This window comes from Ambystoma mexicanum, chromosome 12 (assembly GCF_040938575.1).
Source record: "Ambystoma mexicanum isolate Mex_15411 chromosome 12, UKY_AmexF1_1, whole genome shotgun sequence".
Classification (NCBI taxonomy): Eukaryota; Metazoa; Chordata; class Amphibia; order Caudata; family Ambystomatidae; genus Ambystoma; species Ambystoma mexicanum.
Genome location: NC_090936.1, coordinates 570,262,624 through 570,334,712, shown reverse-complemented (window position 1 = coordinate 570,334,712; position 72,089 = coordinate 570,262,624). Strand labels below are relative to the sequence as shown.

The window sequence follows — 72,089 nt, the reverse complement described above, 5'->3', positions numbered from 1 at the left end:
CTTCTTGCATCCAGCATTTTCACTGTTGTGCTGGTAATATAAGGCTGGTGCCTTCACAGTATAGGTCCTTCTTCATTCTCCACCCAAGTCACCATCTTCGCTCTCTTATCCCACTCTGTTAGGCACTTATCCTATTTTTCTTTCTTTATTATTTCTTCTCTTTTTTTCTTTATTTTTTTTTTGCAGTTTGCTCCCTGGTGCATTTGCTAGTTGTTTCTTCTCTCTCTGGCCACTTGCTACATACAGTTGTTCTTCAATGAGCTGCCAGTAGTTGTTCATCATGTGTAGTGTCTTGATGTAATCTTCTTTCATAGGGGATTGCCTCTTTTTACATCAATCTCAATGTTTCTGTCTTCCCTTGCAACCTTCTTCACGTTTGGAACACTTTGAGATGCATGGGCGTCGTGCTCTGCTGTAGGAATTTCTGTTGTAATCAATTCTCTCAAGGCATAGGTTATTAAAGAGCAGTCAGGACAACTCTCCCAGTGGTGTCCCTACCAATTTTGTACATGTGTGCACGTTGTTGGTTACTTCTGCTATGTGTGATGTGTATCCTTTACTCCCTTTGTGTCTGCAGTTACACTGCGCTTACCTCTCCTTACTTTGACAGCAGTTTTTTCCTCACCCTCTGACACTGTAAGTCTTCCTGCTTAGGTTAGGGAATGTTAGTAGGTGGTACAGTGGTAATGCTCACTATTACATATAATTTTTAAATGACCACCCCCCCATTATTTCGTTCATTGTTAAGAGGCCCATCATGACAATACAAGTCCTTATTTGCTTGCCCATAACCACTTACCCTGCTGGGTCCTTGCAGCTGATGAGATGATAAAGTTGCCCGCCTGAAAATCGCAAGAAAGACATCAATACGTTAGTACTTGTTAGTAACCTCAAGCTCCACGAACTAAACAATCACTTAAGGGCAAAAATGAAACCTCCCCCCGTACACTTCTTGTTGAGGGTTTCTCAATGTTGGTCGGAAAGTATATGCACTGTATTCAAGTTGGGTAAAAGTTTGGGCTTTGTATTCAATGGACGCGAGGAAATATACTTCAGGGAACGCGAGGAAATATACTTCAGGGAACCGTGCTCTAAGGCGTCTGAGTTTTCTGACAGAGTGTGCAAATTGAGTGGGAAAATGCTTCAAAATCGTTTAATGAGTGGGCCTCAGGGTGACTAATGGGAGATAACATTAAGGACATTTCCTACACAATTCTAACAGCATACATACGCAACAACCTTCATGTGCGAGGAAAAGAGAAAGAACAAAAAGTGCTACAGCTGTCGGGTGCACAAAATATAATTTAATCCTGTTTCAGCATGCTATGCACACTGGGGTGCTGGTCCCTATTCTAGCTGCTTGTGTGCGTTGGACCATAAAATGGCCATGTTTCCCTAACTCGAGAGTGTTCGTGCTGTCTTGCAGTTCATGAAAATCTGTTGTGTTGGCCCTGTTCATCGTTGCTCCCTCGTTGCCAGGGTGGCCACCGCTTTGTAGGGCTTGATGCCTTACACGTCTAACAAAGTTTCTCAGGAGGGCAAAATATCCCACTTTAGTCCCTAGCCATTGCAATTTTAGTTGTCCGTTGTCTTCAGGCCTGCCCTGGGTCCTTTGTATCTGGCGACAAATGAAAAAGAAGTGCTTGAGACCTGATAATTGACATATTCTTCAATTTCTTGACCTAATCTCTCTGCACTATTCTTACAATATTCAGTGTCCTAGTGGGAGGAGCCAATTTATTTACCATCCTGTCACCACCTGGTGGCATTCAATGGCGGTCTGACCATAACGTGTTGCACAATTCGAAATGTACCTGGAAAATGGGTAGACAACCACTGTCCTGTAGCTGTATCCTTAACACATCTGGATCATCTGCGCTTAATTTAGGTGAAGATACTCATGACACACTTTTATCATATACACGTAATTTAGGTGGTGGTGTACAAATTGTCCTTTGAGTCTTGTATTTACTGTACTTAACTTTAAGCTATTTATGTTGAGGGCCTTTGTCCCGGGGGCATTAGGCGCTGACAAGCTAAACAGGGAAGCATCAGGGTGGTAAATCTGACATATTGGGTGGCTGCGTGTCTAAATTAAGAGGATCGTGGTCCTTAGTTAAGATAATCGCAGGGTTTTAAAATATTTTTTCTATGGCTCCTCTCACAACTTCTCAGGGCATGACCCGCAGTGAACTGCAGGCAGTTTAAGCTGGTACTAATGAAATTTGCTACCAAGTATTCGCTGCCTCCCCCCTCTTTTTATCTCTCTTTCTTTTTGTTTTTGTTCTCTATCAATCCTAACCATCACAATTTACTCCCATGCTCTGTATCCCACCCCATGTCCACTTGTTAAACCCTACTCTGTTAATTACTCATTTAAGTCTTGTATTGTAATACTCCACTACTTTCATTATTGTGCATTTAAGCAATATATTTCTCCCCATGATCTACTCCCAAATTTTAATACAACCATTATTCTCCAATTCTTGCAGCAATGACCTCTTTCCCTATGTGTGTTTGCTAATGCATTTGTGCCAGTGCTGTGTTCAAAAGCGCTTGTGGCATTACTACTTGCGCTGTGTTATTTTATCGCCAAATGGTGTCTGTTGGGAACATGGATCATCCACCCTTTACTCCTATTTCTCTCCTCCCGTGGTGAACCGTCAATGAAATGTACGCCTCCACCCTCAAGTGCACCTTCCTCCACCTCGTGTGTCTCATTTAATTGCTCTGTGTTATTCGTGTATGCATGAGCCCAGTCTCCTCGCTGAAAGATGTGCGCTCAGAATGTAGCTGAATGTACTCTCTTGTAATGCCCTCTTACACCCCCCCCCCTTTGTACCGTGCACCCCACTATTCCTAAACAATCTTCCTTACTTTCCGCATGTGTATGCTTGGTGTTAAACAAGTTATGGCTTTGTCTGTTAATAAGGTGGTCATATCCACTCTGCTCATGATGTCACCAATGTCTCTTCCCTAATGCATGGCCTAGTTGCCCCACTGTCACCCAGAAAAGAAAATGTTTTGTTACCTATCCCCACCCCTATGCAATTGTCCTCTGCAGTATTGAGTGTTTGTGAGTGTGTGTGGCAAAGTGAGACAAATCACGTTTGTCTTGGGCTGTCCTATTAAGAGTATAATGTCAATCTATTTCCTTTGAAAGGGTTGTTCCCCACCAAGATGACCCCTTCCAGTCATGTAACCAGTACTGTTGCTATTGTGACAGTGTTCTGTATGGGTGCTGACTGCTGTGCAGTGCCCCTCGGTTGTGATGCTTGTAAGTTCTGGGGTAGTGGTGCTGTCATTTGTTGTGTCTGTGTCTGTACATGTAGTGGTGACTGCTTGTGTTGGTGCTTGTGGTGTCTGTTGAAATGATCCCGTCCTGCCCCATGCATCCTCCCCACATGGGCGGTGCGTAGTGTGGTGGTTGTTGATACTGCTATTGTGATACTGGTGCGTGTGAGTTGGGGCTGGTTTTAACTGCCCCTTCCATTGCATACTTTAATAATTTATTTTGTACCAACTTGTCCTCATCTGCCTTTCTCTGCCTCTGCCGTTTGTTTAACCGTCTTCTCTTGCCACAATCTACAATGCACACAGTCAATTTCTAGTGTGCTCTACTTCCTGCCTCCCTTCCATAACCCCACGCATGCTGCACCACCCCCTACTGAGCCTCTATCATATTTGGCTGTGACGTCTTATTCAGTCCTTCTCTCCTCCTCCCATCTCTTCCTTTCCCATTCCAGTGCAACCCACTCACTGACCACTTTTATGGCCCGTTCATCCTCCTGCTTTTGTACCCATTTCATTGCCATCTATCCCTTCTCCATGCTCTTTTCCCATAAGCTCCCTCTCTTCCTTCCTCCTCCATTTCCTTTTTCCAGTTCCACTCTCTTCCTCCCTCTCCTCGCACTACACTTTCATTTCCCAGTCCCTCTTCCTTCTCTCGTCTCCCTCCATTTGCTCGGCCCAGTCAAGCTTTTTGCGCTCCTTCTCCCCACTCTCTATTGCTCTGTTTACACCCCCTTGCAACTCCCCCTTTATCTTCCATTTAATTTTGAAAAAATATGTGTGCTGCTATTTATTCCTCTGTACCAGTGCCTTCAAATCCGCTTTCATGCACTGCATCCCTCCCTAGCTGCTAGTGGGTTGTTCTGCACCTTCCTGTTTGTTCTCTTTAGTGTATTGTGATTGTGTGTGGTGTTTAAATGTCCTTCTGCGGTTTTCAGTTCTCTCATGCAATTCATTCCTTGCTTACCATCTGTGTCATCAAATATTGCACTCCCGGAGGTGCAGAAGGGTGAGTCCCCTCTTCCCTTTGCTCGTGCTGGTTCAGCATCTGCTGACGCCTCGCCACTTTCCTTTCCTTCATGCGCCACAGTTCAACTGTAGCCAGGTGCTTTTCAGCCTCTTTCCTGTGTAAGTGCTGTGTATGTGTGTCGTAGCAATTGCTGCACGCCTCTGGAGAAGCCGCCTATGGGCAGCCATGGTCTTATTTATTTACCTTCAGTACTTTTTAATCATTGCACACTATCTTTTTTTACTAATTTATCTTGGCATGGGGCTGTGTCCTACATAACAGTTGAAGGGGAGTCATTTCTCTTTTACATGATACCTTTTACCTAACCTAAAGTTGATATTTTCGATCGTCTGCTGTTCAGGGAGCAAAAGTTAGAAGATAATTGAACATTTTTTCAATTTCCATGAGCCTTCTTGGCTCTGCACCTTAGCCAGTGCACTCGATGTGCAGCCCATCTTCACCAAACCATTGCCTTCTCCAGCACACCCCCACAATCTGCAGCACATCTCCAGCACACCCCCACAATCTTGCGCATATGTCTTCCACACACCGCCTCTGGGTCACCTCTCCTTCCTCTCCAAAACCACACCACTAGCTCCTCACCATCAAAAATCAGTATCCTATGCATCAATCTAAAGGTGACGTCACCAAACTAAAAACACAGTACAAATGAACAGACAAATGTGCATACACAGAATAACCCATTGCTTCCAACCCCACAAAGATCCCAAAATAAAACCCCAAAATCCCCACAGCTGTCTTCCCGCTTCAACTGGAGCAAGGTAATCCACAATAAACTCTTATAATCGACTGCGCACGCTGCGTCGCCTCGCGTGTGATACGCCCCTCACCAGTGGAGCTTAACCAGCCAATTATCTTCCGCACTCAGGAACAATCTAGCTACCTCCTGCGGGGAAACATCATCCACTCACTGAACTACAACGCTCAATCAGCAGGGAACCTCATCTACTCATTTATCTATAACGTCAATTCATAGGACATCCACACCCCCGTACATGTAATCGCCATCCAGATCAATCAACGCGGCACTCCGTCCGATACGTGGGGAATCATTACCCCACCCAATAGACTCATAAACACAAGAAGGGACCACTACCACCGCTCCAGTCCCAACTACAATTCACATGCGGATCACCACCAATACGCCAAATTTTGCGACAATGTACAATCACCCACCACCCTATTTACAATACCTCCCCCCCAGTTGCTATCCAGACAATACAACTTAAAATGTCTGCAACATACTGATCAACAATACATCCTAATACTTAAAACATTTGCCCATTGTTACCCCACACAATCACACCCTTCCCTCAAAAACCCATGTTGCTGGTTGCTTGAACGTGTACTTACATTTCCTATGCTGCACTGGCACTTGCTCTGCTACCGGAACCCCCATCAAGGCGCTTCACCGGACCCCATCTCCTGCAGGGCTCTCACCTGCCCTCAAGCGGTTTATTTCCAAGTGGTCCCCGACGCATTTTCCGGTGGTCTTCAGGTGCAGGCGAGGGTCCCACAGCTCCTTGGGTCGGCAGCAGGGAGTGCAGTTCAATGCATGGCTTGTGCAGGCAGTGCCCATTCACCAATGTTTTACAAAGAGCAATGAGCCTCACAGACGGCACCAACTTGTTGGGGAGAAGTTGGACCCCCACCAGGGCTTCTGGGGGTCGGTCCCAGCTATGGGAGGCCCCAACACCTACCATTTTGCCCAAAGAGTCCCAAGCAGGCAGCAACATGTTCCAAACTGCGTTTATTTCTGGGCAGCAAAAAAAAAAGAAAAACACACAGAGAGCTTCGTGCACAGCGAAACTCCAGGCCCTGTCTCCCCTGGGGCTGGCTTTCAAGCCAACTTTGTAACACACTGTGATTGGCTGCTAAGTGATAGGTTACCTATGGAGCCCTTATAGGAAACCTAATCATTGGACATTAGGACTTTTGCGTCAGTGGGCTGGTTTTAACTGTGCCACCTCCATTACCTAATTCTAAAATTGTTGCATTATGAACTTGTTCCCATCAGTTTTTGCTTGGACAGGCTTTTCGCCCCCGGGGCTTTCGGTGTTCATTGGCCAGAGCTGAGCCATTCTTGTTACAATTATGTTTCAAATGATGTGTGGGTCTTTGCGAAAATGTCTTTCGTTCCCAGGGAAAAAACACTGGGCTCTCAAAGTTCTGCTCTGGCTTGCTCGTATTTGTGGAGAATTAAAAATGCTGTCGTTCAAGGAAAGGAATCTCATCTTACTGTAAGACCTTGGCTGCTGCTGGGTTTGCGAGGAGCATTGCTGAAGTCAGCACGGATCTCCACTGCGGCTGGTGTTCAGTGAGACAAATGCACTTGGCTGTAATTTTCCTGAAACATGGCTTTACACTGTGCAATTGGATCAGGTTAATTCATATGAGCATCTGCAAGACTTGAAACAGGGATTCTTGTGTTTTGTAGATTCTGGTACTGCTGCATTGAGGCTAATGTAGAAAGTAGGTTGCAATGTTGGTGAAGTGGGTGTCTCTCAGCATATTTGTCACCCATGCGTGTACTGGATTCTGGTGCAAATGATGAGTTCGCTCCTTATTCTTTCTGCTGCTCTGTCTCTTCATCTACCTGGGATGAGGGGGCAGGAGTTTGATCTCGATTTTCCCTCTTCAGCACCCATAATGAAGCTTTTGTTTTGCAATAACCTTTTATTTGAATTTTGAATTTTTGAGGAATTTATACCACGCACCAGATCAACCTAATTGTATTTGGGCGCGGCTGTATCGAGTACCGTTCATTTTGCCGTTTCTCCCTTTATTAATGTTATTAATTGATACCATCTCCTCTGCTCCCCATTTCTAGCAGAACAGGTAAGTCTTGAAGGCCCTACGAAATGGGGGGAGGGTTTTCCTCTCGTGAATCTCTCAAGGTAGTTTGTTCCATAATCTGGGGCTATACGCCCTAAATCTGCGATCCCCTTTACTCACGCAGCTAGTGCATGGTACCTGGAGCACATTCTGGTCATGTTAGCAGAATTGCTGTATTGAGACGTGACTTTTAATTTACGTGATTTTGAAGTCAAGTGTTGATTTGAAAGCTGGAATATTTGAACTCTTGGGGAAGGGAACCCCTGTGTTGATTTGAAAGCTGGAAGATTTGAATTCTTGGGGAGGGCAACCCCTGCACTATGAACTATTTTGAATTTGGGAAGGGGAATCCGATTGCAAGCCAAGAGCTAGAACACTATTTATTTTTGATTCTGACATTCCTACACATTGTATGCAGTTAGTTGTGAGGGCAAGTATAGGTTTTGGACACAGACAGAGATTTACTTTGGACTTCCTGATGCAGACTATCCTCAGTTTTATTTAGGTAGTGAAATCCCACCTTATAATAGTGCAAGTTAGGCATTACACCATCCTGCTTTTTGAATTAATAAAACTTTGTGAAACAAACTTAAACCGGCTGTATGTGTCTGACTCATGATGCCTTCACACAACCCCACCTTTTGTAAGCAATCATTTCTCTTTATATGGAGAAGCAGGCAGTAGATAGGTGAGTCTAGGGAGCTGAGCAAACTCAACCATTTTCTGTAAATAGTGGAGTCTACCAAGTATGTGCCCTGGTTGCATAGCTCTTTTCAATTGTCATTAAAGACATCACTACACATCTCTTATCTCTGTCAGTAGATGTTCCACCACTTAATGGGGAACAAATAGGTATCTTAATGTTTTCTGATGATGTAGTCATTATTTCAAGGACTTTGATGGTGCTACATAAGCTCTTCAGTGAGTTTGCCCGGACCTGTGTCACTAAAGGTCTTTTCATTAATGGAGCTAAAATGAAAACTATGGAATGCCATAAGAGAAAATATTTAAAATGATACCATGATTTAATTGCTGAAAAGATCTAATGAATGAATGAATGTTGAACGTTTAGATTATTTAGGTGTAAAATGCAACAATAATGGAACCTGGCGGTCCAGACTTCGTCAAGGTTGGCTTATTTTGAATTGTCAAGTGGGGTGACCTTGAATTTCTACAAATGTTATGATGGGAGAGCAATGGTACCTTGCATGGACGTATGCAGAGCAAAAGCACAATGAGTTAGCCTATATAAATAAGCGGTATAGGGCCATAACAACATAGATCACCTGGTGGTTGGAGAGAATATTTTTCTTAAAAGGCTTCTACCTCTCCAATCAGGGATGCCAACTCTCATTGTGTAAAGCGTTTTGCTAAAAAGAGGGCCGGTGGGCTTTCCTCCGCTTGCTCCCTCTTACAGAACAGCCTCCCCCTTTCTCTTCGTCTTGAGCCAGATCTCCTCAAATTCCAAAAGCTCCTCAAGAATTTTCTTTTCAACTCCTCCTTCCTTTCTTCCCTCCTCTGCTAATCCCACAGTTGCTGAGATTGGTGACCACGGCCCTTATATGTCCTTTCAGGCACTGGCCTCCCACTCCCAATCACCTCCAGCCTCCACCCTCCCACAGCACTTGCCTTGGCACTCACCTTCCTACCCACTGTAGGTCTGCACTTACATACTTTTTGCAGCTGAACGGTCCCCAGCACTTCCTACACCAGGCACTTACACCTGCTGCTCATCCATGAGCATGGGCACTCCAGCTGTTACCCTCCCCCACTCACTCTTCCCCTCAACTCTCTCTGTACTTGCATGCTCTGAATGCTCACAACCTAGTAGGTTCATCTGTATCCTCCAGAGTATTTAATTTCAATCAAATGTTCCCTCCTGCTTGCCTTGTGGGTTCTTTGAAACACAATTTACTTGTTGTATAAGCACCTAACAAATGCACAAAACAAATGGGGCCGGTTGCCAATGTTCATTGCATGCAAACATGGTCAGTGGCCACAATCCCTGTGGGTATATGCTTTAGCCATAAAGTCCCTCCCAAATATTGTTGGGGTCCTTGGGAAGTAAGCGCAAGGGGATTGTTGCATGTGTTCTCTTGGGCATAGCTTCAACATGCCCAGGCTGACCATGCAGTGAGTAATTTCCAGATATATCCCCTTGCACAGAAATCACCTCCTCCTCAGCTATCTCTCCTCTTTGCACTGCACCTCGTAGAATACAGTTGAGTCCCACCATAAATTCGATCCAATTGTACACATAGCTCCTCTACCTTTTCCTTCTCATGCATTCCTGTGCACCTTATCTAGTCCCTTACCCTCATCCCAACTATCTACCAACCTTTCTTTTCCCCACCACTACTGAATGTTCTACAATACTCCTCCTTTGCCTCTCTCACAAGAAAAGTGCTTCAAAGCCATAAACAGAGCCCACTTTAACTCCATAGAAGGTCCCTTGTGGCCGTCGCCATTTGTCAGATGGCCAGTGGCCATCGCCAAAGGCCATGCCTTAATCCCCAAAGTTATTTCACTGTTTTATGTACCTACATTTTGGCACTTTTGAAAAAAGAAAACCCTGGAAGCATTAACACAGAACTCGCAAAAGCACATTTTCAAAACCTAGACAAAGATCCTCACGCAAGTTTGTTAAAAATCTGTCCAATGATTCAGACTTCATATGTGACGGAAATGTCTTTCCCATTCAAGTTAATCCTTGTTTGAATGTTTTGGGATGCCTTGGCCTCAGGCCAGGCCCAGTGCCCACTTTAACCTTATAGCTGGTCCCTCGAGGCCATGGCCAGTGGCCAGTTTGCCTGCGGCTTGGTTACCATTTGTTGTACCAATTTTGGCACTTTGGAAAAAAGAAAACACTGAACAGACCAAAGTTATGGACTGCCCCAAACGTGTTCTTCTTAGCCCATCAAACATGTTTGACTATTTTCAAACTAATATTGACATCTACAAATTCTGGAGACGACTACAATTAAAAGTTGACACCAACATATGAACAATCACCGTTGGTACCATCAGAAATTACTGTAAATCTCACTGAGGACACTGACACTACTAAACCTAGAAGGTGTAGAGGACAACTACATACTAGAGCAATTCAGCATGGAACAGTATATCAACATATACATTTGTACCTAACTTACCCACAGATAATGTGGTGGATCTATTTAACAAAGCAGTTACAGAAGATCTCGCCAACACTACATCAAAAATTAATCCAATCCATAATTTCAGGAGAGACAAGCTCTTAAACAACTTAAAAATAACCCTGAAATAATAGTAAAATCTGCAGACAAAGGTGGACAAATTGTGCTAATGTGTAGAGCAGGCTGTGGCAGAGGCACACCACCAGCTAAATGACAAGAAATGCTACAAAAGTTGTCAAAAAATCCACTACCTGAATTGAATTAAAAATGGAGAGAACTATGTTAAAATTGTAGGGACTCTGGATTATTAAATGATGATGAATACAGCTATATGAATAACCAATTACCCATTATGGCACAATATACTTTGTTCCAAAAGTACATACATAATGTTAGAAATGTCCATACTGTAGACCCATCATAAATGGAATAGGATCTTTCACAGAAATGATATCGGAACGCATTGATGTTAATTTAAAACCCCTTGCCTCCAGTCTGGCATCATACATCAAGGATATCAAACATGTAATACAACAAGTGGATTCTAATGCTTGGCAAACCAACTATATATTTGCCACTTTAAATGTAACATCCCTTTACACCACTATACTACAGCAAAAAGCACTACTAACTACAGAATATTTTCTGAAATCACGACCAATCTCATACTACCAATAGAATCAGATAATATTACAAATGCTGGAATTCACCCTTACAAATAAAATATTTTGTTGTTATGGACAATTGTATCAACAACACCAAGGAACTGCAATGGGTGTGAAATATGCACCGCCATATGCACATTTATTCATGGGGCACTATGAAATTGAACATGCATGGACACATCCAGCTTTCATAAAAAATAACAATATTGTCTATTGGAGTTGTTTCATTGATGAAATCCTACTAATATTGGATGGAGACAACAAATCACTGTCTGAAGATATTCAATATTTTAATATGAATAACTACAACATCAACTAACAGTGAACTCTAGCAAATAATGGATTTGCTTTCTGGACCTTGAACTATATGTTAAGTACAACACGATATAAATAGCACCTTTTACCATAAGCCTCCTGCTGGCAATAGTATTCTTCATGTGAAAACTAATCACCCGAAACACATAATCCACTATATATTGTATGGAGAAATCCTGAGAGTCAAGAGCAATTGTAGTGAAGATATGGAATATCAAAAGCATGTTAACAATACTGTACAAACGTTTCGGGAAACAGGTGACCAACCAAGGATTTTACACAAATCACTACAGAGAGCCAAAATTAAAGGAAGAAATGAACTACTAAGGAACAAAGAAAAAAATATCAGAAAATAGCAGTGTTAATACAATCAGATTTGTAACAACACACAGTTCCAAAGCATATATTGTAAAGAACATCTTAAGGAAACACTGGAATATATCACACTTAAAAAAAGACCTAACCAAATTTCTTGACACCCAACTGTCTATCACTTAACGTAAAGCAAATATGATCAAAAATCAAATAGGTCCAGGCTTTTTGAAACTCAAAGATTTGGAGAAAACAAGAACATTAGAATCCATTTGGAACATGGCAAAAATCAAGGGTAACCACAAATGTGGAAACTGCAAAATCTGTCCATAAATAATGGATGGTGAAGACAAGATTAGACTACCAAACGGAAGACAGCAACATATTGATCAATGTATCACTTTGAAGACAACATGTGTTGTATGTGGTTTTTTGTGTTAATGCAGAAAATGGTACGTTGGAAGTACTGTGTGACCCCTTAAAATACAGATTGTGGAACATTTAAGAATGATCAAGAACAATGACTACACAATGACAGCACATCATAACTTCGAACTTCCAAACTCATTAACAGACACTCTGAAAGTTGTGGGTTTGAAGACAGTAAATGTACCACCCAGGGGTGGAAATGGAGAACACTGACTACGAAAGTGGGAGGCAAAATGGATCAACATCATGGACACATGCCAGACTTCATTGAATTAGGACGATTAACTCTATTTCTACCTCTAATGCCATACGAAGATTAATAATTAGCAACCATGATTACAAGTGGTATGTTAAGGACACTTATCTGCAGAATGTGAATGATTGTGGTAACAAAAACAATATTTTCCAAATATTTTTTGAAACTCTTACCTGTAAAAAGGTACTCTTTTGAGCAACAAAATCTGTTTACATTTAAAATGTAATTGTAGAACTAGATTTCTCAGCACACACATAGAATACATTTCCTATATTAATGTAAGTAGCCTGAATGGGATTCTATATGATTTTTTATTAGGACTTTGATATCTGCTAAAACATGAACAAGCATTCACCTTGATTATGATGACTCATTTATAATGTAAATTCAGAATTTATCCCAATGCATTGGAACATAATATTTTTTAATGCACCTCATGTTTCTCAATTTGCCAATCAGCACCTTTACGCGATTTCTGCGAACATGACGTGGCTCACTGATTGGTCCAGAAGTGTCCATGGACATCAAATCAGGAACCAAGTCAGTGGACCAGACTGAGATAGCACTGATTTGTTTACCTACATTTTGGCCATTTAAAAAAAATCTGCTTGACAGATTTACACCACATTTGCAAAAGCATACTTTTTGGACCATGATGCCACTCCTTGTGCTGGTTTGATGTATATCAGTCCAGTGGTTTGTGCTGTATGTATACAATTGTAAGTACATACAAGCATTATAACAGAGGTATTCTTCCTTTCCTCTCCTTCCCCCAGAAGCTCACCGTCTCTTGAGCTCTGGCTCTCTCTAGGTTGGACTACGGCAATAGCCTCTTTCTAAATCGGCCTGCTTTTACTCTCCAGCCTCTGCAACTCATCCAGAACAGAACTGCAAAACGTGTCCTTGGCCTCAAGCCCTGGGATTGGATCTCTCCGGCCCTGAGATCTCTTCATTGGCTCCCAGTGGCTGCAATGATTCAATTCAAGATCCTTTGCATTGTCCACAAGGCTTTCTTGGGCCGGGGTCCAAAATACCTTCAACTCTCCCTCAGTAAATACCTTCCCTCTTGAGCTCTTCGCTCTTCCACCTCCAACTTCCTCAGGGTCAGTCGCTTCTCCAAGCAACAAGTTGGTGGTAGATATCTTTCCTCCGCTGGGTCCTCCCTCTGGAACAGCCTCCCTCCCTGAAACTTGAGGAGAACCATCTCTGGTTCCGGAAGCACCTCAAGACCTTCCTCTTTGCTTCTGCTTCACTCTTCCTCTCCCCTGCTGATCTGCTCTGCTCGGTACTGGGCTCCTGGCTACCCTCTGTTTTTCAGGCCTTGGTTCCTGCCCACCCTGCCTCACATCAGCACTGCCTCCTGGCAACCCTGCACTTGGGTCTGTATCTGTTACCCTACAGTCCCCCTACTCGCACTTATCAGACACCCCCGGTCTGCGCCTTAACCTCACACTTTCCATCTCGCAGGCTGCACTACCAATTTTTATTGTGTTATCCCTTGCTCAGCACTTTCAACTTCTCCCCTCTCCCTTACACTTTTCCCCTTCCCTCTCCCCCTGCACTTGTGTGTTCTCAATGTCACTTGGCCTAGAAAGACCGTTGTTTTGTCCCCCCTTGTTCCCCTCCTTTGCCTCGTCGCACTCTGAAACACTTGTGTATGAGCGCAATACAAATAAAATATCATAATAATATCATTACAAACAAGAATAGTATATTTGGAAGGACATCTGTTATATTTGAATACAAATTCATAGTTCTTTTTCTAAAGAAATTACTAAGAATATTGGCAATACAATTGCTATGTCTATAATTACATTTGTAATTTCTAATATTAATTTCTATAAATGTATTTATGTGGTATAAGTAACAGATTTTTGGGGTATTTTACCAAACTTCAAATGCATAGATTCTATGCTATCACAATACACAGGGGCACGTACTTTCATTTTATATGCAATTATCTTTTATTAATCTTGTCATCTAGAAATAAATGTGTTCATGTAATGTTATTATGGTAAGGAGAATTGTAAATGAAAGTGTGAACATTGACTATTTTTATAACACTAGTAAACATGTTTCTACTTCAATCTATTCTTCTTAATTTTCTATTACTTCTACATCGACTTATTGGAATATCTTTTAAATACCTGAAATAGATTTAGCTGGATCAGGTACTTTCCTTGCAATGAAGTATTGTATTTTCTTACTAATATATGAAATTCAAACCATTTGTATAACGTTACAAATTGTATACGTTTATAGGAACTGCAAATTAATGCTCCACACGTCATCATATGATAATTGTGTATAGCCGTACCATACCATGTCATGTTGTTATTATTGTTAAGTGTGATAAATTAAAATATGTATCGAAAGTGGGCAACACAAATATTCTAAAATATATCAGCAGTCATATATGAAGTAATTATTAATTTCATCAATGTCGTGTATGATGTCATTAGTAACACCACCAGTGAGGTCATGTAGGATGCCAGCAGTGATGTCACCACTGATGTCATCATTGTGGTCATACACTACACAACAGGGGGTGCAAAGTTAATGTGGACTTGCTTCAAATGCAAATGCTGAATTGCAATTGTTTTGTTGAATTAAACCTGATCATCTTAACAATCTCTTAACAAAGGTGTTTCCACAGAATTTCATAGGTTTTGTTGCTATGCTTTTTACACGTTAAATCTGATTATCTTAACTCTCTCTTTAATAAAGTTTTGTCACAGAATTTCAAGGGTTTTGTTATATTATAGTGTATTTTGAGCCCACTAGCTACGGCCTTCGGCCGTGGACACTGTCCATGTTGCACCAATAGGTTTATTTGGGGCCCACTAGCACTGGCCTATTGGGGAGTAAATACCTAAGTGAGTCAGAGCACTGTACACAAAAACTTTTGTGAGAATGTCTCACAGACTCTCTCTCTTTCTTTATGCATCTACTATCAGACTGTCTATCTGTTACACGGGAAGTGTAGCTCAGTGGCAAGGCACTCGTCTTGGAAGCAAAATGACAGAGAATAACACAGGTTCAAAATCCTGTGTCCGTGCTTAGAAACCTCTTCGGTATTAAACGTGTTATAAAAAATGTAATTAAAAAAACGAAGTTACATTATCTCCCTCCCTGTCTCTTCCTTTATAGGCCTGTCTCATAAATTGCATGTTTCTGTTTCACTGGCGGTCTTTGTGTCTGTTATTTGTGCCCTGGTGATATCTCTTCTAGGCAGTCTTTGTGTAAGTTTGTCTCTCTGTTTCCATTATCATCTGTGAATTCTTTACAGACTAACTCTCCAATTCTCTCTAGTTTAGGGTCTTTTTTCCCTGGCTCTTTTAGATTCCCTTTGTGTCTGGGACTCTCTGGTTATGTTACAGGCAGCTTTGCTCTAGATTAATCGTTTGTCCTGTTTGTTTGTATGTGGCTCTCTCTTTTTTAAACAAATTCTCAATGTTGGCTATGTTAGCCTCTGCGCCTTTCTCTATGTTTTTCTGTGTGTGTCTCTCTCAATCCTTTGCTGTCTTCCTTTTACTCCTGTTAATCATCTGGCTGTTGACCTCTATTGCTGCCTTTTTCTGTACATCTTTGTCTATCAGTGGCTCTCAGCCTCTCCCATGCTCTCTTTCAAATTGCCTACTTTCATTAAACTCTCTGTTTCCTTTTCAGACTGTAGCATTAGCGTTATCTGTTTAGCTGGTCTACACAATCATCATATATGTTCCTTTGGCTCACTCTCTTTCAAACATTCTAGATATCTCTTATTACTCTGCTGCTTTACAGATTGTCTCTCTATTTTGCCACAGTTCGCAGAAAGAAGGAGCGACAGTGGATTGGGCCAACGGCAATGAACCAGAATGGTAAGTCTTCTAGAATGCTCTGAACCCGGAAGAGTTGAAGCGTGGATGAAAGGTGGTATCATTACACGTTGGCCTAGGACCACAATAGTTCCACTGCAGAGCGCCTGGGGCTGACCACAGTATATGATGTATGTATCTGATACTGGGACATATACCAGTGTTTTTGATATGATAGGATATGATATATTTTATTTATATCGGGCCCGTAGACAAGTGTTTCAGGGCGCGACGAGGCAAGGGAGGGGTACAAGGGAGTAACAAACAACGATCTTACTGGGACCAGTGATCTTGAGAACACGCAGGTAGGTGCAGGGGAGAGGGAGGGGGTTAAAGTTTTCAGTTTTCAAATATTGTTTTTTCTAAATGTTGATACTGCCGGTATGGGATTTTGGCAAAGGCAAGCAGACATCCGAGGCAATTTATAACCATTTCAGGCATGCTATGACCTCAAGGCATTTTTAGTATTGATTTTTATATTTTCTGCAATATTTAGTGTCTTTTCATCGTGATCATGCCACCCTTCGGCCGCGCTCAGAAGATCTACACAGCGGTCATGATTACTCTGCGACCCCGAAGAGGCTGTCCTATCTGTCTGCCTATCCAGGTAAGAGCCCACGGGAATTGCAGAAACGTTCACTACACCGAAGGAGTCAGTAAATGCGCCATGCCCTTCAAAGTACAAACAGAAGTCATGTGTGTGTAGATACAACTATTGAAAAGTCTATGGATAGCGTGGCATATGGTTTCAGTCAAATCCATATGGACATGTTGAGACTGAATGGCACTGCGACAGAGCAGCTGGAGGATCAGCACGTGATGCTGATGGCTTTGGTGACCCGGGCCATTGTTCTGTGGTGCCTGAACACCACCAGCAGCAGCAAGCACCAGAAGGTAGCCTCAGACCTCAGCTGCCTCCAATATTGCTGATGAGGATTGAGATCAGATGGCCTCTAATTTGGGCTACCCTTTTAGCCAGTGCTCTGTATACCGATAAGGTCACATTCTGAAGTTGATGGGAAGATTAGGTAGCCTACATCTTTGCTGAGTTCGGGATCATGAGACTGGCATTTAGTGACCTTCATCTGTGGGACTGTGATGGATGTGGTAGGTCAGACTGTGATGGATGTGGCAAGTCAGACTGGAATAGAAGTTGCAAGTCAGACTGGAATGTATGTGGCAAGTCAGACTGTGATGGATGTGGCAAGTCAGACGAATGGATGTGGCATGTCAGACTGGAATGGAAGTGGCAAGTCAGACTCTGATGGATGTGGCAAGTCAGACTGGAATGGAAGTGGCAAGTCAGACTCTGATGTATGTGGCAGGTCGAAATGAAGAGTAACGTGACCTGGTTCTAAACTGAGCACAGTGGAACTAAGCTGCCTTCCTGGCAGGGGTGAGGGTGGGGCTAAATTCACAGTTCTTGCTGTGTTCTGGGGCGATATGTAATCAGTTCCGCTTCTGATGTTGTACTTTTATGACTCATGTGTGATGGTTGTCTTGCCAGGCTGTCATTGCTGTCAGGACTGGCCACGTTAGTGTATAGCATGACCTTGTGTGGGATTTCATTCCTCTCACTTGGATTAATAACGTTTTGTCACTGTTGGCAGTCGGGCAATTTGTTCAACTGTTGATATCATCATTACAGATTAGAATAGGACGTCTATGGTGGTTGTACATGCTCTTCCATTAAATGAGTCCTCAATCACTGTTCAGTGTGATTGATCAGGAAGTCTGAATTTCTTCTTGGTGTTATCCAATAGTAATAATAATGTTGTATTTGTATGTAGTGCTAGATGGCAGATTCCTCCTGCTTCTAAGCACTATATTGGCAGGTGCATTATGACCCCCCTTAATGGTATGCCATTTATCAGCCTTGGAAGGATGAAGAACTGAGAGCAAGGCCTCTCCTGAAGTACTTAACTTGCTCAGCTATTTTACTGACATTTAAGGACTAAACTCAGAAGCAACTATCAGGGGAAATATCAGGATTGCCACAGGCTGTAAAAGAAAGCAAAAGGATAGTACAAGGAACTGACCTCTTAAAGCAATTCTACATGGATAGGGAAGAGGAGTTACTTTGACGCTTTGTTAAACTGGCTATGCACAGTGAAGAAACACCACAATAGAAATGGAGATAGAACAAGAAGATGAATGCCACCATCTGAATCACCCAGAAGATTGAGTAGGAATTCATCAAAGTTCCATAAAAGTCATAAACCTATAATCCATACATTTAAACCCAGTCCCAGATTTGTAATGGACATAGAGGAACCAATTCAATAACATTTCAATCCACAGAAGTTATCAAAGTAGCAGGTTTGTAATTCACGGGCAGAAGGATAATCACACAATTCAGAAGTAGTACAGGTTAACCAAAAGAATGTAATCCGGGGAGTCTTCAGAAAATAAACCAAAGAACCCCGTCTATGGGGAGGACAGTAGCATAAGCAGCAGGCCTATAAAAGAACCAATGTATAATCTTGGAGGATGACATGGGGTGGCAGGGGAACTGAATGAGGCACACCAGTGCAGACATTGGGCTTGATCTTTTCGGATCAGGTATCCAGCAACAATATGTCTCCCGCATCTTGGATCCAGCAACCCCATCCAGGGAACTCCATTTTGTGATGAATCCCAAAGTATCATTGCTGCTTTAAATGGGGGCACCCCTTCCCATGAGGGCACTACACGGAAGTAGTACTCAGCATAGGATCTCATGGAGAGGGAGGCCATGCTTGAGGGTAGTGATGATTCCGGGAAGACGCTTTACCCCTTAGACACTCCCACCTTCCCTCAAAATCCATCCGGTTCCACACTACCTAATGCCCCCATGTATTTCTGTAACATATCACAAGTAAGAAATACTGGGACGCAGAAGAGATCAAGAGTAGTGCAGATCACGGACAAAAACGAACACGCACGCTCTTGTCTTTTAAATGATCCTGTTGCACAGATGTCAAGCAGATGGCGTCTTCGTTCTCAGTGCGGGCAGAGAGCTTGGCAGGGTATGCACAGACCAGCAGGGAGCAGCAGACGATGTCCGGGAGAGAGGCGCACTCAAAGGAGGCTCGCAAAGCAGAAAGCAGACCGGAGAAGAGGAGAGATATCCACCGGTGATTGGGGTTGCTGGAGTGCAGGAAAACCACCACAGAGTAGACGCAGTTACCTGTGATTTAAACACATTTAAAAAATAATAAAATAAAAATGCATTTTTAACGTGTACAAAATAACAAAAACATATCTATTTTTTTCTTTTTTGGGGGGGTCCGAACCCCCCGTTTCACCATGTTTAAAACCCCGCCGCAACCCCCTTCCCGCTAGTCTTAACCTCTTACCCCACCCCCTCTTTCTTTTCTATTAATTCTAATCATGGGATACCCGGAGATGCGCGGAAGACCGGGTCCCTGGTGAGCCAGAGAAGCCACCGAAGAGCCTCAGAGACCTGCAAACAACTGGAGGGTGACGGCCAAGACCCTGCAGGTACTAGAGTGTCTAGCCGCATGGTTGGGGAGACTCAGAGGGTGTGTGAGGCCCAAAGCAAAGCACAGACAGAACCTTCACCGGGACAGGGTGACTAAGTGAAGGGGGTGTGGGACCCATGCTTGGGAAATGTATCCCAAACAGTAACAAGGAGAAATACGAACTTTAAACATACATTTGTTACTGACAGACCTTGGCAGCAGAGGAAACCAAGGCAGAGGGACCAAGTCAAGGCGGTCTGGGACCCACACTAATGAAAGGTACCCCAAACAGTGATATAAAGGAATATGAAGTTTATGTGTGCAAGGGACACCCAGAGACCTTGGCAGGAAGGTAAACCAAGTATGTGGGTGAAAGAAGAGAAAAAGAACGGTGAGAACATTGAGTACCCTACTTGGCAGGAGAGTAGACCAAGAGGAAAGGTGGGTACTGAGAGCAGGGTCTGGGACTCGAAGTAATTAACAAGGAGATCAGGACAGTTCTTCTTCGTCGCAGTACTTGGAAGTCGGGTCTGCTCACAAAGGGTTTGGGATCCTCAGCATAGCTTGGAAGGGAGAACCAGGCTATTCTTCTTCGTCGCAGTGCCTGGAAGCCAGGTCTGCGCAGAAAGGGTCTTAGCTTGCGAGGGCTAGATTAGGATTTGGACATAGGACGGCACACTTTAATGTGGACATTCTGACACAGGTGGTTTCAATAGCTATTTTTGTTGAGGAAGTAAAATACCCCCTTCGGACCCCACTCCACCGACGGCACCACATCACACTCCTCCCCCCTCCAGCACTGAGGCAGCAGTAGAAAAGATATGTTATCAAGATTGCCTGCATCACCACTAAGTGTCTTTAACTTAAAGGCATTAATGAGACATCATCATCTTTTTATTGGACTTAAAAAAACCACGATCTTAGAACACGTGCGTTTACACGCAGGAAAGACAGTCCTTCTGCAGCACTCTCCCATTTGCTTATCTTTGGGGTGATTGGTGTGTGCTGCACAGTGTGCAAACATATTACACTGAATGACCCTCACGATTCCTAAACAAAGGCAATCATGTGAGCAATACATAGTAACAACTACTGCTCTATAAGCAGAACACTGTGCTTTGTCATGAGTGTGCTTCGTGGATGATAGCACTTTTTTGTAGTGTCCCCTAATGTAATCCTACCATTCCTATGAGACATGGTCTTGCATGTTACCCGATTTCATTGCATTGAATTGATTGACCTCTGAAGGATGAAAGGCTGAGTCTGCCTGTGCAAGATTCGAACCTACAACTGCAGGGTGCATACAGCTTTGAGAGGGGAGCATTTAACTCTCTGAGCCTTTGCATCGATAGTGGTGTAGACAGAGTGTGGCATGAGGATGTTCTGGTCCCAGGTCAGCTATATTTAGAGCTGTTCCGAAAAGCTGACGGCATTTTTAATTAGCAAAAACGGGTCAGACAATTTGAAAGATTATGCAAGATTTGCAAACAAGCACACTGACGGTATGTATCATAAAATGACTACGCAAGTGTGACCTTATAACACATGTTTCTCTGCCCTAATGGAACTACCTGGCCATAAGGCGACAATGAATGGCAAATGGTGCTATTACATGTACATGGTAAGCCAGTGCCTGGCAAATGCATATCTAATGCTTATGCAAGAGACAAACCTGTACACTTTGCCAATGCTGGTTTTTAACAGGACCTCGGTACATGGAAGTAGCTGATTCAAGTCCAAGCATACTGTTTATAAATCAAGTGGCTTAAGGCACACTTGGTTAAGACAGTTGTGTTACACCACAAGGCTAGAGTAGCTTGTCTATAAGTGTTATTAAACCATTACTTTTCAGAAGGCCGCTCAGAAAGCAAAGAGCTACACTCAAAGAATGGGTGTATTTTAGGCGAGCAGGGGCAGGTAGTGGGCTGGAAGGGCCATACAAACTACCATGGCCACGGGCTGTCAATGGCTAGGTAAATAACCAAACACGTATGGGCTCTGTGTTCCTCCACACATGTCATCTCTCTGTTACAGTCCATTCCCACGACAATAGTTTTTGCTTGAAAGCAGCATTTTCACTGCCACCCAATAGCCAAAACTAACAAATAGTACTGACTTTTAGGCTTGCATCACATAGCATTCTATTACTTGCAGGCCTGTATTAATAAATTGTACATCAATGAAAAAGTGAATGTGCTACCACTGCCAGAATATATAGGACATGATGTGCAAGCTTAGTCTCAGCATATATTTTTTTTTTAACAAGGGTCTGAATGAATGAGTTGGGTGAGAACAGTGGGCAGTGGGTTGTCTGCATTGCTAGCGTTAGAATTGTCACACACTGTTGCAATCAGATCACTGTTGTGTAGTTGAAGAGAAAACATTTACTTATGGATTTATATATATGATGTGTATACAAACCTAGCTAGCAAGTAAAGTAGCAGTTTACAAGAAAGGGGAAGAATACAGACAGAGACCCGAGGGAAGGGAGGGGCAATTCATCCCATGCGGCCTGGTTAACCTATGCCTCAAACAACAGAGATCCTTGTGGAAACTGCATGCATATGCTTACATTCTAGCATGGGTACTGTCTGACTTTTATCCTTACATAGTTGATACAATTATTATAATTTAGCTGAATAACAACTGCGGTTTACAATGGAATGAAGATAGTCTCTAAAAGCTTTAACATTGGCCTGTCATCCGAGTATGTAAAAAGTAAACATTCCAATTAAATGAATATATCTCCCTTAGTTTAGGGGGGCTGATGCCATAGACCCATGTGTATACAGTGCAGGCACATCGTGTATTGAAATTCAGCCTACACCATTGCTCATCAGGATCATGAATGGAAATTGTGAGAAACCTGAAGGTGTGTCACCCGCGAGTCCCCAGAGATCTGTCATCCAGGTGGCCAGGACACGGCCATCACTGTTGGGTCCTGTTCCTGGGTGTGGACCAGTGGGGAGGATCACCTGGAGGTGGGGTCTCCGGGGAGTGGAAGTGGGACACCAGCAGGCGAGGCGCGGTACCCCATTCCCTGTAACACCTTTTCCCCATCCTACCCCATGGGATATTTGGAAGCTCTACCCCCTCTTTTTCCGACACAAACACTTTCTTACACAGAGAAACACAACGTACTAACACCAGAGCCATTCACCTGACATGTCCCAACACAAGGGTCAGGAAGAGTCAGGCAATTGACCAGAACCACACGCCCACCTGACAGCCCTTTACCTTCCCCACAGGGATAAAAGGCAGAGCACAAGAGCACACAATGAGCAAGGCTGAACACACAAGGGGACAGCGATTCCAGACTGGCAGTTCAAGAGGAGAAGAAAATCAGCGAGACCTGAAAGGACGACAAGGAGGGAGGTGCCCTTGCCCTTTTCAATTCAAAACCGCGAAACCTCATAGAAAGGAATTATAAGACCTGGGAGTACAGCTGGCGTGTGGTGTGACAGGTGGCAACGGTGCCCTGGGGCCTCCCGCACACATAATACAGGCGGGGAGGCACGCTGACTTCTGTGGTACCGTCCTTGACTTCAGAGGCAAAACAGACCAGGCAAAATACTTACAGCTGTCATCCAACAAATGTCAAATAGAGTATTCCATTTGGGGACTTCCTTAGAGCTAGATAAAATTGCTCTAAGGATGATAAATTCCTCGAATATTCCAAAGCCATGGCTGGAAGATTTCATGAAATAAAATATCCAAAACATGCAATTATCACAGCCTATAATAAATCCTGCAGATATAAAAGGAGAGGTCTATTGATTTCAGAAGTTTCTAAAAAAGAAGATATATAGCAAGGGTTTATAAGGTGTATGACTGCCTTCAACAATGGGGCTAAAGGTATCAGAAAAATACTTAACACACACTATCATATCTTATTACGAGATGAAGATATAAGATGTCATATTATTGCCCCAAGCCTTTTTGAATCTAACAAAGAATTACAAGGCCCAAGTTGGCTCACAGACAAGCAAACATGGTTTGTCAAGTGCCTTAAATGTAAGGCATGACTATATGGTATTAATAGCAAAGAATACAAGAACCCAATCACTAGTTCTGATTTCAAAATACAATCACGTTTGACATGTGAGAGTAAATATGCTGTGTATGTGCTATTGTGCGGTTGCAATTTACGGTACATAGGAAGTTCCAAGCACAAGGTTGAGATTAGGTCCTAAAACTTATCGGGGCAATTGAAAACAAAGATTTTACATACACTTTAGTGAAGTATTCTTAGGAAGTTAATTATGTAAATGTTTTGTCCCTTAGATATTTAGGCATTGGATATTGAGCCATTGAATCTATCTTCACTAAGATACATGGTGGTAATAGTGAAAAATGATTAAGACAGGCCGAGGCAAGATATATTATTAAATATTATACAAAAAACCCCAACAGACACAATAAAGATGAAGAGTTTTATGTTTTCATAGGTGATTATAAATTTAACTAGTCACTATCATGAGTCTGCTAATAGGAGATGTAGTACAAGCTAAGGATTATGAGTGTATGTATGAGTGAATGTGTCTTTATGTGTTGCTTAGATCTTTGTTTCTTTTATTGTTTCCTTCTGCATTCACCAGAAAATTGGGATTTAAAATTAGGTGTTCACAGTTAGCTGGGTGAGATTTGTTCATTGTTAGTCCTGAGTATGTTGTGTGGCAGGTCAGAAGAAGAACACACACTCTGGTCTTCCATCTCACGGTTATAGTTTATTAAATGAAAGGTGAAAACTCCTAACTTTCCCTAGGCTAAGGGTGTTTCCTACCTAACAAAGCAAACTAAGGTGCTTGTCAGTCATCTGTGAGAGTCCAAACCGAGTTCTGTCCACTGTCCAAACTAGCCTATCCTGACCCTACCACTATAACAACAATTAAGGCATGGGAAAAGGACTCCGTTCTCCTGTGAGCTAGTTTATTTTTTATTTATTGTTAATTTGTAATGCACCCATTCAGCAAAATAGTGTTTCAAGGTGCATCAATTCAAGCAGGGGGGACGGAAGGAATAAAACAAAACATTCTTGCTAGGCCTTGAGACATTCAGAATGTGCAGGTGCTAAAAACAAGAAAAGGGGAGAGGGGGCGAAGGAGAGGAGGACAGTGAGGGTAGGTGATGAACATGGATGAGGAAGCAAGAACAAAACAAACAAAAAGAGATCTTTCTATGCCTTGTGATCATTTCAGATCGTGGAAGTGCTGTAACATGAAATGCAGGGGAGAGGGTCAGGAGGGCAGTGAGGGTAGGAGAAGCACATGGATGATTGGTTTCTCACCAAGTTTCTCACCAAGTGCAGTTCAATAAAACATTCTTAGGTAGTGTCATTAGATATAACCATTAACATATAACATCATGATACGACTAACCTTGTTAGATGCGGCAGGAAGGAGGAGTCAGTAAAATATCTCGCTGTAGCCCCTATCTACCCCTTCTCCTTTAAAGTGCCAATCCAGAGGTGACAGGAGTCCTAGGGAAACCCCCTGGAGAAGAAAACCCTGTTGTTTGTCCTGTAGAGTTAAAAGTAGTTCAGAGCTGCTTGTCCTGTTCTATGGTAGGCGCAGGTCCCAGGTTGAACAGCACTTGTTCTTTCTTGTAGTCAGTTCTTGTATTAGCATCATTGGAAATAGAGTATGAAGTCAAGGGAAAGGTGCTAGTATTCTCGCGCTACAGTTGGAAACAGAAGAAAGAAGGATTATCAATAGCTAAACTACTCGCGGTCGTGTTTCATATAGGAACGCTGAATTTCTGGGAATCATACCATGGACGGTGTGCGTTAATGTGGGAAAGCGTGAGCAGGAGAGATGAGCATTGGGCGATCAATGTAAGTAGTGCTGACAGTCTAGATATATAAACAGAGCAAAGAGTTAGCAAGGACAGATAGAAATGTGAAGGTGTAGGGTAAACAGAGCAGGAAATGCAATTTGCATATGAAGCAAAAGAAAGCAAAAATCACAGAGTGTTTTTGTACAAGAGTAGCAACATGCTGTTGCCCAGGTAACATCAGCATTTATACTCTTGCGGTATCTGCATAATCTGAACACAGGAAGTTGTCAGCTATGAGTGTATTGTCTGTAACGTTACACAGCAGAAGGGGCGCCGTCTTGGAAGGAACTTGGAAAAGCAAATGTATATGTCTCCATCTACGCCAAATGGATTGTTGTCGAATACAAGACATGACAGGTAGTTCTTAGGAACTACTTTAATCAAATCATACAGTTCAGATACTGGTTCTTCAAGGTCTCAACAGTCTCTTTCACTCACTTGTTCTTTCTTTCCTTTCTGTTCTCTTCTTGTCCGATCCTGTTTGGGATGATCCTTTTCCTTCCATGGCATAATTCTGCTCCTTTCTCTTTAATCAAGCTTCTCTTTACTCAATGTCCACTCTTTATCTTGACTGGGATGAGTCAGCAGATTCAAATAATGATTCCCTTGTCTTTTGGTCGCTCTCAAGAATACATCTTGACTGGGCTGGGTATGAGTATTCGAGTAATGTTTCTCACTCTTCTCATGTATTCTTGATAATTTATCATGGCTTGGACGAGTTTTCGCAGTCTAGTAATGAGTCTCACTCTCCTCATGTATTCTTGATAATATATCTTGACTAGGACAAATCTGAACCTTCCAGTAATGATTTTCACCTTCCTTGTATATTCTTGACACTTCGTCTCGACTGGGACGAGAATGAGCGTTCCAGTAGTTATCTTCATTGCTCCTCCTGGGTTTCCTGTGTTCTCCGTTACCTGTATTGTTCAGGGATAACGTCACTGGGATTTCTGGTAGGCTAGGACACTCTTCTTCAGATGTCAGGTTGGCTTCTCATTTCTTTGTTCCTCCTTCGATCGGCTCACTCCGGGATGCCTTTATGGAAGTGGTATCAGCATCATTTATGGACTTCCAGGCCCACTGTGGTACAGTCATGCCACCACTTGTCACTCACTTTGTCTCAGGACGCCTTGCATCCACCTCGGTCTCTCGCGTCTCATCGCTCCTCCCATTCCACACATCAGAAGATGCATTTGGACTTCTTTCCACCATCAGATGCCATGCGTCAAAGTTTCTTTCAGTGTCTCTCTCACATCTGATTCGAAGCTCACAGGTTCACCTCTCCTCTAGGTCTCCATATAAATGTTTCTTCATAGGTACAATCAGATGGTTTGGTTGACAAAAATACATTTAAGTTTGTTCTTCATGTTTTCTTTCACTTTATGTTTTTGAAGATGGGTTAGGGATATGTTGCTTAGGGAGTTCCTCATAAGAACAGGAGTTCTTGTCCCCAGAAGGGGAGTCTCTCCTGGTGATGTCCCGATTGCCTGTACCCCTATGGAGGGTATTGTGTAGGGGACTCACCTCTCTAGCATCACAAGGAAAGGTTCCAGAGATTCATCACATACCATTTTTCTTGGTTCACTGGCTTTCCCTTCTTCATTGATTGGAAATTGACTAAGGAAATCTACATTTCCCTGTTCTTGCCCCTTTCAATATTCCACTGTGAAGCAGAATGTCTGTAGATTGAAGAGCCAACTCATGGTTTGAGCGTTGCTATCTTTTCTCAAACTCATCCACATTAAGGGAGTGCTAGGCCATAAAGACCACATATGGAAACTAAGGCACAATAACCATATACCCCAGTGACACGTCAGACACGAGGTTCATTTTCAAAACAAGTCTGGTTTATTTCAAAGTATTCTCAGTCGGCCGACTGGGTCTCAACGCCTCACGACATGTGTTCCCAGACCTCGTGAGATGCGAGAGAGCGAGCAACGCTCAAGCAGCAATATATATACATCATACAATAATCTTTTAAGCCAATTCGATCCGCCTACAACATGACGTACAGGCTAGGGTCCAGTGATTGACAATTATGACAATTATGACACGTTATTACAAGTCTTCATTCAGCCTAAACATAGTTATTCTAGCAAAGGCAGCAGAGACAACACTCTGTTATGGGGAACATGGAGCTTCTGGCTCAGCAAAGATATTGTGTTCTCAGCAGGGAAAACATTCCTTTTTACGTTATCTGTATGACTTGGGTCATGAGCTAAAGGTCAGATAGTTATGAAGCAGAAAATTCCATTCTCCGCAAAGGAGCATCACAAGAAGAATATAATTCATGTTTTAACTGCCTTTTACTACAGCGTTTGCAAGACAACCCCGCACCAGGTCTACTGATTAGATGCGGCTTCTGCTTGACTTCAAGGACTTAGTGAGAGAGAAAAACAATGTATTTCTGCACAGTTTGACATTCCTGTCTGTGTTAGTGTTTCAGCGTTTAGGCCGTGGCCTCACACTGTGTGCAAGTTCGAAGCATAGAATGCATTTTGCAAAGCATTTTGACAGAAAGAAGAAAAGCACATAATGCGATTGGTTTCAGGCCAACATACTATATATACTATACGGTCGTTTCTGGTCTAACAAACCCTCCTTTTGGCCGCAAGTCAAGAGCATCATCCATACACTGCGTCTTCCTCGGACCACGTATCTGATTCCGAACTACCCATCCTGCTGTAATCGTCATCAGAAATATTAATTGCCATAAATTCTTTAATTATTTCATTTTCGTGTTGTGCACCTTCACTTAGCATGCAAGGAGGTTTTGTTTTGATAGCATGTACACACTCATTTGTAATTTGGGAGTAAAGGACTGGCATGCATTGTATGCAGCAACAGCAGAACATGAGGATTCCAAATATCTTGACTAAAATTGTAATTAGTTTCCATCCCCATGATCGCAGCAGTTCCCAGAACCATGAGCTTATATTCAGATTCCAACCTCATGTAGGAACATGCAGTTCAGAACTTAGGACATGCAATTTTGTAATTGCTTCGAATATCGTGGGGGAGGAGTCACTTACAAATACACAGCACGCTGACCCCACCAATTTGCATACCCATCACGATCAGCCAAAATTATATCAAGGACCATTCTATTTTGAAGTGCAATTAATCTGATTGCTTTTTATTCCAATGTCATATTATAGAGTATATCTGTAGTTCCATTTATCGTTTTTTCTAACACACTGGACAGTTTTCTTATATTCCATGAATGTATTGCTTGCCCCCAGAAATGTATAAATGATTTTGCTATATCCCCTGCAATTTGCCCTGCGGTATCATCTCGACGTGGCCGAGATCTAGATAGCTTTGCTATCTCAGAAGTCTTGGAAAGAAATACACCAGGCAGAAGTATACCTAAATAACAGGTCCCTTCCCAAGTTCTAGGTAACCATGGGTAGGCCTGATCTCCACATATAAAATAGACAGAACCTCCTATATATAAGGGTTTCTCTTCTTGTTCAAGCACAGCAATGTTCATGCATCTAGTGAATGTTCCCACCAGGTGGGAACCCTTTTTCCATAAGCAGAATGGGACAGAACGTGGGCTATGATTAATAGTATAAGAGGGAGGCGCAGAATCGTCATTTCCTACCAGAGCCATTTTAAAAGTGATTAGGGACTTGTAAGGCCTCAAGAGCCTATCTTCTGGACTTGTTGTTACCGGGTTTATTTTGCTTCCGCTTGTAAATACAGAACAACCTAACGGTTCTAACACCAATCTCTCAAATTCATTTATATTTGTCCCATCGAACTGACCAGTGACACTGTCATTCCATTTTCTGAAAAATAGTGCTCATAATGCCCATAACAGGTGTTATTAAGTGGCAAAGGATGTACATACCAACCCATTCCTCTTTCCCTGTGCTGGGATAAATGGGAACAGACCCAACAATTGGACCTATTCAAGATAGCATGGGTCATATTCATAATCAACAGCAATTTATTATTATCATACCCTTTTCTATGTTTCACTTCTTGTGAGGGGAGAGTATAAGAGAGCACATGTACTGGGCTGCTCATAGTAGGAGCAGTGGTAGCAGTCATGAGAGAGTTCAAAGGATGCACAGTTTCTAGATACCAGAATATTGGGACTAATGTAATCAAAATGCAAAGCGTTATCATGATCATTAGTATATTATTCCATCTAAACCAAGTCTTTCTAGGAGCAGGCTTAGTCTCTATCATTGCAACCTGTCCGTGCAAGGTTGCAATGGTCCTTCACTTTTCAATGGTAGCACCGGGAAACCGCGTGTCAGAGCTTTCAATGGATCCAGCTTGATACAGCTCATACGCTCCTTTTCCCTAGGCCTCTGTTCCCACTTCATCCATGCTGGGAACAAAGGCAAAACAAAAGCTGATCACTTCCGATTTTGTGAACGTAGATTGTACCTCACAGCTCCAGGTACAGTATGATCGATGAACAATGCACTCCCATTTCCAGATGCAAGATCAGTGCCAGATTGCGATGCAATGAGTGATGATGAGGCAGCAGTCGGACAAAGTTGGGGAACCTTTGGCCTTTCGATCTTTGTTGCAATCTCCCCAGGCCCTTCCTATGGCTTAGGAAACACCTTTGACAGAGGACTGGCAATGATGTCTTTGTGATCAAGTGCAGCTTTCTTTCTTTCGATATCAGGATCATCAAGCTCTTTCTCATGTGGCAAAGGAAATGGAACTCTTTTCGTGTGTGTTGCGTGGATCCAGTGCTTGCGTCCATTCACACGGACTGCAGTCTGAATAGCCAGCAGCACCTGCAAGGGTCCCACCCAGCGTGGTGCAAGTGAAGATTTTCTTTCAAAATGTTTAATCAGTGTCCAATCCCAAGGCTGCAGACAATGTCCTGGGCCTGTGTATCTGACAGGAAGAGCCTCCTGCACCTGCTGATGAATCAAACACAAGTTTTGAGTCAACTGTCTACAGTAATTAATAAGTAATGGGTACTCTATATCCCTCAGCCGTTTCAGCCGAGAGTCATTCCAAACATTTTCTGGGCTCCCCATCACGATTTCGTAAGAGGAGAGTCCAGTCATCGCCTGTACAGTTGTGTGCATGCACAATAAAGCTAGCGGTAATGCATCAGGCCATTTCAAATTGCTCCCCGCACATACTTTACTGATTTTGTTTTTCAAGATACCGTTTTGGCGTTCTACTAGACCGGCACTCATCGGGTGCCTGGCTGAATGGAATCGTTTATCAATCTGGAAACCTGCGCAAATTAGCACTATCACACCGCAATAAAGTGCGGGCCGTTATCTGACCATATGACACGGTGCAGGCCGAAAAGGGGAAAGTATTCTTTTTAGCATGGCATTGGCTGTGGACATAGCTGTACAATTTTTCAGGGGATAGGCCTCTACCCATTTGCTAAATGCGCAGACCACCACGAGAACATACTTATAATTTTGGCACCTTTCCATTTCTATGAAATCAAAATGGATGACTTCAAATGGCATAGACGGCAGGCCAAAATTGGCTACTGGTGTCACTTCTCCCTTTCCAATGTTATGTTGTAAGCAAGTCATGCAGTTCTGAACCAATCTTTCAGAGGTTCTTCTAATGTTTGGATTCTGCCATACAGAATCCAGATGTTGAATCATTTTTCTAGCACATATGTGTGTTGGACTGTGGGCCATAGCGACCATTGCCAGCACATAGGCATTTGCTAACATGAATCTGTTATTCTTCTTGTCCACCCAACAACCTTCAAAATCTAATTCTGCTGGGCCCTCAGACCAGTTTTTTATTTCATCTACAGTAGCTTCTGATTGCATTTCTTTAACTGCTACAATTCCATTTTCTATCATGCAGGGTACCTCTTCTAATCTTACTACATACATTTTTGTGTGTAAATCAGTGGCAGTTTGTTTCGCAATTTTGTCTGCAAATGCGCTTCCCTTTCCAACATTACATGTTATTTTTTTATGTTCTTCACATTTCATTATTGCTAATCGCTTGGGAAGTGCAAGTGCTGACAACAGTTTCACTATCAAAGTGCCATGTTAGATTTTGGTTCCGTGTGATGTCAGGAAACCCCTTTCAGCCCATAATCGACCAAAATTGTGTACCACCCCAAAGGCATATGGAATGTCAGTGTATATGTTTACATTGAGGTTTGCAGAGATTTCACATGCTCTTGTCAATGCTATTATTTCTGCAGTTTATGCTGAGTTATATGTGATTCTTTTGCATTCTACAATACTTTTCAGTGTCGTGATGGCATAATCAGCAGTTTATGTACCATCTGGTAATTTAAAACAAGAGCCGTCACAAAACAGTTCTCCATCTGGCTCTTTCTGTGGGGTGTCAGTTAGGTCAATTCTTCCTTTTGTCTCTTGTTCAGTAACCATTAAGCAATTATGGGGGAATTGTTTTTCACCCCCTCAGTCATTTCGAGGGGGCATTAACTCGGCCGGAATTTAAAGCGCAACACCTTCTAATTTGGATATGCAGTGCAAATAGAACTATTTAATACCTTGTTAATCTGGCTGATGTAAGGTGGTGCGTCTGCGTTCTATTTAAAAGAACGTCCACTGAGTGGGGTACGATGACGGTTAAAGTGTGACCTAAAACCCTCCCCTCAGTTTGTTTTACTGACGCAGCGGCTGCAGCAACAGCTCGCAAGCAGTGCGGCAAAGCACATGCAACAGGATCCAATGTGGAAGAGAAGTAACCGCATGGTCTATCTCTTCCTCCTTGTTCCTGAGTCAAAACAGCCAAAGCACATCCATTATTTTCATGCACAAATAACTTGAAACTCTTGTCATAATTTGGCATGCCCAAAACCGGAGCTGAACATAATGCAGCTTTAAGCAGGTCAAATGCTTCTTGACATTCCATGTTCCATGGCAAAGGTAAGGTAACATCTTTCCTCGTCAATACCACTATTGGTTTCACAATCATAGAAAAATTAGCAATCCACTGCCTACAATATGAAGCCATGCCAATTAAGGCCCTGACTTCTTTCTGCGTATTTGGAATAGGCATATCAGAGATGCTTTCTATTCTTTCTGGTGTCAATCTCCTTCCCTCCTTCGAAAGGAGGTAGCGCAAGTAGGCCACTTCCTTTCGACAATACTGGAATTTCTTAAGTGATGCTTTGTGTCCATGTGCTGCTAAATGTGTTAATAATGCAACTGTACTTTCTTTACAAATTTCTTCTGTGTCTGCTGCTATCAACAAATCGTCGATGTATTGTAATAATACGGAGCCTGTCGGTAGTTCAAACATGTCTAATTGTTCCTTTAATGCTCTACTGTAAATACTGTAAATACTTGGACTTTCAGGACTTTCAGTGTAGCCCTGTGGAATTCATGTGAATGTAAATGAACGTCCTCCTAAAGTAAAAGCAAATAAATATCTGCTATCGGGATGTACTGGGATACTAAAAAAATCATTCTTCAGGTCAATAACACTAAAATATGAAGCAGAAGCTGGAATCATAGTCAAAATTGTAGTCACATCTGGGACTAATGGAAATTGCGGATTAACCACTTTATTTACTCTGCATAAATCAATAAAACGGTAAGGTATCTCGTTACCTCCTTTCTTATAAACCGGAACATTCGGGCTATTGCAAGTACTACCAGAAGTTTCTTCAATTAAGTTTCTTTTAATCAAATCTGATACAATGCATTTCAATGTTTTTTCTCCCTCAGTGGAAATTTTATATTGCGGAATACGTGGCAATGTAATTCCTTCTTTCAAAACAATCTTTACTGGCTCTACTTTCAAACAACCCACATCATTGTCATTTACTGCCCATATACAAGCTGGTACTTTACTCAGTTCAGTCGGTAGTGGCTTAGATACAAATTGCGATACAGGAGTCTTTTGTGGTGAGATTGTCAAATACACTCCATATTTTCACAATATAGTTCCCCATGCATTCTAACAATACCTGTTGTTCACCAAGGCCTCTATGATCAGATATGGAACAGCCACTTCATTGTCATCATTCATATACGTTTCGGTCCACTCTTTCAGTTCTTCTTTCCTTCCTTTGCTAATGGTACTACGAGTCAGTCTAATGCTTCCTTGCCCATGCCCCATCTCTGTAGAACTGCCCGCTAAAGCGGCTAACTCATGCTCTGGCGGCGGTGGAGGAAATTATGTCACAGCCACAGGGGGAGAGGAACTGCTTACTGCAGGTGCAGATGGAATAACAGGAATGGCAGGTACATAAGGAGGAGGTGCAACTGGGTCAGTACTTTGATGTTCATTTCTTCGCTCATTCAATATTTTGTTTATTAGTTCATCTGATGTATGCAAATCTTGCTGAGGATATATTTTCTGTACATCTAATTGGAAGGCCCTGTCCATGTTTCTAATGGCTTCTGTCTGCTGATGTTGGTCATGCTCTAACGCTTTCTCTACATTAATTTTATGTCTGCGCGCATGTTTCTCCCTACTTCTTAATCGGAGATTAGCTTCCTTCCTCCAATCTCTTACAATGTCGAATGCTGCCGGTCGGGCCTGCTTGTGTAACAATACAGATTCTAGGTGTTCTATACATGCTAATTCAAAGCTCCCATTATTAGGTCACTGAAGGTCTGATACATTTCTGGTCTGCCTATGCCAAATTGCATTAAACACTATTGCCCCTATACCGTATTTTATGTACATTTCATGTGCCGGTGACCTTTCGGGTGGCGCGACCTGGCCAGTTTACAAAGATTGTCTACCGCAGTGAAAAAACTCATAAACAGGAAGAACATTTTCCAGGCATGGTTAATTCTTACCCTTTTCTTACCCTGGGCATTTGATCTTGCAAGAGCAACTCTCAAGCAATATCAGGACTTTTAAGAATCGGGGCACGACTCACCTGATCAACCAATTCGTCACTCAGGATGCAATTCGCCCATATACAGACGCAACCAAGAATCGTTGTGACTGCGTGTCTGACTCAATCTGCCTTGTTCCAGGACCCTCGCCTTGATGCTCTCTGGGCACTGCTTGTCGATCAGGGATCAGCTGTGTACAGATCTGAGGAGGAGTCTCTCATCACTTCTACAGGGGCGCCCCGAACACCTTCCGATCATGGCTTGACGGCTTCGTCCTTGACTCGTTTTTGCCTTCTTCAACTTGAACGTATACGATGGAGCAAAAGTGGGAGGGTCCCTATTCGGGTGCCATATTTGCTAGGCCATAAAGACCGCATATGGAAACTAAGGCACGATAACCATATACCCCAGTGACAAGTCAGACACGAGGCTCGTTTTCCAAACAAGTCTGGTTTATTTCAAAGTATTCTCTGTCGGCCGACTGGGTCTCAACGCCTCACGACTTGTGTTCCCAGACCTCGTGAGATGTGAGAGAGCGAGCAACGCTCAAGCATCAATATATATACATCATACAATAATCTTTGAAGCCAATTCGATCCGCCTAACAACATGTCATATAGTCTAGGGTTCAGTGATTGACAATTATGACAATTATGACATGTTATGACAAGTCTTCATTCAGCCTAAACATAGTTATTCTAGCAAAGGCAGCACAGACAACTTTCTGTTATGGGGAACATGGATCTTCTGGCTCAGGAGGATATTGTGTTCTCAGCAGGGAAAACATTCCTTATTACGTTATCTGTATGTCTTGGGTCATGAGCTGGAGGTCAGATAGTTCTGAAGCAGAAAATACCATTCTCCACGAAGGAGCACCACAAGAAGAATATAATTCATGTTTTAACTGCCTTTTACTACAGCGTTTTCAAGACAACCCAGCACCAGGTCTACTGATTAGATGCGGCTTCTGCTTGACTTCAAGGACTTAGTGAGAGAGAAAAACAATGTATTTCTGCAGTTTGACATTCCTGTCTGTGTTAGTGTTTCAGCGTTTAGGCCGTGGCCTCACACTGTGTGCAAGTTCGAAGCATAGAATGCATTTTGCAAAGCATTTTGACAGAAAGAAGAAAAGCACATAATGCGATTGGTTTCAGGCCAACATACTATATATACTATACGGTCGTTTCTGGTCTAACAAACCCTCCTTTTGGCCGCAAGTCAAGAGCATCATCCATACACTGCGTCTTCCTCGGACCACGTATCTGATTCCGAACTACCCATCCTGCTGGAATCGTCATCAGAAATATTAATTGCCATAAATTCTTTAATTATTTCATTTTCGTGTTGTGCACCTTCACTTAGCATGCAAGGAGGTTTTGTTTTGATAGCATGTACACACTCATTTGTAATTTGGGAGTAAAGGACTGGCAGGCATTGTATGCAGCAACAGCAGAACATGAGGATTCCAAATATCATGACTAAAATTGTAATTAGTTTCCATCCCCATGATCGCAGCAGTTCCCAGAACCATGAGCTTATATTCAGATTCCAACCTCACGTAGGAACATGCAGTTCAGAACTTAGGACATGCAATTTTGTAATTGCTTCGAATATCGTGGGGGAGGAGTCACTTACAAATACACAGCACGCTGAACGCACCAATTTGCATACCCATCACGATCAGCCAAAATTATATCAAGGACCATTCTATTTTGAAGTGCAATTAATCTGATTGCTTTTTATTCCAATGTCATATTATAGAGTATATCTGTAGTTCCATTTATCGTTTTTTCTAACACACTGGACAGTTTTCTTATATTCCATGAATGTATTGCTTGCCCCCAGAAATGTATAAATGATTTTGCTATATCCCCTGCAATTTGCCCTGCGGTATCATCTCGACGTGGCCGAGATCTAGATAGCTTTGCTATCTCAGATGTTTTGGAAAGAAATACACCAGGCAGAAGTATACCTAAATAACAGGTCCCTTCCCAAGTTCTAGGTAACCATGGGTAGGCCTGATCTCCACATATAAAATAGACAGAACCTCCTATATATAAGGGTTTCTCTTCTTGTTCAAGCACAGCAATGTACATGCATCTAGTGAATGTTCCCACCAGGTGGGAACCCTTTTTCCATAAGCAGAATGGGACAGAACGTGGGCTATGATTAATAGTATAAGAGGGAGGCGCAGCATCGTCATTTCCTACCAGAGCCATTTTAAAAGTGATTAGGGACTTGTAAGGCCTCAAGAGCCTATCTTCTGGACTTGTTGTTACCGGGTTTATTTTGCTTCCGCTTGTAAATACAGAACAACCTAACGGTTCTAACACCAATCTCTCAAATTCATTTATATTTGTCCCATCGAACTGACCAGTGACACTGTCATTCCATTTTCTGAAAAATAGTGCTCATAATGCCCATAACAGGCGTTATTAAGTGGCAAAGGATGTACATACCAACCCATTCCTCTTTCCCTGTGCTGGGATAAATGGGAACAGACCCAACAATTGGACCTATTCAAGATAGCATGGGTCATATTCATAATCAACAGCAGCTTATTATTATCATACCCTTTTCTATGTTTCACTTCTTGTGAGGGGAGAGTATAAGAGAGCACATGTACTGGGCTGCTCATAGTAGGAGCAGTGGTAGCAGTCATGAGAGAGTTCAAAGGATGCACAGTTTCTAGATACCAGAATATTGGGACTAATGTAATCAAAATGCAAAGCGTTATCATGATCATTAGTATATTATTCCATATAAACCAAGTCTTTCTAGGAGCAGGCTTAGTCTCTATCATTGCAACCTGTCCGTGCAAGGTTGCAATGGTCCTTCACTTTTCAATGGTAGCACCGGGAAACCGCGTGTCAGAGCTTTCAATGGATCCAGCTTGATACAGCTCATACGCTCCTTTACCCTAGGCCTCCGTTCCCACTTCATCCATGCTGGGAACAAAGGCAAAACAAAAGCTGATCACTTCCAATTTTGTGAACGTAGATTGTACCTCACAGCTCCAGGTACAGTATGATCGATGAACAATGCACTCTCATTTCCAGATGCAAGATCAGTGCCAGATTGCGATGCAATGAGTGATGATGAGGCAGCAGTCGGACAAAGTTGGGGAACCTTTGGCCTTTCGATCTTTGTTGCAATCTCCCCAGGCCCTTCCTATGGCTTAGGAAACACCTTTGACAGAGGACTGGCAATGATGTCTTTGTGATCAAGTGCAGCTTTCTTTCTTTCGATATCAGGATCATCAAGCTCTTTCTCATGTGGCAAAGGAAATGGAACTCTTTTCGTGTGTGTTGCATGGATCCAGTGCTTGCGTCCATTCACACGGACTGCAGTCTGCATAGCCAGCAGCACCTGCAAGGGTCCCACCCAGCGTGGTGCAAGTGAAGATTTTCTTTCAAAATGTTTAATCAGTGTCCAATCCCAAGGCTGCAGACAATGTCCTGGGCCTGTGTATCTGACAGGAAGAGCCTCCTGCACCTGCTGATGAATCAAACACAAGTTTTGAGTCAACTGTCTACAGTAATTAATAAGTAATGGGTACTCTATATCCCTCAGCCGTTTCAGCCGAGAGTCATTCCAAACATTTTCTGGGCTCCCCATCACGATTTCGTAAGAGGAGAGTCCAGTCATCGCCTGTACAGTTGTGTGCATGCACAATAAAGCTAGCGGTAATGCATCAGGCCATTTCAAATTGCTCCCCACACATACTTTACTGATTTTGTTTTTCAAGATACCGTTTTGACGTTCTACTAGACCGGCACTCATCGGGTGCCTGGCTGAATGGAATCGTTTATCAATCTGGAGACCTGCGCAAAATTTGCACTATCACGCCGCAATAAAGTGCGGGCCGTTATCTGACCATATGACACGGTGCAGGCCGAAAAGGGGAAAGTATTCTTTTTAGCATGGCATTAGCTGTGGACATAGCTGTACAATTTTTCAGGGGATAGGCCTCTACCCATTTGCTAAATGCGCAGACCACCACGAGAACATACTTATAATTTTGGCACCTTTCCATTTCTATGAAATCAAAATGGATGACTTCAAATGGCATAGACGGCAGGCCAAAATTGGCTACTGGTGTCACTTCTCCCTTTCCAATGTTATGTTGTAAGCAAGTCATGCAGTTCTGAACCAATCTTTCAGAGGTTCTTCTAATGTTTGGATTCTGCCATACAGAATCCAGATGTTGAATCATTTTTCTAGCACATATGTGTGTTGGACTGTGGGACATAGCGACCATTGCCAGCACATAGGCATTTGCTAACATGAATCTGTTATTCTTCTTGTCCACCCAACAACCTTCAGAATCTAATTCTGCTGGGCCCTCAGACCAGTTTTTTATTTCATCTACAGTAGCTTCTGATTGCATTTCTTTAACTGTTACAATTCCATTTTCTATCATGCAGGGTACCTCTTCTAATCTTTCTACATACATTTTTGTGTGTAAATCAGTGGCAGTTTGTTTCGCAATTTTGTCTGCAAATGCGCTTCCCTTTCCAACATTACATGTTATTTTTTTATGTTTTTCACATTTCATTATTGCTAATCGCTTGGGAAGTGCAAGTGCTGACAACAGTTTCACTATCAAAGTGCCATGTTAGATTTTGGTTCCGTGTGATGTCAGGAAACCCCTTTCAGCCCATAATCGACCAAAATTGTGTACCACCCCAAAGGCATATGGAATGTCAGTGTATATGTTTACATTGAGGTTTGCAGAGATTTCACATGCTCTTGTCAATGCTATTATTTCTGCAGCTTATGCTGAGTTATATGTGATTCTTTTGCTTTCTACAATACTTTTCAGTGTCGTGATGGCATAATCAGCAGTTTATGTACCATCTGGTAATTTAAAACAAGAGCCGTCACAAAACAGTTTTCCATCTGGCTCTTTCTGTGGGGTGTCAGTTAAGTCAATTCTTCCTTTTGTCTCTTGTTCAGTAACCATTAAGCAATCATGGGGGAATTGTTTTTCACCCCCTCAGTCATTTCGAGGGGGCATTAACTCGGCCGGAATTTAAAGCGCAACACCTTCTAATTTGGATATGCAGTGCAAATAGAACTATTTAATACCTTGTTAATCTGGCTGATGTAAGGTGGTGCGTCTGCGTTCTATTTAAAAGAACGTCCACTGAGTGGGGTACGATGACGGTTAAAGTGTGACCTAAAACCCTCCCCTCAGTTTGTTTTACTGACGCAGCGGCTGCAGCAACAGCTCGCAAGCAGTGCGGCAAAGCACATGCAACAGGATCCAATGTGGAAGAGAAGTAACCGCATGGTCTATCTCTTCCTCCTTGTTCCTGAGTCAAAACAGCCAAAGCACATCCATTATTTTCATGCACAAATAACTTGAAACTCTTGTCATAATTTGGCGTGCCCAAAACCGGAGCTGAACATAATGCAGCTTTAAGCAGGTCAAATGCTTCTTGACATTCCATGTTCCATGGCAAAGGTAAGGTAACATCTTTCCTCGTCAATGCCACTATTGGTTTCACAATCATAGAAAAATTAGCAATCCACTGCCTACAATATGAAGCCATGCCAATTAAGGCCCTGACTTCTTTCTGCGTATTTGGAATAGGCATATCAGAGATGCTTTCTATTCTTTCTGGTGTCAATCTCCTTCCCTCCTTCGAAAGGAGGTAGCGCAAGTAGGCCACTTCCTTTCGACAATACTGGAATTTCTTAAGTGATGCTTTGTGTCCATGTGCTGCTAAATGTGTTAATAATGCAACTGTACTTTCTTTACAAATTTCTTCTGTGTCTGCTGCTATCAACAAATCGTCGATGTATTGTAATAATACGGAGCCTGTCGGTAGTTCAAACATGTCTAATTGTTCCTTTAATGCTATACTGTAAATACTGTAAATACTTGGACTTTCAGGACTTTCAGTGTAGCCCTGTGGAATTCATGTGAATGTAAATGAACGTCCTCCTAAAGTAAAAGCAAATAAATATCTGCTATCGGGATGTACTGGGATACTAAAAAAATCATTCTTCAGGTCAATAACACTAAAATATGAAGCAGAAGCTGGAATCATAGTCAAAATTGTAGTCACATCTGGGACTAATGGAAACTGCGGATTAACCACTTTATTTACTCTGCATAAATCAATAAAACGGTAAGGTATCTCGTTACCTCCTTTCTTATAAACCGGAACATTCGGGCTATTGCAAGTACTACCAGAAGTTTCGTCCATTAAGTTTCTTTTAATCAAATCTGATACAATGCATTTCAATGTTTTTTCTCCCTCAGTGGAAATTTTATATTGCGGAATACGTGGCAATGTAATTCCTTCTTTCAAAACAATCTTTACTGGCTCTACTTTCAAACAACCCACATCATTGTCATTTACTGCCCATATACAAGCTGGTACTTTACTCAGTTCAGTCGGTAGTGGCTTAGATACAAATTGCGATACAGGAGTCTTTTGTGGTGAGATTGTCAAATACACTCCATATTTTCACAATATAGTTCCCCATGCATTCTAACAATACCTGTTGTTCACCAAGGCCTCTATGATCAGATATGGAACAGCCACTTCATTGTCATCATTCATATACGTTTCGGTCCACTCTTTCAGTTCTTCTTTCCTTCCTTTGCTAATGGTACTACGAGTCAGTCAAATGCTTCCTTGCCCATGCCCCATCTCTGTAGAACTGCCTGCTAAAGCGGCTAACTCATGCTCTGGCGGCGGTGGAGGAAATTATGTCACAGCCACAGGGGGAGAGGAACTGCTTACTGCAGGTGCAGATGGAATAACAGGAATGGCAGGTACATAAGGAGGAGGTGCAACTGGGTCAGTACTTTGATGTTCATTTCTTCGCTCATTCAATATTTTGTTTATTAGTTCATCTGATGTATGCAAATCTTGCTGAGGATATATTTTCTGTACATCTAATTGGAAGGCCCTGTCCATGTTTCTAATGGCTTCTGTCTGCTGATGTTGGTCATGCTCTAACGCTTTCTCTACATTAATTTTATGTCTGCGCGCATGTTTCTCCCTACTTCTTAATCGGAGATTAGCTTCCTTCCTCCAATCTCTTACAATGTCGAATGCTGCCGGTCGGGCCTGCTTGTGTAACAATACAGATTCTAGGTGTTCTATACATGCTAATTCAAAGCTCCCATTATTAGGTCACTGAAGGTCTGATACATTTCTGGTCTGCCTATGCCAAATTGCATTAAACACTATTGCCCCTATACCGTATTTTATGTACATTTCATGTGCCGGTGACCTTTCGGGTGGCGCGACCTGGCCAGTTTACAAAGATTGTCTACCGCAGTGAAAAAAACTCATAACAGGAAGAACATTTTCCAGGCATGGTTAATTCTTACCCTTTTCTTACCCTGGGCATTTGATCTTGCAAGAGCAACTCTCAACCAATATCAGGACTTTTAAGAATCGGGGCACGACTCACCTGATCAACCAATTCGTCACTCAGGATGCAATTCGCCCATATACAGACGCAACCAAGAATCGTTGTGACTGCGTGTCTGACTCAATCTGCCTTGTTCCAGGACCCTCGCCTTGATGCTCTCTGGGCACTGCTTGTCGATCAGGGATCAGCTGTGTACAGATCTGAGGAGGAGTCTCTCATCACTTCTACAGGGGTGCCCCGAACACCTTCCGATCATGGCTTGACGGCTTCGTCCTTGACTCGTTTTTGCCTTCTTCAACTTGAACGTATACGATGGAGCAAAAGTGGGAGGGTCCCTATTCGGGTGCCATATTTGCTAGGCCATAAAGACCGCATATGGAAACTAAGGCACAATAACCATATACCCCAGTGACAAGTCAGACACGAGGCTCGTTTTCCAAACAAGTCTGGTTTATTTCAAAGTATTTTCTGTCGGCCGACTGGGTCTCAACGCCTCACGACTTGTGTTCCCAGACCTCGTGAGATGTGAGAGAGCGAGCAACGCTCAAGCAGCAATATATATACATCATACAATAATCTTTGAAGCCAATTCGATCCGCCTAACAACACGTCATATAGTCTAGGGTTCAGTGATTGACAATTATGACAATTATGACATGTTATGACAAGTCTTCATTCAGCCTAAACATAGTTATTCTAGCAAAGGCAGCACAGACAACTTTCTGTTATGGGGAACATGGATCTTCTGGCTCAGGAGGATATTGTGTTCTCAGCAGGGAAAACATTCCTTATTACGTTATCTGTATGTCTTGGGTCATGAGCTGAAGGTCAGATAGTTCTGAGGCAGAAAATACCATTCTCCACGAAGGAGCACCACAAGAAGAATATAATTCATGTTTTAACTGCCTTTTACTACAGAGTTTGCAAGACAACCCAGCACCTGGTCTGCTGATTAGATGCGGTTTCTGCTCAACTTCAAGGAATTAGTGAGAGAGAAAAACAATGTATTTCTGCAGTTTGACATTCCTGTCTGTGTTAGTGTTTCAGCGTTTAGGCCGTGGCCTCACACTGTGTGCGAGTTGGAAGCATAGAATACATTTTGCAAAGCATTTTGACAGAAAGGAGAAAAGCAAATGGCCGACATTATCCAAAATGGACGCCCTCTGGTTACATTGACGATTCTCTGACCGCGATGTTTGTCACATGATGCGATTGGTTTCAGGCCAACATACTATATATACTATAGGGTCGTTTCTGGTCTAACAGGGGAGTAATCAGTGACAAGTCAAAACTTTCTTCCAGTTACATAGTATTTGAGGTGTGTTACAGTCCACTTGATTGCCAAGGTTTCCAACTTGATGGTGGCATAATTCTATTCTCTTGGAAAGAGCTTCCTACTGGTAAATAACACTGGGTGTTCTATACTGTCATATTCCTGGGATAACACAGATCTGAGACCTGTTTTGGAGGCATCTGTCTGTAAGCAGAACTCTCAAAACAGGCTTGCCACACGGAATGTTGTTTTGCAAATTGAAATAGGCTTGATCTTCACTGTTCCATATTAACTTTTGAAGCTGTGCATTTTTGAGCTTCTCCATGAGGTTAGAGCCTACAGTGGAATAATTTGGTATGAACCACAGTTAATAACTGGGAAGACCACAAAAAAGCACAGATCTCCCTCTTGGTTTTGGGCATTGCAGTCAGTTGGTAGCTTTAACTTTCTCACTCTGAGGTTGGACCAAACCATTGCCCACGAAGAAACACAGATATTTTACTGCCGACTGGGCTAGATGGCACTTCTGGGGGTTGGCAGTTAATCCCAATTTCATAGGGCTCTGACAACTTTATAAAAATGGAAAACATGGTCTGACCAACTCTCACTGTGTATCACTATATTATCAAAATACGCCACACAAAAGGGTGTAAATGGCCTCAAAACCCTATACATTAGGCTTTTGAAAGTGGCAGGTGCCCCATGGAGGCTGAATGGAAAGACCTTAAACTGATATAACCCCGGAGGGGTCAAGAAAGCTCTTTTCTCTCATTCTGAGGGATTAAGAGGGGCTTTCCTATACCCTTTTGTAAGATCAATTGTGGAGATATACTTGACAGACACTAATTTGTCGATTAGCGAATCTATCTGAGGCATCAGATCATTATTTATTTTCTAACATCAATGCAAAATCTCCATGATTGATTGGGTTTTGCTACTAATACGATTGGTGAGTACTCGGGGCTCTCAGCTTTTATCATATCCTCAAGCTCTTTTTCTATTATTTTGTTTCCAGGATACAGGGGTTCGATAGGGTTTTAATGTTTCCAATTGTTCCCAGAGCTTTTCTAATGGAATTAAAAAGGTTTTTAACTCTCCCGGTTGACCTACAAATACATCCATGAACTGAGCTACTCATTCTCCAATGTCTGTGTGCTCAGATGGTGACAGGTCTGGAGAAATTAAAGTGTTTTCTTGACCAACATCCGTGAGAAGAGTGGCTATCATCACTGGGATCTATCCTCCACTCTTTGAGGTGATTGACATGATACATTTTTGTCTTTAGCCTCCTGGTGAGTTGGGAAATAATGTAATCAAAGAGGACCTACTTCTCAAGGACTTTATAAAGGCCGAACCACTTTGCCACCATTTTATTTTCTGATGTTGGCAACAAGACTAGGATTAATTGTTCGACAGAAAAGGTATGAGGAATGGCCTTTTTATCATAGTTGGCCTTCTGGTGTTATTGGGCCTGTCATAGATGTTTCCGGATAATTTCTCTTACCGTTGTCATGTGTAGGCGCAGGTTTTATGTGGTTTGAGAATTTGGTAGAATAATGTCCTCTCTCTCCTCCCGTGTCTCTTTAAGCATATCTAACACATGCCGGAGCTCTCTCCCATAAAGTAATTCAAATGGGGAAACACCCTAAAGAGACCTGAGGTGTTTTTCTTACGGCACATAGGGCGCATGGGATCCCAGTTTTTCCCGTCTGCCTCTACTAGTTTGCACAGATTAAACCACACCATTAGGCCATCTGACTGAGGGTGATATACTGAGGTCATTGGTGTCTTTATATGAAGAATATTTTAATACTCTGGAGAGGAATGGTATTAAATGTGTCAGGATTGGTTGACTAGTATTTTTTCTCAATGGGAAAGACTTAGGATATCAGGTGGTGTAATCAACAATGACTAGAATAAATTAATTACCCATCTTAGATGGTCCTAGGGGTCCCACTATATCCATCACTATCCTCGAGAAGGGAATATCAAAAAGGTTGGTGGAACTGGGGTGGTTGCAATTGTCTGAAAAATGTTAGACGTCAGCACAAAATTAGTAACATGTGCCAAATCCCCTGACCAATAAAATGTGATTGCTACTTGAGTTTGAGTCTATCCTACTCCTTGATGGCCAATCAAGTGTAGGTGGGCTAGCACTAATACGACTCTCCTATGGTATCGGGTATTACTTATTGGAACCAGCAAATTCCCTCTGGAGTAAAATCCCCCCTATATAGTAGCCCCTTTTTTAAGAAAAAGAAGAGACCAACATGACTTCTCCGTTCCTCCTCCAGGATTACCTTGGCAAAAGCCTCTGCCAGTATTGGGCCCTTTCTTTGTGCAAACACCAAGTGTGGTAGGAGACTGACTTCTTCAGCTTCCGTTGGAGGTTTGTCTTTCTTAGGTTCATCGGCCTCGCCAAATACTTCAGAACCTTTATCAGTGTCTTTCTTGGTTTGTACTTCCTGGGGTATGGGAAATAGCGCTTTCTCTAAAATCCCATGGGCAATCTTTTCCCCCTCCTTTACTTTATATGGATTGTTCCAGTGATTATGTAAGAGGATTATAACATCAGCCCAATAGTCTGGGACAACGATTCCTGACATCACATCTAATGCATGTCCCCATGTTAGTCCTTATTTCGATGTTAACCTTATGTATGCCCTTGAGAGTTGATAAAACAAATCCACTGGGCATTATATGTCTTTCGCCTACCAGTATAACTATTTCAGGTGTATTCTGCAAATCAAAGCCAATAGACTCTGATGTGGCTACCGTAGGCGCAGGGGCCTTGGGGCTTAATTTTGTTAACTGTAGCAACACCCAACTTTTATCAGTTGGTTCCAATCCCACCCTGACACCATATATGGCGGGTCAGAAGAATAACACATACTCTGGTTTTCCATCTCACTGTTGTAGTTTATTAAATGAAAGGTGAAAACTTCTAACTTTCCATAGGCTATGGGTGTTCCTTACCTAACAAAGTTAACTAAGGTGCTCGTCAGTCATCAGTGAGAGTCCCAAAACAAGTTCTGTCTACTGTCCAAGCTAACCTATCCTGACCCTACCACTATAAACACAGGAGAATGACTCCCTTCTCCTGTGAGCTGGTTTCTCACCAAGTTCAGGTCAATAAAGTATTCTTAGGTAGTTTTTAGTAACTACTTTTATCAAATTATACAGTTCAGACATTGGGTTCTTCAAAGTCTCAACAGTCTCTTTCACTCACTTGTTATTTCTTTCCTTTCTGTTCTCTTCTTGTGTGATCCTATTTGGGATTATCTGTTTCCTTCCACGGGACAATTCTGTTCTTTTCTCTTTAAGGAAAGTTAAGATTTTCTTTTTACTCAAAGTCCACTCTTTATCTTGACTGGGACTAGTTAGCAGATTCAAATAAAGTTTCTCTTGTCTTTTGTTAACTCTCAATAATATACCTCGACTGGGATGAGTAGGAGTGTTGCAGTAATTCTTCTCACTCTCCTCATGTATTCTTGATAATTCATCCTGGGGGTGGATATGAGCATTCCAGTAATTATTCCAACCCTCCTCATGTAGTGTTGATAATGTATCTTGACTGGGACGAGTGTGACCATTCCAGTAATGATTCTTACTCTCCTTGTATACTTTTGACACTTGGTCTCGACTGGGACGAGTATGAACATTCCAGTTAAGATTCTCACTCTCCTCAGGTAGTCTTGACAGTTTATCTCCACTGGAATGAGTATGTGCTTTGAGGGGTCAGAAATGAGAGGCAGACACGAAGTTGTAATGTTTTCAACATTAGCCATTTTATTAAAATAAAAGAGTTTGGATAAATGCCTTTCTGTCTCTGTCCTAAATAGAGTCTTCCTGCCTAGGAAATCAAAACTAGGGAGCTGTCTGTGTCTCATTGTCCAAATTAGGCAAACTGTCATTGTGTCTAAAACATATCTGGCCCTCAAAATAAAAATGAACCACAATAGGTGCAAGGTAAATGTCTCTGCTTTAAATTGCGCAGAAAAAGTGTCCAAAAACTAAATACGTAAATTCAACAAAACAATCCTTGTATCCAGGGGTTGATTCCCTTCCCCTGAACTGTTTCAGGTAGATTGAAAATGTTCTGTCCAAACAGTGGTTCCTTAATAATAGTAGAAATGTCTCTTTCATCGAACACTTTCTTACAGATGATGAAAAGTGTCTTTTCCTAAGCAATGGTGTTTTTAAGCATGGAAAGGTTTCTCTTCTCTACAGCAACTTATTAAAAGGATGATATCCTGGTGTACTCTCCTGCCAGGAACCTTTTCACAATGTCTTTTCCTTTCACATAACCTAGATGGTTTACCTGGTGTGCTCCCCTGCCAGGAATCCCCCTTCGGGCTTGGCAGATCCCCTGGTTTACTCTCCTGCCAGGTATATTTCCCCCCAAAGGCTTACTGCCTGATGCACTTCCTTTTAACAGGTCTTTTTACAACATTTTTCATTATCTTTCAGTTCTCTTTCTCTTTAAGTATAGCACAGTTGTATTCCTTCACTGTTAATACTTTATTGGCTCCAAGTATTACTCATCCCAACTTCCCCTATATAGGTATGACATATACAGAGACTTGTTCAAGTTTTGTTTGTTAACTTCATTGTTAGTGTTCATTGGCTCATGGCAATACTTGTTCAAATCTTCCCCATATTGACTTCTCATATGTGAAGACTTGTTCAGCTCTTGCCTTTCAATTGCTCAGTTAATGTTCACTTGCTTATAACAACATTTACTCCAGCTTTCCCCATATCGACATCTCATATATAGAGATTTGTGAAAACTCTATCTTTCCATATCATTTGATTGATATTCAAAATAAGTTCCCAATTGTTTGTATGCCTGTCAGTACTCCCCAGGGCTCCTAAAGATTCTGGGTAGACTGGCCGGTGTTTGTTGGCGTTTCTGCCCAATGGCTTATGGCTGCGGTAAGGTCTGTGCTTTGGGAAAGCATTTCCCGCTCTGCAGACCCTCCTGCAGTTCTCCCACTGGCTTCTTCTTCACACGCCACTGAAACTGCTGCTCTTCACAGTGATCGTGCCCCCGACAGCCTCCCCCCTGCTGCCGGCTCCTCAGCAGTTCACCTGCAGCCCCTGCTGTGCTTCTCCCGGTCTCCCACCTTGCCAGTAGGAAGCGCCTGCCTCCTTCCACACAGTCCGCTCTTGTGTGTCTGCCCCTAGTTCGGCTTCTGCTTCGCCCGCTCTGCATCTCCCTTCTCCTCCTCCTTCACATTGAACTTGAAAAGGCACACCATTTTTAAATGCCCCAAACAGCACATTTTTTAGCAGCTGCTGTCCTCTGCTCATGTGGAAGGTGGTCATCACCGGACAATCAATGATGACTCCACAGGATTCATCACATACCCTTCCCCTGATGTCGCTGGTTTTCAGAGCTTCTATTGGGAACCAGGAAAGGAAATCTACATTATCCTGTTCTTTTCAGATATTCTACAGTGAAACAATAGGGCTGTAAATGAAGAAACCAGCACATGACCCTTGCATTAGTGTCTTTGCGAAGGCTTAACCATTTTAATGGTGTGTGGTCTCTGACAAGTACAAACTTTCTCAAAGTTAGATAATATTTAAGATAGGTTACGGCCCACTTAATAGCCAGGGCCTCAAGTCCAAGAGTCGCATAAATCTTCTCTCTGGGAAATAACTTACTGCGTATATAGAGGATAGGATGTTCTATACCATCATGACTCTGTGAAAGAACTGCGGCTAGACCTGTATGTGAGGTATCCGTTTTTTGGATGAATTGCCTATTTAAGTCTGCTACCTTCAATACAGCTTCACTACACAAAATAGGTTTCAACACAGTGATCTTCAGGATGCCATTTGATTTTCTGAGGTTCAGCCTTTCTGAGTTTATCTGTCAGATGAGAGGTTATAGACAAGAAATTCAAAATACATTGTCTATAATTTCCAACTAACCCTAACAAGGCTCTTGCTCTTTCTTGGTTTTGGGAGAAAGGGTGCCTTTAACTGCTTTTTCTTTTTCAGTCTGGGGTTGAACTAGTCCATTTCCTACAAAGAACCCAAGATATTTTACAGCAAACCTACTAAGATGATGTTTCTTTGGATTTACAGCATGTCCTGCTTTTCTCAGGGCTCTAGTAACAAAGTATAGATGGTAAATAGGCTCTTTCCAAGACTTGCTATGTATTATAATATCATCAATATAGGCTCAACAAAAGGAAGCATAAGGTTGAAGAATTTGATCCAGTGACCTTTGAAAGGTAGCTGGAGCCCCCGTGTAGACCAAAAGGTAAGACCTTAAACTGAAAAAGACCCAGGGGTGTGGACAAAGCTGTTTTTGGTTTATCTTTAGGAGTTACTGGAACTTGCCAGTAGCCTTTAGTCAGATCAATCGTGGAGAGATACTTTATAGTACCCAACCTATTAATACGATCATCAATTCTAGGCATGGGTTAACTGTCAAGTTGGCAAATGTTGATCTGGTTTAGCTACCAATACAATAGGGAAAAACCAAGATCTTTGAGACGGTTCTATAATATCAGCCTTTAACATAGTTTCCAACTCTTCTTGAATGAAAGCTTTCTACTCTCAGGTATTAGATATGGTTTTAAATGAATCACCTTTTCTGAAGGGGTACGGATATAATGATATACTCCTCTTACTCTTCTGGGTTCTGTTCTATAAACATTATGGAATTGTTCTAAAAGATCCATTAAGCCGTGTCTTTAATGTTGTGCCAAATCTGGAGGGATTAGAATATTGGTGTTATTTTCATCAGACAAAAGACTAGTTAATATCACTGAAGTGTCCTCGACAGGATTCTCCCTCCACTATTTAAGAAGATTTACATGATAAATGTGAGTCTTCATTTTTCTGTCTGAGTGACTCGATAGTTAGAAGGTCATGTCTGTTCTATAATCTAATAGGGACCATGCCATCTAAAAAGCATTTTATTTTCCAAGGATGGAAGGAGAACTAATACCTTCTGACCAACAGAAATAGATCTTAACACAGCTTTCTTATCATGGTATTCCTTCTGCTGTTCCTAAGTTCTGGTCATATTAGTCTGCCCTATGGACTGAAAAGCTGGAATATGTTCTTTCAACCGCTGAGCAGTTTTGGATAATGGTAGAGAGTCTTTCTCTCATTCTTCCCATATCTCCCGTAACATATCTAAAACATCTCTTGGTTCTCTCCCATATAATAATTCAAAGGGGGAAAATCCCATGGAAGAATGTGGGGTTTTTCTAATGGCAAAAAGGGCCTATGGTGTTCTAACATCACAATTCTTCCTGTCCACTTCTTCTAGTTTCTTTAGAATGTGTTTTAAGGTCTCATTTAATCGTTCAACCAAACCATCAGTTTGGGGATGATAAATAGAAGTACGCAAATGTTTAATCTAAATAATCGCCTTCTCCTCCGACATGAGTTTGCTAATACAGGTAGATCCTTGATCAGTTAAGATCTCCTTTGGGAATCCAACTCTTGAAAAACAGGGAATTCAATGATTTAGAATTTGTTGTGAGGTGTTATTCCTCAAGGGAAAAGCTTCAGGATAACACGTTACGTAGTTCAATATCAACAATATGAATCAGTCTCCCAACTTTTATGGCTCTAGGGGTCCAACTATATCCATAGCTATTCATGAAAAAGATAATTTCTGTAATGAGTAAGGGTTGTAAGGAAGCTGGGGGAGGAATGTGGGCACTTGTGTTCTGACAAAGGGCACATGTACTGATAGAATTCTTTATATCAGCATAAATGCCTTGCTAATAGAATCGTTTCACAATTTGAGATTCGGTTTTAGCTGTTCCTAGATGCCCACTTGTCAGTTGAGAATGAGAATGGGTAGTGGGAAGACTTTTAAATTGACGCTCTCAGAAATTCTTTTCAAATTGTATTTAAAACACTAAGTGGAAGTGAATCATTTCATAAAAAGCCAAGCGAAATTGCCTTTACTTTTCATTTTTACTCTCTATTTGGAAAAAATGTAAATGCTGCCTGCAGTTTTGCTTTGACGAGAGCATTTACTATGGTATCCTATGGAATCCACAAATCCACATGCTTTTACAGCTGCATGAAAATATCTCTATATATATATATATATATAGTCATGAGTCAAAAACATAATGTACACTCCTTTTTTAGTTGTGATTGTGCCATGTGAAACATATGGGAGGATGGTGGTCAGCGTTGCACCCTAGCAGGTAGATTATCTTAAAATGGCTTTGATTTTGAATAATCAATCACATACACAGACTCTGGAGCAGCCAACCATTCGCATGTAGCTAGCTGCATTAATAACCACAGCATACCTACATTTTTTAGAACTCTTGTCTAATTTTTACATGACTCAACTCAGGAAATTCCCTTATACATCTAATTAACTACATTCAGAATGCTACTGCTTGCGTCCACCCTAGTACAGAGCTCAGCCTACCCCTGGTACCAGGCAGAAGAACCATATCATTACAATACCGATCTAATGGCTCTGGACCCCCCTACAATCTCAGATTAATTTCTGGCTTGGCATGTCTTTGGCACAAAACTATTTAAATGTGTAAACTTAAGTGCTTGCAGCGGGCCGCCTTAAAAGAAAAGAAGAAAAAAATACCTCTTTTTAAACTTAACAAAAACACTTTACATTTTAGTTGTGTTACGTTGCAGTTTCTGTGGCATTCCAGGTCATGACGTGTAGTGTATAAGGACTTAGAGAAGGGGATTCTATATGGAAGAGGCAAAGTAAATGAAAGCTTCACAGTGCATTGGCTGTTCAGTGAACCTGATCTCCAAATTAATCCTTGGCTTCTCTGCTCTTTTCAAGCTCTTGACCGATCCTTGCAAAGATCATCTGACCTTCCGGACAACTCTTCAGGCAGTGAGTACGACTTCAGTGGAGCGCGGAAAATCTGACAGACGATCTCCCTGGACGGCAGGACTTCAGGCTCCAGTCCGTCACAGAAGACAAAATCCAAAAGACAGGCATTTGAGAGAAAATCTGAAACTATCCTGTGGGCAATGGTGATTCCTCTATTAATATCAAGCGCATACATGTGCACAAGTCATGGGAAGCTTCTACAAGAAAACATGCCTTGCGACCATTGCTTGGAGCCATCGTTCTGTACTTTGAAGAGTAAATCAAGGTCCTCAGAGAAGTGGCAGCAAAAGCACATACCGTTATGCCATCGTGTGAAATATAAAAGTACAAACGTATGCCATCTGGCCCACAGTAAAAGCACAATCCACATGCCATCTGGTCCACTGTGAAATCACAAACCATACGCCATCATCTGCACTGTAAAAGCACAAACATTATGCCATCAGGTGCAGCTGTAGCCTGTCTGGTAGAGTACTCTCAGGAAAAGATTCACTGTATTTTACCTTGACTATTGAGCCATTTTATTAAGATTTACTATGGTCAGAAATTAACCTGTGGCACATTTCAAAAAGACCTTTGAAAGATCATTTAGCTGGGTACCGAAAATGGCGGTTTCTCCACCTTTTACCTCTGTCAGCTCTGTGGCCTTCTGGACTCTGGATTTATTGGGTTTCCAGGACCTTCCTGACATGTGACACTTCATGTTGGAAGCTGATCTCTGACTCTTGTGGTTTATAACATGTACATGTTTTCTAATTGCTGTGGTTTTGTTTCTTGTTTTTGAGCTCTGGAGCCTCTTAGTTTATCGTCCAAACTATTATCTGCCTTGCTGTGAGAGTTTGTGTCTTTAACTAAGTGAAATGTTGATTTGAATGAACAGGTTTCTTCCCTACCACTGAATCTGGGTTCAGGAAAGGACAATGTCTGTGTCCACTCCAGTCTGCGCTGTTGATGGATTCCCAATGTCTAAGGAGAGAGGCTGCTTACCTGTCCTTGTTATGCTGAATCTTTCAGTAGCATTAAACAAATTTGCCATATGGGTTTGCTGCAGTGTATGAGAGATCTTACAGGGATTGTGAGGGGGCATTTTGTGGTGTATCTCAATTGAGGACCAGCCTGGAACCATAGGCAGAGGGTCCTGCCCCTTGTGGGGTTTACCAGCAGTCATTGGTATTGCCGCTGATGTTCAGTTATGTCAGGCTTCTAGGGGATTTCATCAGAAGGAGTATTGTGTGGCAAACAAGTCTACTTTTGGTTTCACAGTAGTCCAAAGACAGAGGTCACGTGTCTACTGTACTACATGTAAGAAATGGAGGCGTACTCGTACCAGTACCAGCCCAAGCCATTAAGCAACATAGACAACATCCTAAGGTCCAGCCTGCAGGAGACAATGTCGCAGAAGCAGCAGTGTTAAGAGATGTTGTAACATTTGACTTCTTTTTTATAAAGTTTCTTGGGCGAACAATACACATTGTTTACCACATTGCTTTCATGAACAGTTCTAAGGTTGTTGTTCCATTGGTTCCCCAAATGTGCTTATTTAATTTCGCTTTAAAAAAAAATCCTTTCTATTTTTCTGGAATTAAAAATAAAATGTCACCAGAAATTAATGAAAGGTAGTTGGAAGATGCGCCAACATACAGTGATAAGAATACAATAGTACTCAGAAAGTCTTTAGATAAAAATGTAGATTCGTCAGAATTCCAAGTCTTAACCGTACACATCTATAAATTAACTTAAATCTTAAGAGATTATTACTACTATACAGGAGCTGTTTAAAAGCAGCAAGCTCACGTGATATCTCATTATTGGGAGCAGTGGAGTCATGCCCTGCCAGCCGTAAGTGAGCCAACCACCCTACTTGCACTATTTCCCTAAATGAAGGGCACAGTACCTCTCTCTTTTTAAAGTAAATAACCCCAGACAGTAGCAGCTTTTACAAGGAGGGGTGTCTTGGTGTACAGGCACAAAACTACTGTGTCTCAGTCGGAGTGGAAAGCAGTTTGCGCTTTACTTGAGGCTCTGGAGTGCTGCATTCAAAGTACTAGGGCCCAGCAAGTCCATAAGAAGTCAGCCAGTTAGAATTCAGGGAGCCTCTCTTCCCCACCCCCCAATATTCCCACCTTTGCATATAGGAACAATACATCAATCAAGATTCTCTTTTAGTAAGGCCTGAATTGATAAAGTTAAGACATCACAAAGTTTGGCACTTTTCCTTGTTGCGTATGTTAACACTTTAACAACCTCATAAGAGTTAAAACTATAGCTCACCCATATACTCGACCCTGATCAAATTTAGTGACATTGCTACATGTGACTGTATGGGTGTTATCTGTGGTTTGAAATGGACATTTGTTATTTTTTTACATTGGTTTAACTACCATGAAAATCAAAACAAGATGGAAGGAACACAAATCCCACATTCCTACTGAGAATCTGAAATCACTGGTAGTAGTACATTTTATGGAGCATAAACATACTGTGGCACAACTTTGATGTATTGTATTGCAGAAAGTCATGCATTCCCAAAAAGAGGCAAAAATATGAAACTTTTGTTTCAACAATGAGAAATTCACTGGATTGACACCTTTCCCGCTTTATGACCAAAGCTTTTTACTTTTTGAGGACTCACTTTATACGTTTTTGTCTAATCAACTTATGGTCAATTAAATTTTTTTTTAATTTCTTTATGTCCAGATTTTTCCAACAGTATGATGTGTTTAAACATTAATCATGGTTACCATTTGGAGTGGTATGTAACACAGTTATTTACTTTCTCCTGATTTTTGTTCAAGAGAACATTTTATGTATACATAAATATATATTGTTGTCGGCAGGCAGTGGTAAGGGACTGAGGGTACGAACCTATAGAGGCTTACTGGTTGCTGTTCGTGATGAACGTCCTGTTTCTGTACATGTTTTCTATGATGAAACCCCTGGCTTTTTACACTAATGATTTCTGTCCTCGACACAACCTGGTGGAGCAACCGCCTTATCATCAATTTGTATCTTAATCCAACTTGTTCTGAAAGTGGAAAATTGCATCTGCTGTTAAATAATATTTTGCTCAATTGGTGTAATGATGCCGATGGGGGGAACATTTTTATTGCAGGCGATTTCAACTCTATATCATGGGCCTGGACCCTTGCAACAAGAATGGTAATATTCAATGTGGCCCGTCTTCAATTGGTGATAGCATTTTCTGAATCTTGGAAGATTGAAGCCTTAAAGCCCTTAATGGTAGGGGTCAGGGTGATGTTCCCCCCAAGAATACTTGGAAGCAGGATTAATTAAGTATGGGCCTAAAAGAATTTCTTTCAAACTTGTGCTCTTTTTGAGGTCATTGAGACTAAAAAAGTGAAAACAATGTCCAGTACTGTTCTATGCAGCTTAAGCAAAAGAACACTAGGAAATGTATAGGCCCCTCAGAATTATTGATCAACCCTTCCAAGAATCGCCTGATCTGGGCTCCAAAGGCTATTTATATGTTTAACGCAATAATGCTCAACATGTTTTCCCACCTGGAGTTTTTTAGTTCATTATTTTTAATTCAAGAGGAACTACTTGATTCTAATCCCGCATAGACCATAAACCTAAAGAAATTCATAACAATTGTTTGATCACAAAATTCTGTTAAAGAAGCAAGCACTTTGTATAAATCTGCATTCCCTCAATCGTAATCATGATGGGTTTTTATACAAATAAATTAAACAGGATCATACAAATTGGTTAAAAGCTCACAAAGAGCTGATGCTGCAAAAGGATAGTGAGTATATGCTTTCAGTCCTTGGTAAACACAGACCCACTAATTTTGGTCTCTTGTTAATGCTCACAGCACAAACCAGCATCTTCTCCTGTTAAATACCATCTCGTAAGGGACCTGAACAGATAACTATGAGAAACTATATTCTCGTAAAAAATACTTAGAGACCTGTAAGGTTCTTAAACAAGATGCTACATCATAGGACATACCTTTTTCCAGAGAGGCTTTAATATAATTGATTAAAAATAAAGAATTCCCAAGAAGCAGGTCCTGACGGCTTACCAAACCTTGTTTTAAAAAATTATCCAGCTATGTGGGCTAATATCCTGTACATTTTATTTTCTTTGATCGTAAAGCATAAAATAACCTGCCAGAATCCTGCTAATTAGCCTTCAATGGTCCTTCTGGACATGTCTTAAAAAATGTTTGCCTCTCTTGTTCTTAAGAAGATTGATAGATGGTCATCTGGCTCTGGAAGGATGGACTTTCGTCAGTCTAGGTTTCATATAGGGGTAAGCACTAGACTTAACATCCTTTTGGTTCCCTTTTAATACAACTATCCACTGTAACACAATCACCTTTGTATATGGTTTTTGTTGACTTGACTAATACATTGGACACTGTCTACAGGTCCAAACTGTGGTGAAAACTTGCAGATTGGGGTTTGTCAGCTTTCTTTTTGAGTGTAGTGGTCAATTTACACACCAATTCCTCTTTACAAATTAGATCGCATATGTGTGGCAAAATGTCAAGGAATATATATATACTTTTGACGGTCTGGGGCAGGGGTGTGCTATGGCCCAGCATTGTTTAATTTATATATTTCCGATTTGTTTTCTTTTTTATCGCTGGGAAATTCTTTTCCTCCCAAATTAGGATCCATTCCTCTTCATTTTCTGGCATATGCTGATGACTAAGTGTTACTAGATAGAACTTCAACTGGGTTACAAAGATCCATTGGAGCCCTGGAGAGTGACTGCGTTGACAATGACTTCTCCATTAACACTTCCAACACAAAAGTCCTTAACATATCTGCTCTTCTTCAGTTTTCATTCCTTAGCTACTATTTTGGTAATACCCGCTTAGACCTAGTGAAGGACTTCATGTACCTGGGATTTAAGGTTTCATCTAAACCCTGTATGATGGGTACATATAATAACCTGTGTCAGAAAGTCTTTATACTCGCAGCTCAGTCTTGATCGCAAGTATGGCCTTTTCTCTGCACTCTCATTCGTTACCATAAATCTAAGGTTGTGCCCTCGCTACTATATGGGGCTGAATTTATTTACTTGAAAGACTTACATTGGAACCGCCTGGAGGGTATCCTCTGGAAAAAGGTTCTCGCCCTACCAAACTCCATTCCCAGGGTTGCGGTCAGGTTCAAGCTGGGACTTGCATCTTTAGTTGTCCAAATGAAGTGGCAAAACAATCCACTTTTTCTGAAACAATAGGGATTGTCCTGCAAATTCTCTATTCTTGCCATTGAGATGCTCCCTTAGGAATGGTGATTGTAAGGTCATCGTGGCTTGGGACAATAGTTGCAATCAAATCTTTTTGGATCTGGGCGCTACCAGACAGGACTTCATTGACTGGTGTCAAATGGTTGATTCAGTCTCCTCATACAGATTATTTTCTGACCTGGCCCAAATGGAAAAGTGAAACTGTATACCTGCATTCCTAACTAAGTGCCCATAGAAACATGTACGCACAAATTGTATGCGAATACAACTAAACCTATATGAGACTCATGAAATAATCAGATGTAGAACAAACCTTAAATACGAATTACAATATTGTATGCTGTGTTAGTTGCCTGGCAATATAGACACGCTTGAACATTGGTTTGTGAAATATCCTAAACTGCAAAAATTACGTGTTTTCACATTTGAGCATTTTGTTGCAGGCATTTCGTCTTTGTATTCTAAAGGTTTTTGGCATCGAATTTTAAACAAGTACCAGCTATCTCTCATTATGGCAGCACATTTTATAACTAGTGTGATGAAACTTGTCAATATTTAATCTTAATTGTTATATTAATTCAGAATTGAACTGTACTGTTTTATATTTAGTGCTAACTGTATTTTGAATTTCCTTTTCTTCTTTCTTTATATGTTTAACAAAGTGTGTGAAACGTAACATTTTCTTTTAACTATATCACACTTAAAAAAAAAAAAAAAAAAAATATATATATATATATATTCCAAATCTTTCTACACTGACTTGTCGGCGTAGTCCTGAGCTGCACTCCCGGAGTGAAATTCCAATTCAAGTTCCAATATGTTCCACAAATTGCACCGCAATCCAATAGATTTAAAATATCCTTTAATGTTCCAAACACATGACTTTAAAAACATGGATACTTCCAACCCTCGCCCAGCATGGCGAAAGTCCACAAACAATGACGCATTTCGCTAATGCTCGTAGCTTGGTCACATGATCTTGCCTTCATGATAGACACACCTTTATTCCCTTTTCCCAGTCTCCTATCCATCGAAACGGAAAGAGGACTGGATCCGCTTTATTTTTATCCTGCATGGTGTTGGGATTTGGCCCCCCGTTATAGTGTTTGCTCCGCATTTAGTTGACCAGACTTTTTCAAACGTATGCCCCATTTTTATACGTTCATTTTAACATTGATTCAGAAATGAAATTTATTTCAAAATTGCCGTCTGGGAATTACTCTTTCTTCCTTGACATATTATATGTAAAATATTTTTAGGGGAAAATGTTACAATACATGACGAGAGCAGCCTTGTCTCTCTGCAGTCCCAAGTTAAACACATGAGCCGTCATACTGGCTCTGAACCACCAACAAATGCCAAATGCAATTATTACTATTCCCATATTTTGGTCCAGTGCCTACTTCATAAAATGCTTAATGCATTTCACACGGTGTCGTACCTCTATAGAATTCATGGCATATCATAACATACGTGCAAACCTCCAGATCTGACATAAAGTGCATAATGCATATTTCCAATTCTGACAGAGTCTCTGCCTCATCTCATAACCTCCTAGAGTGCGTGGTGCAATTCCCTACGCGAGGTTGAAATAGAAGCTGGGTGATACATTGCCATTATCTGTGTCAAGTGTGCCATGTCAATGAATTGATGACTCATACCTCTCAACCTTTTTTGATACCAAGGCGGGTGAAAACCCAGAAAGGCCATAAACATAAAAGTAGGACTGCCGTAAAAACATGAAACGGCAGTCCTACTTCTATGTCGCTGACCTTTTACGGGAGGGGGGTGGGGAGGAATGCTCCCAGGCACAATCCTCTCATTGGAGGAAAGCGCCAGGGAGGGGAAGGAGGAGGAAGCATGACACTTGCTTTTCACGCCTCCATTCGCGCAGGAAGAGTCGCGCCGAGACCCGATTTCGGGATCTCGAAATCGGGCCCCGGCAAAAATATGAATCGTAGCTCCCACCTTTGCCAAGGCGGGTGAAACAGATGAGCTGGCGGGCGGGCGGGTGTGTAGATGCTTTGGCGGGTGACACCCGCCAAAAGCGGGTGAGTTGAGAGCTATGGATGACTGGTCCAGTGCGTACTTCATAAAGTGCTTAGTGCATTCCACAAGGTGCTGTGCCTTTGTTGCGTTAATGGCTTATCGTAACACATGTGCAAACCTCCAGATCTGACTGGCCATGTACAGCATCTTAATTGCATGTACAACTGACATAAAGTGCATAGTGCCTACTTCCGATTCTGACAGAATCTCTACCTCATCTCATAGCCTCCTAAAGTGCGTGGTGCAGTTCCCTACGCGAGGTTGGGATAGCAGCTGGATGATACATTGCCATTATGTATGTCAAGTGTAACGTGTCAGTGTCATGATGACTTATACATCCCTAGGGGGTAACCATAAAGGGATAATATATCCCCCCATTGCCATACTTGATCTAAATTCATATCAGCATACCAAGTTTACCATATCTACATATTCGACGGGAAAAATGTTTTTGCTAATTGGCACAATGAAATGAGTTTGTGGTTTTGTGATTGCAGGCAACATAGCATCCCCCAGCGGATATACGGGATTATTATTGTTGTCATGATATACATCTAAAAGGCTCCCAAACCCTCAAATCATTGGTGGGAGTAATTAAAATATTACAAGAAAAAAGAGAAAAATAGGTGGATTAGCTAACAAACAAAAATGTATATATACACCTCAATTAGTACCCAGCGCAGGTTATTTTGAATGAAAAAAATGCACCGATTGGTGCATTTGCGAGCCTTCTCTCATGGTAAACCCACTCACGTCCATGCACGTCCCTCGCGCCCATCTTTGTTATTCTTGTTTTTTTTTTTATAGGCCACCATGGAAGGGGAGAAGGGACCACACGTAGGTCCCTTCTCCCCTTGCATGGCGGCCATTTTCTTTGTTTACTATGGCCACCGCGGAAAGAGAAAACTGGCTACTTTTTCTGTCTGCGGGGGCATTTATATATACATTTTTTAGTTGTTTACCTGCATCCGGGGAAAAAAAACAGTACCCCGAATTACGCTCAGGCCTGTAACTATGGGCCCCAGGGGCATTACCTTATGCAGTAATGGCCCATAGTCTCGGGGCATATTGCCAAATTAGTAAACTTTTGAATTATGTTTTAAAAAAGTGATTAATGATTGATTCCATACAATGAAGATGTATTGGAATACTACTAATCATATTATACAACTAAACTTGATTGAAATCAGAATTGTGACTTTGAATGTGAAAATAAGGGCTAACACATTTAAATATTGTTGGAACTCTTAGTGTACATAACAACTAATTCATGTAGTACATGTGGCAACACAGAGTGCAACTGTGTTCTTGATACTGTTTTATATTAGGCATTTTCTCATGTAACTGAACAGCCCCATGACAGAGATAAAAGTCCTTTTTTGGTTTTAGCGCTGAAATCAGTGCTATCAGAGAGAGAAAGGGTGTTGAAATCACAATATTTTGTTAGAATGCAACTGCCAAACCTGTGGCATGACCTTGTCGGCTCACTCGTTGTCATTTCTCGTCTCTCGCCACATCCACTTATGGTTTGGGTAAACAATATTTGAGCTAATTCGATATTCTGTTGCACTAAAACGCAGACCTGTGCTTTCATGTCTTAAGTGGTGCAGTGATTGTTGCTTCCTCTCCAATCAGGAGCCTCTTTGCTTGAGGTAACACAATGCGAAAGGGTGAGGAATACACTTGGCAAGGTGGTACAATGGGAAGAGCTTCCGGCAATGTTTGAGAAACACACTGTTCTGCCTTGTCTTTGCCAGAGGACCAGAGCCTGTCAGCAATTAGTGCTGGACTGAAATGCACCCTCCCTAGCTCATGTCTGCCTAACCCCACTAACCCTAGCTCACCCATGCCTGCCATGCTCATCCCTGCCTACCAGATGCCACTTCAGCTCACCCCTTCTCCCTTCCAACAGAGGTCACCCATACCTCCACCAGCCTAGCTTACCTTTACGATCAGCTTACTTACTTTAAAATTCTCAAGCCTAGTGTTTGCTGACAAGTAACAATAGTAATACACATAGCAAAAAAGGCTTATGTACACTGCAATGAAGAGACGTTACTAATGTAATTTTTCTGCGAGCACCTATTTCCAGATATGTTTGAAATTACTGGCTAAGTGGAGCCTAAGTATGTACTGCATTCTTACCTATAAATGTATAATGCAATAAACAACAACAAAATGCTGCAACTATTGGCTTTGCGAATGCTTGTGCTTTCTTTTACATTGTGAAAGTTGGAGTTGGTGCTGAGTTTCAATTTCTTGTTGTCTCCACAAATCTGGTAATAGGTGGGCTATAGTGGAGGGCAAGAAAAAAACGTATAGACTAACAGGGAAGCGGGCCACTGTATTTGTATCAGCATGCTGGTAGTCATGCCTTGCAGGCTTATGGCTTTGTAGCATGGATAATGTAAACAAGCCTTGGCAAAGACAACAGGTCAGGCTTTTTTAATAGGTTTTACTTTTTGTTTATGGATGGATGGAAGGTTGGACGAATGAGTTTGATTGGGTGTAGAATGGATTAATGGTTCATGAGCGTGGCATTTAGATGTAATTGTGTGAACAGATGTGATTGTGTGGATGTGCAGGAGTACTGTTATATTATGTCATGTGATGTTAATTGTGATTTATACTGCTGTGAAGAGTCCTTAGATGACGTTACTTCTCCCCGAGGGAAACCCCTTCCCCTAAGGTCAGAGAGGTGAGCCATCTAACAGATAGTCCTTCTGGGGGTGGTACACAGCGGGAGGATCTCATGGGGAAAGACTCCCGCTGTGGGGACAAGGACATCCATCTAGGAGAACACGGTACAATACCCCTCACCTTTACCTCCCCTCAGTGCATGAGTCCCACTTTCACATCCCTCACTTTCATACCACACACTTCTATATATATGAGACTGAACACCCTACAGTTACTGAGTTGAGGAAAAGTAGGGATGACCTAATGAAGCCCTCCTGGATAGGTACTGAGATGAGGAGGAGGTGTGGAACAATGAAGAGTCATCCAAAGAATGTGAATGAGCATTCTAGCTGTCATTGCTCATTCAACATAAAGAGCGAGGAAGGACATACATTTTTGTTTGACCCTCCCATGAGGAACCACGAGCAAGAGGATCATTCTGTGTGGGAATGAGAGAATGCTGCTGACCGGGACTTGAGCTACGAGGCTCAGGCCTCTCTATCCAGTCCAACGTGGATGGACCGGGTGAGGAGCTGGCTAAACAGAGGTCTAGGCGAGTGAATGAGCCAGCCTGCGTGGCCGAAGGGAGACATTCAGCTTGCAGGGGACCAATGACTACGGCGACACTGCAGTGTGCCAGGGGACTGCAGAAACCACATAAGACCCGAACAAAGAAAAGAAGAAACCCTGAGACCAACCAGAAGACGCTGGCTTCATCCCTAAAGGTACATGGGTTTTGGGAGATTTGTATATATATTGGTTGAAAACCCAGAAGCTCTGTGACTCAAGCCACAGAACCCTACTGTCTGGATGACCTCATATTAAATGTACACAAAAGAGAAAAAGAACATATCAAATTGGTGATGTCTATGCCACCCTCAAAAATAAAAATTCAAAAAAACATTCTTTTACTATAAAAAGGTTATTTAACACAGAGTTAAAAAACTAAATCCAAACACATAAAAATGGGAATCACCATGCAACATCCACTAAAGGATCGATACAGAAAAATTTCCAAGAGTAACTCATATCATAATTGTCTCCAAAACAAACACACAGGCCCAAGCAAAATTCAATAATGGCCCAACTGTGTTCTTCGTCCAAAACGCCCAACATGTTTCAGTTCCTATAATCTATTGGAGGAACTTTCTTCAGGGGCTCACTGACCCACAAATTGTGTGTTGACAGATGTACACCGTGGTCTCCACGGACTTGTCGACCACTCCCAAATTGCTACAAAGAAAGGAAAAGGACATCCTAAATCACCAACAGACATCAAAATTTACACAACTCAACAAAGAGTAAATCTACCATTGTATCCAAAAATGGATAACAATGTAGAAAAGTGCTATATATGCACCGTCCAACACCCAGGTTTGAACACTATACCTGCTATGTTGCTCAATAAATCACTTCTGTGTCAAAATGTAGACTTGCTCCTCTTCAATGGGGCAACTCCAAAATGCAATAGGTCTCTCCAGATGGCCCACACCAGCACCCACTAAACAAACAGAAATACAAGGAACCCTTAATGTCTTCCACGTTAGTAATGCACAAAACAAACACAAAAAGTCAGAAAAGATTGACCCACCTGCCAGATGAAAAGCAGCAGCAAAGCAGCAAAATTATCTATCTTCTACTCGCTCAAGGCAAACATGGTCTTGCCATCCAGAATGTCTCTAAAAGCAAACAAATGGTCCTCATGAACATACTAAATACATCAATTTCCAGGCCATAACGTGTCTAAATACAAACTAGCAGCCAAAGCAACTTTTCATACAGGGCTGTATAGTTCGAAAAACAGCCACTGAAAAAAGATCTATTCCCTCGAGGATCTGTGGTTAAACAGCGGAAGTTCCACCTCGCAGCAAACTTACAAGCACGGCCCCATTACAAAATGGGAAAACAAAGCTACGGCATTTACGATATGTAACCCATCACACACATAAGGTGGCCCAATTGCGCATTAACATTCCACAGGTCTCACTAATGCTGGCCACGCCGTAAACACAGCCATAAAAACCGTGTGGCTGAGGATGTTTTTGCATGGAGGGATGTGAATCCTTATGCTCCTTTTGCTTCTTGATAACATATATGAAAACTAACCTTGTGATTTCAACAGGTGGAGGGTTGACGATCATGTGTATGTGGGTAACACTAACCCACCCTTGTTACATTCTGTTAATGTGCATAGGTTTTAATCTTTTTTTGTGATTGCTCCAACCTTATACAAATATGTTTGTCTCCTTGAAGCCATTTAAGCCATTGCATCGTATTGCAACTGTGCGCAATAAATACCCTCACTGTCTTTGTGGGCCGTAAGTTACCAGGAATGTTGACTTTTCACGCTGTGGTCTCCCCAATTTGATTTGGCATTTTGCGCATGATAGACAGCTACATGGTAACATGGTGCTCATGCATTCAAGTCACAATACTATAGCTTTAGGTTCTGAGTCCCTCTTCTATGTTTTATGAAGACTGGCATTTCTTTTGGACGACGCCGTGAGTCTCAAAGTGCGATGTGAGATGCTTCGGAGTTGTACTGCACCCTAGCTTAATGTGACAAGGTAAGAGGTGCACTGTTTTTATGGCTGTGTTTATGGCATGGCCAGCCACCTCTGCTTCTTCTCTCATACCAGCCTTTCTGGCCGTAATTCAGGAATGATGTGCCGCCAATGATCTCTGCCTTAATGCAAGTAAGAATGATCCTCCTCATTGGTACACCCGTTCCCTCCTTTCCTCCCTCTCTCTGGCCGCCCACTCTGGGCCCTCTTTCTGCTCCTTCCTGTGAGGCTAAGAACCTTGGTGTCGTCTTCGACTCCACCCTCTCCTTCTCTCCTCACATCTCTGACATCTCGAAGAAGTCAAACTATCAGCTGCACATCCTCAGAGGTATTCTTCCTTTTCTCACTTTCCCCCAGAAGCTCACTGTCTCCAGAGCTGTCGTCCTCTCTAGGCTGGACTATTGCAACAGTCTATTTCTCAATCTTTCTTCCTCTACGCTTTGACCTTTACAACTTATCCAGAAAAAGACTGCAAGACGTGTCCTTGGCCTCAAGCCCAGGTATCGTATCTCTCCAGCTCTGAAATCTCTTCACTGGCTCACCGTTGCTGCAAGGATCAAGTTCAAGACCCTCTGCATCGTCCACAAGGCTTTCTGGGGCCTGGAACCGCTCTACCTCCAGCTTTCTCTTCCAAAACATTTTCCTTCTCGAGCTCTCCACTTATCCACCTCCAACTCTCTGAGGGTCAGACACTTCTCCAAGGAGAGAGCTGGGGGCAGATCTATCTCCTCAGCTGGGGCCACTCTCTGCAACAGCCTCTCTGCCTCTCTCAAACTTGAGCAGAACCACCTCTGGTTATGGAAGCAATTTAAGACCTTATTTTTTGCTTCTGCTTTCTCCCTTACTCTCCCCTGCTGATGCACCTGACTGCTCTGCGCACTGGTCATCTGGTAATCGTCCGAACTCGGGCCTAGGCTCCTATATGCCCAGTTGCCCTTGCACTGCCTCCGGGATCCCCAGCACGTAAGAGCCTGTATCTACAACCCTACAAGTCCCTTCTCTCTGCACTTATGAGCCACCCGCTGGCTGCACTTGTGAGTTAATTGCACTTTGCTGTTTCCCTTCCACTTGGGACTTCTCCCCTTCCCTCTTCCTGCACTTGCGCGATCTGAATGACACAAGGCCTAGTAAGATCGTTTTTGTCCTCCCTTTGTTTCCCCCTCCTTGTCTTGTCACATCTAGAAACACTTGTGTACAGTCTCGTTATAAATGCTATATAATATGTGTACGATCTATTAATGAGGAACAAGCAATGCCTTTAGCAAGTAAGCCCAAAACTAAAAAGGGAAAAACTAAGCAACAACTGTGCCAGAGAGGAAAAGCAGCTAATAAAAATAACTTTAGAAAGGAAGAAAATCAGTTTGCTAATAACTCCTCCAATCTCTATGAAATCTTTGGCCGTAACGCTGCCAACAAATTTAGTATGTCATGAAACGCAGGGCGGTTTCAAACCGGTAACGGCTAATGATTGGAGAAAAAAAGGGAAAAATTAAATAAATCAGTAAATAGAAAAAAGATGGGAGCGCTTGATGTCTGGCTAAATAAGAGGTCACCATCTCCCTCCTCTCGAACCCCTCAGACTGCCTCTCACTCTAACTGGAGACAACAACTAGCCCTGCTCGCATTTTGGGACAGGAGGGTGAATTCTCAGAATATAGACTAACTCATAATAATCAAGAGGTCTGTGCCATGTGTAAATAAGGCAGGCTCACAGATAGACTGCTTAATGAGTACGCTGAAAGGAAAGACACAGAAAATCAAAATCTCTGATGTTTTTGTTACCTTTACTAGTCCTTTTTTAAACCGTGCAAATGTACTGGAATTGATTCACCATCTGCCTCAATTGGAATTTATTTCCTCGAGTGACATTGTATTGGTGGAAATACTGCCAATTTGACCACTTACCGCCATACTCGTAATTAGGCCCCTTGTTTCCCACGTTATCACTGAACCTCAGTATTCTTAGAGCTTGGCTATGAGTTTAAGAGAAATTCTAATATGGGGAAGGGAAAGAGTTCTTTAGTCAAAGAAAAATAAGCAGATCTCTCTTCAAGGGAAATAGATCTGCTCGTAAAAAAATTGTGAAGGCACTAAATATGAATATAAATTTGCCATTGCACAGTGGAAATTGCCAACAGGAAGAAGATCTGGATAACGTTAATTGACCTACCATCGTGCATTGGGAGCAGCTGGTGGTGATATCATGGAACACCAAAGGACTTAGCTCATTTACTCATAATTTGCTGGCCCAATCTTATTTACACAATGCTGATCTTTTAGCATTACAGGAAACATGGATGCATCATGAGTTTACTGTTGATGATTATAATGTGATACAGAGATATACGAGCCATAATTCCAAGGGCCAACCCAATGATGGCCTAATGACTGGAGCAAAACATGAATTGATATTAACAAAATATAAATCATCATATCAAAGTCTTTATATCTTAACGGCCATAATAACCTCGGTAATGGAACGGGGCAAGCAGCTGGTACTCATTCTTAATGTTTATAATCCTCTGGGTAATGATCAAACTTCCTGGATTATTGTGGAAATCAAGAGAATCCTGAATGAATGGCTGCTTGATAAGCTCCCCCTGACTAATAATCAATTCGGAGCAATGGCAATAGATTATGTGAGGTGCACATTGAAACACATGATCGATGGTCTAGTTTTATTTCCAGGTTTTGCTTATTGCAGTTATACATACAGAATGAATCTGGTTGTCCTGTCAATTAAACATGGTCAAATGGCTTTATGTTGTCAAGGATTGTCCATTTCTTGATGCCGGGAACAGTATTAAAATATATCAAGGACTTTCAGATAATTCCCACAAAGGACAGCAATCTTGTAGTAACTAGATTTATATTACAGCATAAATCCAGGGAACAACAGTTGCTTGGTGGCAATTGCAATATTAATAGTACTGCAAACAGAATTAGTTGGTTGGAATGAAACATAGAGAAATGTTTGATATGCAGACAATTAATCATCTGATTGAAGATTCTAATATTGTACAATTTGATTTGAAAAGTTATGCATCAGCCCTGGTTAAGGCTAAAGAACATGTTGTAGCAAATCAAAGAAAATATGCTTTTAAACCTTTGGAGGATGGAAAAGTATTCCATAGGGTTATTGTGGTGAAAAAACCCAGCAAAAAATACATAAAGATTGCTACCACATTGGCACTTGAATCATCACAGTAAGAACATATTATAAGAGTAAGAATAGATATATACAAATTCTGTTAAAATGCATAAAGCCACCATATTCATGAAACAATGGCAACTCATGTTTAACACTTTACGGAATACAGACTCTCAAAGATTCTGGAATATGTATAAAACTCATACAGAATCGACTATTGACAAGAAAGAAGTTAACCCCATAGCCGAGGTTTCCTGGATTAAATATATCGGCAGTTTATGTAATATTCCTATAATTGAGGAATGCGATAGAACACATTTTACTGAGAAAAAGACATCCTGTGATTTTCTGCAGAGGACCTAGAGCCTATAATAGGCAGGATTGAGCTCTCTAGGGCCCATGGCCCGGATGAGATTACTAAACTAATCATGAAGAAGGACCCGAAAAATGGGGCTATTGTACTGAATAGACTGTTTACTCTGATCAGGAATACTAGGACAATACCTTGGAGCAATCAATAATGGTCCCTATATTTAAAAAGGGACCTAAAGATATCTATCAAAATATCGCCTTTTGGTGGTAGTAGATTCCAGCTCCAAGTTATTCTCACAATTATTGATGCAGAGGATTAATGTTTGAATAAAAGAGAAAAATCTTCTCAAAAACCAACAAGTGGGGTTCAGAAAAGGAATACGGACCCTTTCCAATTTATGAACCCTAATATACTTCACACGCTTTACATTGAAAAATGAAAACAGCGCACTCTACATTTGCTTTATTGACAATAAAGCTGCGTTTGATACAGCTATTCATAACTGAAAGAAAATGTATCATGGAATAAATAAAAAAATTGGAATCTTCATCGGTTAATTCTGCACTTTCTTAAAGAACTCTATACTAATGCTTCAGCACAGTTGAGAATTAACCAGGAAGGATTATTGAGTAGCAGTATAGAGACTAACCATGGCTTGAAACAAGGCTGTCCTCTGGTACCAATATTGTATAATCTTTACATTGCGGAGCTTGGGGTAGAATTAGACAAGTGCCACAGTTGTTCTCCTTGCATAGGGAGCCAGCAGGTTGCATGGTGAACCTACACGGATGACACCATCTAACATGATTGGATACCCATAGGACTGCAGCAGAGTTTAGACACATTACAGAAATATTCTGCAGAGAGTGGCCTTGGTATCAATCATACAAAACTAAAGGTATGCTGATACAAGCAAATAAAGAAAACAAAATAGATTTGTATGGAAAATTATATGTTATTCTCCAATGTATATTTGGGAATCAATATGTTAGATACTTTGAAGCCCATTGAAAACCATTAGCGGTAAAGTGGAAAGAAAATTCCATGTTGCTGGAAACTTCAATAAACATAAAGGTGGATATTCTGTTGAAGGGTTATTGAAAATATTTAAAACAAGTTTTGTCCCTAGAGCACTTTAAGGTTTGGAGATTTTTAGCAATAGGGAAACCAGATGGCTGAAATCTCTAGATGGGATACTATGGCGTACTTCTTTGAGCACTCAGAAAATAATTGCTAGTGGTGTGTTCTATATACAAATGTTGATTGAAAAAGATAATTTCACTTCTTTGTTGGCCATGTTTGCTAATCTCCTGGACGCGGACAATCTGGCGGGAGTACTAAACACTTATGTATAGGCGCCTTATAATGCCATATCAAATCATATCATACTAAAAGATTGGTGGAGGGACGATATATCTCCTTCTTTGAAGACATTGGATTTTCAGTAGATAATAATACACATTTTTCACTGGCTGATAAAGAGATTAAGAAGAAAGCTAAAATATGAGACAGAAATAATAATATGACAATATTAGGTAAGAAACCTAAATATTTATTGTACATACAGCAAGGTTTCACATTTTTCACTGGCTGATAAAGAGATTAAGAAGAAAGCTAAAATATGGGACAGAAATAATAATCTGACAATATTAGGTAAGAAACCTAAATATTTATTGTACATACAGCAAGGTTTACCGGTGAACACACCATTTAGCTATATAGAGAAGCTTAATAATGGTAAAGTGAGAAGATTCATTATACAGTTATGGTTGAACTTACTTCCTGCCATGTCCAGGCTGGGTGCCTGGAAGAATATTCCATGCCAGGAATTCTATTGATGTATCTGTAATGCAGAAAGTGAGACACCTAGACATTTGCGTACTGGCTGTGATAACCCTAGAGAAGCCTTTGGCCTTCACTCTCTGGCTATTGTTTGCACCACTGTGTTCAATATCTAACTTCCGATGGCCATTCCTGCCCATCTTAAATGTGCAAAATATGCCAAGCACTTCCTAGCACCACATGTGCCCCGCGCTATGAGCGGTAACATCCACATATCCAGCCCTCCACCTCTACCGCATAAGATAATTGATGATCGCTGGCCAATTTTAACATTACTTCTCAAACCAGCTCATGCACGTCCCAACCGCTCTACCATGGTGCGCAACTTCACCAGCCTCGCCACGTCAGAATCAAACATCCTAATGCTACCAGTATGCATTGAACTGTACTTGCCCAGCTCTCCGGCTCGGCTGTTCTCCCTCAACTGCCTCACACCAGCCTTGTCGGGTCTCTCTCCAAAATCTCACATATCCACTGTGCTGCAAATTATTACAGCTCCATTGGTGGTGAATCTCCTAACGCAGGTTCTACCCCTTCCGCTCTTCGGCGATTCACATACTGTCTTGGTATCTCCTATCAAAACTGCAGCACCATGCAACCAACTCGCTCCTAAAAGCGTTACGCTGTTGGCTACTGCAACCCCTAATACCCCGCCTCCATTCCTTCCATCTGCGCTAACCCCACCTCCCCATGCCCCACAACCCACCCAGCTCCCCACAAAGAAAGGGCAAACGTCTGCTGCTCACCACTCCAGAAACTTCAATAGTCCTCTCCCAGTCTACATGCCTCACTCATACAAAGGATCCCAAAACTATCAGCTTAAATCGACACAATACCAGGCCATGGCCAACACAAACAGGGCCTAGTGACCCCTGATGTGATTGATCTACCTAACACACATAAAAGCTACCCGACACCTACACAATGCACCAAGCACCCTAATACCACCCTACCCAGCGTGGGACCCTCTTGCCAAACTAAGTTCCGGGCTAGAACCCACTTTCTCACCATCACCCCAAGACCACTTATGAGGGCCACCAGATTGGCTAGATTAGGCCTTCAGACCCCCTCCCTAGCATCACCTCTCAAAACTCAACAGTCGCGATCTGACTCCTGGTCCATTCCCCCCTTCCAGGTAAACACAGGAACTAAAATTTGCCTTAATCAATGTGAGATCATTAGGTGCACACACCATAGATATCCATGACCTTATCCTTGAAGAACACATGGTTACATTAGCCACCACCAAATCCTAGCTTCTTGACACTTCTGGCCCTCTGCTGTCCCCAGCTATCCCAGCGAATTACACGATATTCAGGAGAGACCGCCTCAATGCCAATCCTTCCTGCAGATTAGGTCTTGCACAGTACCACCACGCCAGGGTATAAAATGCTACTCTTGAAGCTTACCGCTGACCCTCAAACCACCTTCAATCAGCTTCTTATCTAAAGGCAACCAGGTCCCAGCTGTCCCGACCTTGACATCTCGCTCTTAATCACTCACTTCATGAAACCCTTGACCAAATGCATAATTCTGGGCAACCTCAACCTAGGCTACAATGATACCCTAGAAAACCAAATCCACGATACTTACAGCAGCTCTGAAAGACATGAACTTCAATCAATTAATAGATGCACCCACGCACTCCAAAGGTTGCATCTTAGACTGGATTCTTACTGCCAATGCAACTATCAACATCTCAGCAATTGATTCAGTCCCCTTGTCTGACCACTTCCTCATACAGTTTACTCTCACCCTAGCTAAGCCCCACAAACACCCTGCCACCAGCCTGAACCCTATCCAAGTACGGCACTCCCGCAAATTGATGCACAAGGCTCCAAGACCTACTGTCCTAGTAACGCTCAGTTCAAAAGCCCAAGCCCCGAGTCACTCTCCACTGGACCTCGCCAACCAATTCCATACATGCCTACTACAGACGCTTGACCGACATGCCCCGATAAAAATTGTATTCCTAAACCCTACAAGTCTAAAAATACCTGGTTCTCTGAGGACCTTGTGACCCTAGGCCAAAGTAAAAGATCCCTCGAAAATCTAACCAAAAAACACCTCCCCAAGCAACTGCACAGCCCTCGCAATGGCTACCCATGCTTATAAGAAAGTAATAATCGCCAGCAAATTGAACTGCTACAATGTTAGAATAGCCAATGCGAGCTCCAATAACAAAGAATTATTCTCCATCCTTAGAGTTGGAAACACTATACCGCCTCCCTCCGGTTTTCAGGCAGACAAAGCCTGGTGCACCACAGTACAAGACGCCATGTTGCATAGACTTTCCACACTAGTACTCCAGATCAATACAAAAAAGACCTTGCTGGCTGCCGAAGGCATCCAACCTCACCCTCCTATTTAACCCAGTGGGACACACCCTGTTGAACCCCATTTTACCTTCTGCAAAGTCGTGCCAGAGCAAGTGCTTACCACCATTCAAGCGTTAAAACCCTCCAACTGTAAAGGTGACCTTTGTCCTGCCC

The 72,089-nt window shown here is 41.9% G+C and overlaps 1 long non-coding RNA gene across 1 annotated transcript; it reads left to right on the top strand.

Moving 5' to 3' along the window:
• The first annotated feature begins 16,092 nt into the window (after positions 1–16,092).
• LOC138513788 (uncharacterized) lies at positions 16,093–52,813 on the top strand. The gene is made up of 3 exons (XR_011281817.1): positions 16,093–16,148; positions 16,642–16,752; positions 51,723–52,813. It is a non-coding gene; the product is annotated as an uncharacterized lncRNA (long non-coding RNA).
• Positions 52,814–72,089: the final 19,276 nt, after the last annotated feature.